Genomic DNA, 72,089 nt, shown 5'->3' with positions numbered 1-72,089 from the left:
TTGCCCTAACTTTCTAATGCTAGCTGCACATTGAGATATGAATCTGAAATATCACAGGTTGTGTGCGGCTGAACATACACTGTTACTGATTCTGCTCGCTTCTTATCTCCAAGTGAGGCTCTTCAACTCTTTACAGGTTGCGAGGGCTTGAGATATAAGGAGACGTTGGATAGGCAGGGTTTATTTTCCCACTGGAGCATCGGAGGTTGAGGGGTGATGAATAGAGATTGTTTATGAGGGACATTGATAAGGTGAATAGCAGAAGGCTTTTCCCCAGGTTGGAGAAGTTCAAAACTAAGTATTTTTTAAGGTGAGAGGAGAAAGGTTAAAAAGGAACCTGAGGGGCAACGTTTTCAAATACAGGGTGGTTCATGTGTGGAAAGAACTGCCAGAGGATGTGGTAGTTGCAGGTAGAGTAACAACATTTAAAAGACATTTGAAAATGCACATGGATAGGAAAGGAGGACAGTCTCTCCTTATCTGGTATCAGCCTAGTGAACCTTGTCTGGGTGCATGTTGACTTACAATCACAAGGGTGGCATCTCAATTTTAAATACACTTTGTTTTGCACAGCTCTACTCCTCAATGAAACTGAGTTGAATCTGCTGTTTGATGATAATGGAGAAGGATGAATGTATCAGACCCTGAAATTGCAGATTCTTATTGAATGAAATGCAGCTGCTGAAAGCCCATAGTGCCTCATTCATTCTGACCTTCGAATTGTTACACCCCTCATTCGAATCAGTCACCAGATTTAACCCTTGGTCTTGCAATGATCTAGGAGTAATGTTCCAATTTGTGTCATTTTTAGGTGAAACACCTTTGAAATTTACTAATGCTGATTATATCAGCAAATGAATCACTTACTTCAAGAGAGTCACTCTTGATACATGTTTCTTAATGTTACTAAACCATCCAATAAATTTTTGTTGTCATGTCAACTAAACAACTTGATTATAATTTCAATAATGCATAATAAACATCAGCCTTATCTTGGTGAAAATACTCTTGCCTATACTTTACAAAGTGGAGGTTCAAGATTAAAATAGCTCCACAAAGGTCAGTATCCCAGCACCAAGCCACCCTTTACTTACACCTGCATAACACATCACACTGACCCAACTAGCTCAGAGCCAGCTCCTAGAGTGAACAAAACACCTGACACTCCTGTTTATATCTGTCAGCTAGAACTCCCTCATTGGACCAGGTTGACCGCCCCAATCAGGAACTCATATTCTATGAGATCCACGGGGTGACCTCATTACAATCACAACAGAAGTCCTCTCCTGAAGTTAAGCATCTCGTCCACCTTCCAATTTCTGTGCAATAGAGGGAAGTCCTGCTTATGGTCAGAAGAGATTTGCGTCTCTTGCCAGCTGCTTTTCCTATGTTACAGCATTGGATCCACTTCAAAAGTATTTAATTGGATGTGAAGTGGTTTGAGTTGGATTTCACAACTGTAGATTAGACTCAAAATATGACTTATTAATTACATATTCACATCAACTAACCTAGAGGCAATTTCTTCTGGAATTAATACAAATAAACTACACTAGCAGCAGAAAGCCACAAATAACATATTTCTGCCTTTTCATGAATTCATTTCTAGTGGTTGTACTTACAGGATGAATGAATATCAATCTTAATTAAGCAATTATTATTCAGAATTTTTATGGTGATTATGTACAAAGAATAAATAGGTCAATACCATTTCTAAATTATGCAGCAAATGAATCTGAGAGAAGTGCATTATGTAAAATGCAGAACTGTTGATTTATTCTGATTAAAATATAAATAGGGGCTTACTGAGTTAAAGCATGTCTTTGACAGCTAAAAAAAATCAGTATCAGTCAGGTCAATATTTGAAAGGGTCCAAAATGTAAGCAAAACCTAATTAAAGGCTTGAAATCTCAACGAAAATTGAACGCAATTAGATGAATGCAGGTGATACTTTCTACATTCCATGAAATATAAAAATTTTTTTCAGTCTTATTTTATCCTTCAAATGTAGGTATATTTGTAAAAATATCTCGATGCACAAATACCAGATAAACTAAAAGAACGAAACAAAAATGCTCTCAAATATGTAGGATGTCATATCATTGTTAATTCATATCAGGTTGCCTCGAGTCACCTTAAAATAAATTGTTTTTCAGCTGAGCTATTCAACAAATAAGCTCAGTCTGCCTGTTCTTATTAAGAACTGGTTTATTCAGAATGCAGAATTGAACAATAAGATGATGATGACCTCAGGGTAGTATTAACCCATTTAAATCCAAAATGTTTTCAACAAATACCACTTTAGTTTCATTGCATTAAGACAATTTGTATTCATCTGGACATTAAATTAACATTATATCAATTATATCCAAATATCTATTGTCAAATTGAAGCCTTAAAAAATATTTTACACAAGGAATAAGCATTGTTCTGATCGTGGTTTGTACTGACTTGTTAAGTGTTTGAAAAAATAAGTTTTCAGTGCTGATTGTTGATACAAGTGGCAGCTAAAACAAGAAGTTGACTCTGTGTGTGTGTGTGTGTGTGTGTGTGTGCGCGCGCGCGCGCGCACACTACAACACCAAATAGTGCAGTTGGACGGAAATAACCGCCTCTATGGTCTAACTATATCAGTCTTATTTAGTAAACAATACAAAGTTTATTGTATTACTGCAGCTACATACAGGTTACTCATGTAGGACCAACATTACAACAGAGATTCTATGGGGCATTCTTTTTTCAGATCTCTCTCCTACCAGTACCTGCTTCACTTCACCAGGTTCTCATGAAATAATTGTTGTGGGTGTTTAGTACATGCAATTGAGCAAAAATTCTTTCAGATCCATATATAATATTGTCAACACTATTTTTAGCAAGTTAAGTGATCTAAAGTTGGCTAAGCCAACTCAAATCACTTTGCAACCATTTAAATACTTTTGAAGTGGAGCCTCTGCTGCAATGTAGAAAATGCAGCTAGAATGCTTTTTAATTCAAGATTATTAATATGTCATAATTGTGTATATTTCCATCTGTGCAATATGGATCTCAGAACCTGTGTGAAACTTTCTTTATGACGAATAAAGTAGCATTTTGTATACTTTTTCGTTTTCCACGCCAGATTTATTCTCAATTTCATACATACACAAATGAAATACAATGTATCTCATTTCAGAATGGTGCACTAAAACACAAACAGATGCAGTAGTGGTAATATTGGCCCCAAGATTCACTGTGCAATATGTTTTATGACCTAGCAACGCAATCTGGACAAGATGTTCCGGATTCAATATTTAGAGATGCGGTCATTGGCTAGATTATAGAAATCCTTGAGGAGGAGATGGCCTAGCAGCATTATTACTGGACGGTTAATCCAGGGACCCAGATAATGTTCTGGGTACCTGGGTTTGAATCCTGTCACCGTGAATCGTGGAATTTGAATTCAATTTTTAAAACAATCTGCAATTAAGAGTCGACTGCTGAGTATAAATCCAGTGTCAATTGTCAGAAAAACCTATTCATTAATATTCATTAATGTCCTTCAGGGAAAGAAACTGCTATCCTTACCTGACCTGCCTATGTGACTCCAGACCCAGAGCAATGTATCAAAAATAATGGGAACTGTAGATGCTGGAGAATCCAAGATAACAAAGTGTGTAGCTGGATGAACACAGCAGGCCAAGCAGCATCTCAGGAGATGCTGCTTGTCCTGCTGTGTTCATCCAGCTACACACTTTGTTTCCCAGAGCAATGTGGTTGACTCTTAACTGCCCTCTGGGCAATTAGGGATAGGAAATAAATGCTAGCCCAGTGATGCCCTCACCACATGAATGAATTTAAAACAATTTCCTTCTTTATACTGCACAGAATATCCAGCAACTGCATAATCCCAGTTAAATGTAGCAATCAGGAAGTTAGCATGTGAGTTGCCTGCTCCTCTGATGCTAGTATCTTGACATGGGATTCAATATTTAACACACCAGAGGATGGAAATTTGCTGTATTAAGTAATAGATATCCAACAAACTAGACAAAAAGATAAGGCCCTTTCTATTCAAGTCATAGTGAATTTTTAACAGTGTACTAACTTTTAATTACCATCAAAAAAGGTCTCCAGCATCCAGCCAATGAATCACATATGTTACGTATCTAATGAATGAGACATACCCTGATTCAGGATGAATGACTAAGTCTTTATTGCTCAGTCATACCAGATGCTGACCGTAACAATTTCTGATTTATGCAATAAGTAGGAAAGCCATAAACTGAATCGAAAATTGATTCACACAAGTGGAACTTCATTCTTTCAGATTTTATTTATTGTTGGAGCCTCAAGTGACGCTACATAAAACTTTCACTTTTTTTATTTTGTCTTATCTCTGTTCTCAATTTCACTTTCTGAAATTAGCTTGGGTGCTGAATTGAATATTCTAATGTCCATTTCCTGGATTAAAATACGTGTCTTATTAGAATTCTTCAAGCTGTTTAATTAGGGAACTGCACAGTTGTTTGTCCTTTCCTCCCAGTCCCAAGAGTCACTGTTTAAAAAGCTGAACTTTTCCTCATTGCTAATGATGGCAAATCCCAGAGTAAAAGCCCAAATATCTGAGTGCAACAACAAGGGTGCTGAGTGGCTGACATTGTTCATTCACCCAATGACAGTAAGTTCCAAGCCAATACCCATTTTTTTGACCCAGTGTCATTGCTTGCCTAAATACCTACTTCTAACGTGCCAAGAGACTTTATCCTACGTGAAAGTTGCTATACAAATACAATTTATTGTCATCTAACGTTGTCTCTTCCTTTTGGTTTTCATAAGAATCTATGTGTTTCAATACATTCAATGCAGCTGCATCACCAGTGTATAATTTATTGTCTTTTCGTTGAATAGACCACATTGTTCTCTTCTTACCTCTGCAACAGTGCAGGGAATGCTGAAAATGAGATTTAGTGAATCAGTGGTACACACATTGATATCAGAAACATAGTTATTTGGTCTTCGTCTAAAACTCATACTAATTTATTAAAAATAAAATCCAGCATCTAGCTTATGAATCAAAACATAAATAAATGTTAGATGTCTAACGAATGAGACATACCCTGAACCAAGTTGAATGACTGAAGTCTTTACTGCCCAATCATACCAGGTGCCAACTGTAACTATTTCTGATTTGTACAATAAGTAGGAAAGCAATAATCTGGTCAAACGTATGGTCCAAATTAAAAGTACAGATTGAAATTTATTGCTAAACATAAAGTCATATTGAAGTAAAATCAAATCAGCAAAATAAAATAACTCTCCATAAACTTGCAAAATCTAATGTTTTATGACTCTTAAAATCCATAAATTGGCTGTTTCTATCTGCTTGCTGTTCAATCTCGCCATCATGAGCTTATCATGTATTTCCAATAGTTTAATTTAAAAAGAGCCTATGTTTAGTATAGCTTGTGAATCATCTGGTCACAAAGTAATCACACAAGGCTATTTGAAAGACACAAAATAGCATCTCAAATATGGCAAAATTTGAAACACAACATTTTACACCCGGAAATTCTAAAGCAGAAACCCATCACCAACCCTTCATTTGATTAACTATAAGACCAATCAAATCTGTTTTTTTCCTCAGACAAACTGAAACCATTCTCAACTGATTCTTCTCAAGAGATGGAAACAATTTCAATTTTAATTACATCAAAATTTGCTCATATTTCACTATTTCTAATTGCTGTTATTGACGGAAAACACAAATGTTAATCATTTGGAAGAACATAAAGTTGAACATTTGTCACAAATATTTAAAGCTTTTATCCAAAACTTCTGTGAAGGCACTGAGTGAAAACGTTTCATCTCTGTCAGAGTTCATTGCACCACTTAGCAGAATTTGAGTGAGCTAATGTGGAAAATACCTTCTATCACTGCAAAGCTTAGGCCCCTTGAAAAAAATCTGCCTGCCGCCTGTTATTACGCACTGTCACACATCAAATATAAAATTCAGAATAACTTATTCCAGCTAACAAAAAAGAAAATGAGGATTATTTCTATTACATGTGGTCTCTCTTCTGCAATCACATGTATGAATTTCTGAGGCAATGCTACCGGAAATGTCTCAGTCCTTTTAGCATGAAAGCCACGATAAGCTCTGAGACTGCAAGGGAAATTTTCTCACTGACATGGAAATCACACAACTGGGGTTGAAAGTACAAAGTGGATCTCGCTATGGTGGGTAGTGGGAGCCATGGCACTGTCTTTTCAAGGATGGAGGGTGCATCCAAGAGCTCCCAGCCTAAGTAAAGGGTAGTGCTAATAGTGGCAATTGTTGAGGCTGTAGCAACTCAACAGCGCTAGGGTGCCCCATTGGCATGGTGTCATCAAAGACTGGGTAAGTTAGGTTGGTGGAAGCTGGAGCCTGCACGCCAAGCCCCTGTGAACAGAAGTGGGAGGGGGTTGGAGAGCTTGCAGCTGGTGCTGATGGAGGGCCAGCTGTAACGTTGCTGCAAGGGCAGCTTTCGATGCCCAGGTGTCCCTCAATGATTCCCCTCAAGGAAAGTCTGCAAGAACCTACAGGAAAAAACTCAAGGATTTACCTGAAGGAGTCTCTAGTTGGCAATATCTGCGTAGGCAGGCAGTTGTCCTTCATTGGTCATTTGGTTCAAATTGCAGGATACCAAGCTGCCCACTTTTAGCAGAAATTTAACTCTACACCTAACACTTCTGACTGCCATTTAGTCAACCTCCCGCTACCCAGCCTGTTGTCAATGGCCTAGAAAATACAGCTCCGGAATTTATTGGCCATATCTACATAAACAGTGCCATCTTACTGGCATGGTTGATGGGCCAAAAGTACTATTTCCTTTTAACTATTAATTAAACTCTAACTACACCCATCCAGAAAATAATTGACGCTTAACTGCCTCCTTGGATGATCATGTAAGGGTATGAAAATTGTATTGATTTGAATTGTATGAAAATGTTACAGATAACTACAAAAACAATAAAATAGGACAAACCACCCAAAATCAAAAAGGGCATGGGACAACCAGTTCAGTCAACTCTGCGAATTCTTCCTCACTAATGTCTGCAGACTTGAGCCAAAATTGGGAGAGACAACGAGATACTGATCCGCTATTACTGGGAATATCCCATTCCCTGACAAGGCAAACTCTGTGGATGGTGTGGTATGGTGGCACATATTTGGAAAGGAATTGTTTGAGTGCTTCAATATTGACTTGGCATCCTTTATTGATTCATGGAATCAAGTCAAAGAGAAAACCCTGCTAATTACCACCTGATACATTAAACTCCCCATCTCAATTCATAAATCCGTATTCCCCACTTCAAACACCACTTGAATTGGCGCATTGAGTGATGGACTTTGATATCCATACAGAAGAGTGGCTCAGTAGCACCAGGACCGATCGAGTTGATTATATCTTAAAAGACTTTTCTGCTAATTTGTGTCCATAATGAATGGCAAGAACAGGAAAAGAAGGGAAAATCTTTCTGATAGAAATACATCCACCTGTGACAGTTTTCATAAGAGTGACCACAACACAATCATTGTGGAGACATGGCCAAAAGGTAAATATGAAAGTAAATTGTTAAGAAGTCATCGAGGGTCTACAGAGGGATTTCAATTGGTTATGCACACAAGAAAAAATGATTGAAGGAAATGTGACCATGTATTCATATTTATTCATTCACGGGATGTGGACATTACTGGTTGGGCCAGCATTTATTGCCCATCCCAGAGGACAGTTATGACTCAACCACATTGCTGTGGGTCTGTAGTCACATGTAGTCCTAACCAGGTAAGGATCACAGTTTCCTTCCCAGGGTCATTAGTGAGCCAGGTGTGTTTTTCTGATAATTGACAATGTTCATGGTATTGATCAGGCTCTTAATTCCAGATTTCTATTGAATTCAAATTCCATCATTTGCCACAGTTAGATTCAAACCCATGTCCCCAGGGCATTACCTGTGATTAACAGTCCACCAATAATACCACTGGGCTGTTGTAATGCTGCCACCAGGCCACCCTGAATACAGAGACAAGCACCCATCTCATGGAGTGAAAGAGGGTGCATCTCAGATCTTGAAGCTTGCTCTCTTAGAATGTCTTCATTCTACACTTACTTGAATGCTCACAGCAGTTCTGCCTTGCCTTATTTTGCCTGTATCATTCTGACCCCACAGGCACACTGTATCTTTGTTTTGCCTTGCCACTTAGCATAGACACAAAGCTTGTCATGTTTGCCAGTAGTGATTGGTCAAGAAGGCACAAGTTGTTTTACAGCACAATGGTAAGTCAAAGCCACATCGACAGTATGTGCCAGTAGTTTTCACAGCAAACACACTGAACATGCTTCAAGCAAATAACCATGTTTCATAATCCAGTGACAGTCCTCAGACCAGCCTATGGGACTGTCAGCAGTCAGGGCTTGCAGACGCAGTAAGTCAAGGGCATCAACTGGTACTATTCCAGGTGCCTGGATAATGTCAGTTGGGAGCTTGGAGTGGTCACCTTCAATGACCAGGGTCAGTGCTGCAAGTCCGGTGCAGTCAGGGGATTAATGTTAAGTCAATCAGAAGCTGCACTGGAATCAGTCAGAGATCTGGTCACTCGTCCATCAGGACTATCCTTCCAATGCAGTTAGGAGATTGGGCCACAGTAGGGTATAAACAATGATGAGATGATATAAGACCATAAGACATAAGATATAAATTAGGCCATTCAGCCCAGTGAACCTGCTCCACCATTCCAGGTCATTCAATTTTCTGTAAGTTTCAATTAGGTACCCCCTCATCCTTCTAAACTCCATCGGTTATAGACACAGAATCCTCAAACGTTCCTCATATGTTATGACTATCATTCCTGGGATCATTCCTGTGAACATCCTTTGGACCCACTCAGGGCCAATCCATCCTGTGGAGCCCAAAATTGCTCACGATACTTAATATGGTCTTCCCAGAGCTTTACAGACCCTCAGAAGTACATTCCTGCTTTTATATTCTAGTTCTTTTGAAATAAATGTCAACATTGTTTTTGCCTTCCTAACTACCAATTCAACCTGCAAGTTTACCTTGAGAGAAACCTGGACTAGGGCTCCCAAGTCCTTTTGAACTTCAGATTTCTGAATTTTCTCCCCATTTAGAAAATAGCCCAAGCTTCTATTCTTCCTACCAACGTGCATGACCTCACACTTTCCCATGTTGTATTCCATCTACCACATCTTTGCTGGTTCCTCTAACCTGTCTAAATATTTTTACAGCCTTCATGCCTCCTCAATACTACCTGTCCCTCTACCTATCCTTGTATCATCTGCAAACTGCCAAATGCCCTTAGTTCCTTCACCTAGATCATTAATGCATAAAGTGAAAAGTTGTGGTCCCACCACTCACCCTGGTATAACACAAGTAGCCACTGGCTTCCATTCTGAGAAGGACCATTTTATCCTGCTCTGCTTTCTGCCAGACAGCCAATCTTTTATCCATGCTAGCACTATGCCTTTAACACCAGGGCCCTTATCTTACTCAGCAGCCTCCTGTGCGGCACCTTGTCATAGGCCTTCTTGAAATCCAGGTAGATAACATCCATTGGCTCTCCTTGGTCTACCCTGCTCATTACCTCGTCAAAGAATTCTATCATTTTTTTTGGCATGACCTCCCCTTGATGAAACCATGTTTATTTTGCCCTATTTTACCATGCACTTCCAAGTATTCAGAAATCTTATCCTTTATAATACACTCCAAAATATTACCAGCACAGGACATTAGGGCAAGAGCAGCATTCCTGTAGTAAGGCTCCTAACACTGTGGTACTAAAGACAGGTAGACTGTGTACCTTAATTCATGTAGTTGCAGTTGCTATGGCTTCGATCAGGCAGATGATGACATAAAGTCGCAATATGTTTATAAGCGCGAGCCACTATTCGTGTCTCTATGCCACCTTCCTGCCCCTAAAACTTCCCACCCATATGAACAATGAAGAATCATTCATAGCTGGCAACAATTGAGCGTGCACCCAGCTAGGCTTTAAATGTGGCATTGGCAGCTGAAGTCCCAGCAACAGCTGGCAGTGGTGAATACATCCAGTGCTGGTGAGCATGAGAGCAATGCCACAGAGGTTTGGTGAATGCTGAAAGAGTTGAGCAACTGAGAATTGTGAAAGATAACTCACTAGGACTCACAAGGTCACAATCTTTGGTAAAATTCAGCCTGTTATTGCAACTGTGTGAGAAGTCTTTCCAAACTCCTAGATTGGTCACACTAATGGTTCAGTTCCTTCTAGATGGAGAAAGACTCTCTCCTATTCAAATATAGCTCATTACTTTTACTGTAAGCAAGAAGGAGTCACTCACAAAGCAAAAACAATTTTATTACTTGCAAACCCTGAAAAATATAATAATAAAGACACAACTTCAAGCATACTGCCTTCATGTAGTCACTTCGGACCACTTAAACATAAGCATACACACAAATGCAAGTGTAAAGTTAAAAAGAAGATATATTAGTATGGAATAAATACCAAAAGAACTGAGGATGCTGTAAGTCAGAAACAAAAGCAGAAATTGCTGAAAAATCTTGGCAGGTCTGGCAGCTGAGGAACGGTCACTCAACTTGAATGGTTAACTCTGATTTCTCTCCACAGTTGCTGCCAAATCTGCAGAGTTTTTCCAGCAATTTCTGTTTTTATATTTCTTGGTTTGGGTTCAGAGTCACTTTAGCGTCTTTGAGCCTTAAGGCCTTAACCTAAGGCTGAGAGGGTTCTGATGGTTTTTTTTTGGATGCAGTAGTGAATGTTGCAGTTGTTTTAAAAGTTCTCAGCTTCCCGACACTTCATATTCATGGTTGATCCTGTGGGAGCTAGCTCAGTTCCTCTGAGTAAAAGAAAGAGAAAACAGTAGCTTCCCTTACATTAATGTTGAGAAGCAATTGAAACCTCACCTTGAATATTAGTCCGCTATGTATTTCCAATGGACATCAATTCCCAAGCTATTTTATTTGTTAATATCTTCCTGAGACAGTACTAGCTTGCGATACCTGTCTGGATTATAGGAAGTTGCCTATTTCCAAAAGGCGACCTTGAGGTGACTTTGCAATTTTATGCTGTTTACCTTATCTCAATTCAATTTACAACAATGACGACCAGTTACAAGTTCTAAAAATCATATCTTCAAAAATATAGCATATAACCTCATGAGAGCACAAAGAGGTAAGATAGAGGCATCTAAGAGAGTGCACTAACCTCCAAGCATGGCTTCTAAAACGGTGGACTGAGACTAGTGTGGATCTTCCAGCTTTAAGAACCAGGCTCATTTCTTGATTTACTTCCAGATTTCTTACAATTATTACGAGTAAGAAATTTTTGGAAGGATATGGGCCATGCACAGTCATGTGGGACCAGTTTAGTTTGGGATTATGATCAGCATGGACTGGTTGGACCAAAAGGTATGTTTCCATGTCTGACTCTATCTCATCTGTTCGCCCCCTCAAGCAACATCAGCCCTGCATGTGATAGAATCCGCAGATCAGACATTAGACTGACCAGCCATCTCAGAACCCAACAAACCAGAGTGGATGCAATTAAATCCTGAGAGACTTCCTAAGAGAAGAAAGTTTTGCATTCACTGAGAAGCTAAGTTTTGAATTGTCTCCAAAACTAGCATTCCTTCCTTCATAAAAATTGACCTCTCTAATCCTTTAGACTAGAACAGATCACAGGCCAGACTTCCCATGGACAAATATTTTTATTGTTTCTAGATGTGGAATATTGTTGTCTCTCTCTGGGATGCAAAACAAAAATAATCTTCCCCAGTCAAACTAAAATTATCAACATCAAGTGTCATGCCAAGGAACCTGTTAGCTGTTACTTTGGGAATGACAGGATTTGAAAGGGAATAGCTTCTTTGAGGGAGTCATGTTTCAATTCTATAACTTAATGGCTATTGTCTCTCAACACATCTCAAACTAGAGATTTTGCAACTGCGAAGAGTACATTTTGTCACAATATTATTAGCTGTTAAGAATGGAAGAAACCTAATCAGTTCCATTTCATTCAAACTGCTTTAATTATAGTTGGAATTGAAGTGTTTTGCTGATTTATTCAGAGTGTCACACATGATATGATGATGATGTGAAATTTATTTGTTGCCATAAAATCAGATTCAAGTATTAAAATGAGTTTTGAAAGCAAGGAATGCAACAGTGATTACAGGAAATTAAAATATTTGACTCATAATATATAATCTGATCAATGTGACTGTTTCTATTTTTACTGAGGTCCCTAACAAGTAGTGGAGCTGTATTCTCTTGAATTGTCAGCCCATCATGAACCATTTCAAACATCATATTATTATGAAGGAAGCAAAGTATTTACACCCATTCCTAGCAAACTGCAGATTCATTACCCAGGGATCCTTGCACTTGAGACGTTGGCTCCAGACTCCATTTCTTATTGACTCATCCAGTCTGTTTGTGTGGGGCCTTGTGGTAGATAGGTGCAGTAACCATGTGGTTTTGTTACCTGTGGAAAATCCAAGCCCATTTCCCAGAATGAGGATTTGATTTATCAGATAATTTCTCATTATTTAATTCCATTGGTTGCGGAGTGGACAAGATGGGCCATTCCACTCCGATGTCTTATGGTCTTAATATTAGCATTGGAAGCACAGATATATTGAAAAATTGTCATAGAGTCACAGACTCAACAAAAAAAAGCAAAAGAGGTGATTAAATAACCAATAGACTTTTGTCCTTTAAATGAGCCAGTCCCAGAGTGTGTTACACTGCATCATCGTTGAAAGCTTTTAGAAATATAGAATCCTAGAGAATAGAAGCAGGATTAGAACATCCAGCCCACTCCACCATTCAATATGATCATGGCTGATCACCAATTCAGTACCCTGATCCTGCTTTCTCTCCATACCCTTTGATCCCTTTAGCGCTTCTTATCTCACTTTCTTGAAAATACAGTTCCTCTACTTGCCTCAACCACTTTCTGTTGCAGAGAATTCAACAGTCTCATCATTATCTGAGTGAAGACAACCTTCCTAATTTCAGTCCTAAATGGCCTGGTCCATATTCTTAGATTTAGGCTTCTTGCTCTGGACTCCCCAGCCATCGGGAACATTCTCCCAGCAGTTACTCTGTCTAATTTTGAAAAACGTGAATAAATAAGAATAGCGAAAATTGTGATCTGAGTGGCTGAATGTTGAAAAATAGCCCCAACTCCAAATGATCATGTGCCAATGTGTTTGAGGAGGACGCTAGACGACACTGATCTCAGCACCCATAAATAACACCACAGCACCATGTGCAGAGTTGTGATGGGACTTAATGCTCATTCCTTTTTACCTCAGGTTTGACAATGCTAGAATACTGTGGTGAATGTCTTGTGTCCATTGTCCTAACATTTCAAAAAAGACTGCATCCTCAATATAATGATTTTAGATTGTGAATATATGCATTACAATAAAGAAACAGGACATGAGAGAAAACAAAGTGCTCCTTTGATAATTTTCACTTTTTTACAGACATAGAAACAGGTAAAAATAAACTCAAGGGACAATTGACGCAATGTATCACAATTATAAAAACTGAATATGTTTAATTAAAGTAGCTATGGAAGGATAGAAACACAATCAAATTTTTAAGAATAATTTTCTTAAAATTGGAATCCTGTAACTGCACAGAGTTTGAAAGATGATAGATGTTTGATTTTTTGTTGATAGGAACAAATACAGTAAACTCATCAAGGATGAATCAGAAAGCAACACATCCCTCACACCCCGCCCCCGCCACAACCGCCCAAAGAGGATCCCCCTCGTTCTCACACACCACCCCACCAACCTCCGGATACAACGCACCATCCTCCAAAGCTTCCGCCATCTACAATCCGACCCCACCACCCAAGACATTTTTTCATCCCCACCCCTATCTGCTTTCCGGAGAGACCACTCTCTCCGTGACTCCCTTGTTCGCTCCACACTGCCCTCCAACCCCACCACACCCGGCACCTTCCCCTGCAACCGCAGGAAATGCTACACTTGCCCCCACACCTCCTCCCTCACCCCTATCCCAGGCCCCAAGATGACATTCCACATTAAGCAGAGGTTCACCTGCACATCTGCCAATGTGGTATACTGCATCCACTCTACCCGGTGTGGCTTCCTCTACATTGGGGAAACCAAGCGGAGGCTTGGAGACCGCTTTGCAGAACACCTCCGCTCAGTTCGCAACAAACAACTGCACCTCCAGTCGCCAACCATTTCCACTCCCCCTCCCATTCTTTAGATGGCATGTCCATCATGGGCCTCCTGCACTGCCACAATGATGCCACCCGAAGGTTGCAGGAACAGCAACTCATATTCCGCCTGGGAACCCTGCAGCCTAATGGTATCAATGTGGACTTCACCAGCTTCAAAATCTCCCCTTCCCCCACCGCATCCCTAAACCAGCCCAATTCGTCCCCTCCCCCCACTGCACCACACAACCAGCCCAGCTCTTCCCCTCCACCCACTGCATCCCAAAACCAGTCCAACCTGTCTCTGCCTCCCTAACCTGTTCTTCCTCTCACCCATCCCTTCCTCCCACCTCAAGCCGCACCCCCATCTACCTACTAACCTCATCCCACCTCCTTGACCTGTCCGTCTTCCCTGGACTGACCTATCCCCTCCCTACCTCCCCACCTAAACTCTCTCCATCTATCTACTTTTCTCTCCATCTTCGGTCCGCCTCCCCCTCTCTCCCTATTTATTCCAGAACCCTCACCCCATCCCCCCTCTGATGAAGGGTCTAGGCCCGAAACGTCAGCTTTTGTGCTCCTGAGATGCTGCTTGGCCTGCTGTGCTCATCCAGCCTCACATTTTATTATCTTGAATCAGAAAGCTGTTTGCTTGAATTCAATATGTTCTTTTTCATTCTTACATTGTTATTGAAAAGAAAGCCTTTCTGTGTTCATGCCCACAGGCATCATTATTTTCTTGCTTAAAATATCTCAGCAAAAGATCATTCAGTTTCAGGTTAGTTCAGGCACAAATTAAAAGTCAGTTTCCAGTTTCTGTATGAATACAAAGGGAAAAACTTTATTGTAGGGTCATTCCCTATTACTTAAGCCTTATTTGGTGTTTAAAAGGTAGCTACATGTTTTTATACAAACACTCACTGGTGAAAGCCATTACTGCAGGCATTTGCTAGAGCTGATAGCTACTATAAAAAGGCAGCATACATCGATAACTTATTCATCTTTCCCCAACGTTTGAATGTAATCTAAAAACGAATTTTAGGGGATTATGCAAAAACAATTCAAATTTCTCTCAATTTTGATTACTCGGTCTTTACACTTCTTATGCTGTAATTTTAATGCTGAAATAGTGTCATTATCACACCATGATGTTTCCAAGATAATGTCACTCATGGAAGTCAAAATTCATGTGTTTCTGCAAAACAAAAGCCCTGCACAATTGCTGTCTTGACTTTTTTTTCCTTTTTGCCTCAATCACTTACATAACAAAAATACTGTTTCAAGAATAGAAGTAAAATCAATCATTGTGAATTGCATCATCCAAATGGCATTAGCAATGTTGCAAATCATAAGAAACTTCTAGTTTGTGTCAGCAATACTCCTTTTAGGCAACCTTATGCATCACTCTTCCAAAATCTTTGATACAGTGCTACCTCAGTGAAAGACTTGATATTGAAACCCCAAGGTATAAACTGGCCTTAGTCCAATAAGACTTAATTGCTCCCAAAAAAACTCATCTGGCACTGAAAGTTTACTTTTGGAAATGTAGAGTCTCATTCCCTCCAGCTATACTTAACTTTGGAGAATTTATAATTTCAGAAATATAATTTAAAAGGAAACTTTTCCATCCCCTTCAGATCTTTATCACATGATCGCATTGTTCTTTTGCTCTTTACATTGCTATCTATATTGACTTAACTGTTCTAATTTCCTGGTTCAATTTCTGTCTGTCCCTGATTTGAGAAAGCGATGAACACTGCAAGTCCCAGATCCCCAGCAGAGGGTTCTTCCCAAAATTCGCCTCTTAATCATTGCAAGTTCCACTTCAAAAATCCCTTAGAAATTCTGTGGACTAGCCTAATTGTGGTGAACCAAAGGCACTAGCTTTCATCACTGGTGACAAATTCCAGGCCTTTAGGACAGAACGATTATCTTTTAGGAACCAACTTAATGAAGGAGTTGGAAGTAAAGATCGGGAGAAGTTTATGGAGCAATTTCTGGATTAAGGTCCAAGCAACTGAAGACAAACCTGCCAACAGTGCAGTGCAAAAAACAAACCTTCAAAGGCTAAAAAATTGAAGGAGAAATATTTCTTGAAGATTTACTCTGGGAGAGATTACAGAAATAGGGATAAGGTTTTATAGCATGAAAATTAAAATCCTCCTGATTCATACAGTATCCTGCCAGTTCAAATGACTTAGTGCCGTACATCCAGTCAATTACTTTCAAAAATGTTTCCTGCTTTAGGCCAATGTGAAACCTATTTTACATGTAGCAAGAACCCAGGAGCAGCAACAAGATGAAGAAAATGTTATTTTTTATGTTGCTAAAAAATAATGTTAAGATATTGGCAGAGCTCCCTATTCCATTCGTCCATTAGTTGCCAAAGATCTTCAATATTCACAGATATTGCTTAAATATGATTAAATTTTCATTCAACAACAGCACTACCGACAATATAGTAGCAGGTATGTACTCCATATGAAAAGTTATATTAAAATGAATCCCATTTGGAAAAACTGAATAAAAATAGTAACTGAAAATCACCAAATGTTGTGATTTCAGCTTCCAGAAGGACTCTAAAGTGAAGCGTTTATCCTTGCCACTTCTTGTTAATGTTCAAAGATGCTGGTCATCCTCTTACAAATGGTCATTCAGTAAACCATTCATCCACAAAAGGACACCATGGCTGATGTAGTCTTTCTCTCAACCAACATTTGCTTCCAATAAGATAGGTTAGAAATTACATACCCTGTACAATGTTGTCCTCCCGAATCTTGAGAGAGTAGAGACCAGGATATTATATCTTACAGGCTCCTTGACTAATCAGCAAACTCTCCACAGAAAATGGATCAATTTGGGAACTCCTTTCTCCATGCATCTCATCTCTCAATTCATAAAGTGATGATCTATTGGAGGAGTCAGCAAGCTTTTTTCCCACTGAAATGCAGTAGTTTTACAAGTTGCTGCCAATAAATCATTCTAACTGTCACACAGACGATGGTTTCGAACAGAACTGTAAAGATTAATCAGACCTCATGAACTAATGGCTTTTCATACTTCATTTTGGGCCCATATTTCCATAATCCAATTTTCTGCTTCTGTGTTCATTTGATAATCCACTGGTGCGGAGCGAAAGAAGTTCACTGAATTCCTGAGTAAGCCGAACTTTTGTCTTTTATTCTTATTTTGGTAGATAAATTAATTGCTAATTTGAAGTCAGATCAAGAGCCAGCTGGACCTGGAACTAAGCTATCGTCAGACTTTGAAACAGACCCAACTCTGAGTCAATTTACTGGATACTTAGTGAATGACAATAATCTGAAATGCAGAAATTCCAATGGCAGTTTAAAACATCCTTTGAATGAACCTTGAACTTAGTCTAAAGGCATGTTTGACTATTCTTATGTTTAATAGGTGAAGCATTTACTTTCTTCCTCAAAAGAACATATCACGTTTCTGCCACTAGCTGATAAATATAAATGTCGAACAGTTCCAAGCCTTCTATTCTGCACTGTATTATTAAGCTTCTCAACAGAAAGAGTGCTTTTAAGTAGGATCTTAAGTAAGCAAGTTTAATGAAAAAAAAACTTCTCCCATAGAGGAACAACTTTAATACATTCACATTAGTTGCTTAAAAAATATTCAAATAACTTTAAAGGACTGAAACTTTCCTTTTGAGTAATAAAAAGGAACAGATTGGGAATAAAATGTATCATTTTCTCTGTCAAATGAGTTTTACATTCACAAGTCAAAAATACTTAAGCATTAGAAAACCTCTTAGATTTTAATAAGGATGAACATGTAACTGAAATTGATCATAAATCCTTTCCATCTGATCCTGACCCTTCCAAAATTTTAAGGCCTGGGATAATTTTTTTTACTGTAGAAGTGGAAGTTGTGGTGTCGAGGCTGCTAGGGACTCAAAATGGAAAATTGCAGATATATACTAAAATTCAGCTGCTATTAACATCTCCAACGAGCCACTTGAACCAACTCATCAAAACTGTACAGATGTAAAGAATTGTTAAACATTCTGACATTGTCATATCTTGTGGGTACAGAAGGGAAAACTGTTAAATTATTCTTTTTGCCAACAAAAGTGCTGGTTTATAAAGAAGGAACTGTGCTTTACTGAAAGAATTTTGTTTTGTTCTATCCAGACACTGAATAGATTTTGCAATTCTAGCACAGAGATTTAATCTCCTGATGTATACACATTATTGGCAATTTTTTAATTACTTTTCACCTATTTCCAAATGTTGATCTAATATTCTGTATCTACATGAGGAGTAATGAACAAAAATAAATTAAGATCTACAAAACAGAGCAGAACAATCTAAAAAAAATGGCTACCAGTTTCAGAGATAGTAGGAACTGCAGTTGCTGGAGAATCTGAGATAACAAGGTATACAGCTGGATGAACACAGCAGGCCAAGCAGCATCAGAGGAGCAGGAGAGCTGACGGTTTGGGCCTAGGTACTTCTTCAGAAATGTGGGAGGGGAAGTGGGATCTGAAATAAAATAGGGAGAGAGGGGGAGGCAGAGTGAAGATGGATAGAGGAGAAGACAGGTGGAGAGGAGACAGACTGATCAAAGAGGCGGGGATGGAGCCAGTAAAGGTGAGTGTAGGTGGGGAGGTAAGCAGGAGATAGGTCAGTCCAGGGAGGATGGACAGGCCAAGGGGGTGGGGTGAGGTTAGTAGGTAGGAGATGGCGTGGGGCCTGAGGTGGGAGGAGGGGATAGATGGGAGGAAGGACAGGTTAGGGAGGCGGGGACGAGCTGGGCTGGTTTTGGGATGTGGTAGGGGGAGGAGCGATTTTGAAGCTTGTGAAGTCCACATTGATACCAACGGAAGGAAATGAATCAAGTTCAACTCAATTATAATGTTTACAGGCCCTTGGGAATTATTAATTAATCTCCCTGTGGAGTTCTTGGTAGCAGGCAATGGCTTGCCCAGCTGGGACTCATCAACTGAGCACTTTTGTCATGTAGTGGTAGTGTCCTTACGCATGGACCAAGAGGCCTGCATTCAAGATTCACCTGCTCCAGATGTACGTAATAAATTCTCTGAACAGATTAATTGGAAAAATAGCTGAGATAAAAAAAGTAGACCCAGAAGCTCGCTTGTGGTGCAGTGGTGGGTTCCTACCCTGGACCAGGAAGCCCAAGTACAGGTCCCACCTTTTCCAGAGGTGTGTAAAACATCTCTGGACTAGCTGTTTAGAAAAATAGGTTAAATAATCTTTTAAGTTATGATGTGGACCCTTTAGAGAGAGGTGGGCACCACAGAGGATATAAAGCTTTATTTCCCCCTTCAACTCCATTTTGATTTAGTCCCTTTCCATTCTCTCTACTTCCCCCTCACTTTTGATGGTTAGCATTGTCCTTAAAGGGTTTTGTATGTAAATATTTAATTGGCTACATATGTTACATACTGGTGCTGATTACTTTAAAAAAAAACCCAAAAAAATGCAACTAAAGACTCATGAAATTTGATGGTGGGAAGGTCACTCAATTGTGTAATAACACGGAGTAGAAGAGAGAAAAATTGAACAAACTAAAACAAGCCCAGGAGGTTCTCAGTGCAATGGCAATGTCTGTGCCTCTGAACCTGGAGACCTGGGTTCAAGTCCCAACTTGGTGCAGAGGTGTGTACTAACATCTCTGAGCAGCAGAAAATATCTCGATTCCATACTCCTGAATAATTTTGACAAGTTAACTTCTTAGATTTAAAACTGACAGTTGATCACGTAGTAATCGCTATAGAAAAATGCAGACCCAGCTGTGCATGGCAGCACTTTGAAATAAATTAATACAAAACAGACCCAGAGGGTACATGTGGTGCAGTGGAAGTGTCCCTATCTCAGAGCTAAGAGGCCCAGGTTCCCACCTGCTACAAAAGGTGTGTAATAACATCTCTGAACAGGGTGAAAAACATGAAAGAAAACGTAGACCCAATCCCTCAGTTTTGATGGTTTGTATTGCCTGTAATGGGCTCTGCATATAAATTTATGATAAACTACAATTAGAAATGAAAAATTAGTTATGATTGAGTAATTGACTGGTGGTGGTTAATAGTTAAAAAGAAAAAAATGTCACAGTCATTTGATGGTGGGAAAGCTGTGAGTAAGGCCACTTCTGGATACAACAAAAAGAAGGAAAGTATGAAGGAAACTGAGTTAGAAACTATCATAAAGCAAACCGGTAAGGCTCATGGTGGTAGTGTGCCTACCTTTGGACAAGGAGGCCCAGGTTCAAGTCCCATCTGCTCCAGAAGCGTATCATAACATCCTTGAACAGTTTGATTAGAAAATAGAATAAAGCAGACCCAGGTGGTTAGTAGCGGGAAAAAAATGGCACGGTGATTTGGAGGTGAGAAATCCACTTGGTTCTGTGTAACAGTACTTCCAGATATAAGAAGGATAAAGCAGACCTAGCCAAGTGTCAGAGGAGAGGGAGCACAGCGTGCCTGCTCTGATGTGTTCAGACAGAATTGGATACCTCAGGGTATATAGTGTTTTATTTCCCCCTCTGATTCCACTTTGATTTCCCCCTTTCCCACTCTCCTTACCGCTCCCTCACTTTTGATGGTTTTCATTTATCATAACCAGCTCTGCTTGTACATATCCAATTGGTTACGTGAGTGATTTACTGGTTGATAATTAAAAGTGGAAAAAAAGTGTCTTGGTGATTTGGTGGTGGGATAGATCAATATATAATACTTTTTCCAGATATAAAGAAATAAAGCCAACCCTGGGATGGGTCTGCAGAACTGTCAGTCACAAGATGGGACTAGTCTTTGTGTACCACAAGTTTTGGCTCTATTTTAGTGTTCAACAATTAATGATATTCCTTTCCAGTGTCCTTCCTGAGTTATTACAATACCTTGCCCAAGAATTTTCTAGCTTCCCCTCCCATTCTCTATGCCCCCATCCCTCATCCTCATGAGGTTTCTTGCTTACATTTGACCTATTCTTGCCAAGAGGGACTTTTTTGTTGTAAATGACACATACTATTTTTCTGTAAATAAAAACATTGATTCATGATACCTCAAAGACGTTCTGACAAATTCGAGAAGGCTTGTTCAAGTGCCATGTTAACCATTCACCAAAAAAGTTATAAAAATTATATTAAGAAACCATTTCTCCAGTTTGGCAAAGTGTGACATTAATAATTTCTCTTACCGCAAGATTAGCTATCACAAGAACATTTAAATTCCTAAGCATAAGCTCCCTTTTCATTGTTCAGGCATCTTTTACTCTCATAGACCTGTGCTGAATATCCTACAATGATATTCATAGAATCATAGCTATTTGCTGCATGAAAAGAGGCCATTTTGTGTTCGTGTCACTATCTATCCAGCCTAATCCCACTTTCTGGTCCTTATTTTGAAATAGGAAATCTAAAATGGACAAGTTTCAAAATACCTTCTTTAACTACTTATAAAAAGATTGTTTTTGCAATGCTTAATATTTTAATTCTTTTCTTTTCCACCTGTAAACACAAGAATGACATTCTTAAATCTCTTCTGTGATCTCATAACTACGTTTGCAACAAACACTGGCTCAGCCAGTGACACTAATGCCCCATGAGTGAATAAAAAATAGGTTATTTTCACAATCAATACATAACCTATGTTAGCTTTCTTCTTCCCAATTTCATCCCTGTATATTTACCTACTTTTTACTCCAGCTGCTATCATTCTGCCTACAAAGCTCTGGTGTGAGATCATACTGTAATTGTATAGACAGGTGTGTTTATGCTCATACTGGTAAATAACAACCTTTTATTGACTAATTACACTGCAGTAGAAAAAATTTTTAGAACTTTACAAACTTGGTATTTGTTCTAAGTGCGTCTCAACATCAGCAGGAATCACTAATGATGTATACAATTCTATTCTTTACCATGTAGAGCTTAACCATTATCCTAAAACAATATAATAATTGTTCAACTTACTCCTGAAACATTAAGCTGATGTAACAGATTGAACACTGTTATAAAAACTAAACAATGTAAGGAATTGAAAAGTAAACCATCCCTGAACCATTTATGGTGTATTCACTACGGCTCAGAAGAGGTGACTGAATTGGGTGTGCATTTGTCATTTCGGGTGTGTTGGTCAATGCTGGATGAATGCTCTAGTTTCATGTTTATTCAATTTCATTGTAGTGCTGCAATAGAGGGTCAGTTAGCTCAGCTAGCCAGACAGCTGGTTTATGACCTGAATAGTGCGGGTTCAAATCCTCTAACAGCTGAGGTTGCCATGAAGTAATGTCCTTCTCAAATTCTCCCCTCGCCTGGGATGCGGTGATCTTCAGGTAAATACCACCACCCATCTAGCTGTAATCAGAGAGAAGCCCCATGGACTGTTAGGACGATGGCGACTTTATCGTTTAGTAGCTTGATACATCTGAATGGCTTGCTGGGCTATTTCAGAGGGAAATCAAGAGTCAAACACATCACTGTGGATATCTACAGCCCCATGTAGGGCAGACCAGTAAGATGGACAGATTTTCTTTCCTAAAGGGAAGTACACAGGACCTCAGGCTGCCGACCCTTATCCTAAAGAGCAATACAAAATAGGAACAGACCCTTCGACCGTCCAAGCCTGCGCCAACACATTTTGCCCTTCTGCACTAAAACTGTCTTCACTTACAGGATGCATAGCCCTCTATTCCCTTCTTATTCATATATTTGTCCATCACATCCTCTGGCAGCTCACCACCTTGTATGTGAAAAATGTGCCTCGCACATCTCTTTTAAACTTCCTCTCCTAGACTTTGAAGCAGTGTCCATTAGTATGTGACCCATACATCCTGGGAAAAAGCCTCATAGTTTCAATTCTAGCCACGCCATTCACAATCTTATAAACTTCTATCAGGTCGCCCATCACCCTCTTGCGTTCCAATGAAGACAAACCCAACCTTTCTTCATAGCTAAAATCCACCATACTAAGCAATATCCTGGTAAACCCTTCTGTACCTTCTCCAAAGCACCCATTTCCTTCTTGTAGCTCGTGACCAGAACTGGACAAAATATTCTAAGTGTCGCCTAAATAAAGTTCTGTAAAGTGGCAGCATAACTTGCCTATCTTTATATTCAATGTTCCTTCCAATGAAGGCAACCTTTTCTACTACCTTATCAACCTACGTTATCACCTTCAGTGGCCTGTGGACCTGCGTACCCAGATCCCTCTGCACATCAATATTCTTAAGGGTTCTGCCATTCACTGTATAACTTTCACCTTTACTTGACCTTCCAAGAGGCATCACCTCACTTCATTGAGGCCCTTAATTAGCTGTCAACTGGCCACTTAAGAGGTACTTTCCACCCAATCTCAATTTTGTGGCCATAGATAGGGGTCAAGAGAGCCTGGGATCGGAGGATTGTGGTAGATGCTCTGAGGGTCATTTTCCAACTGAAGAATAGGAGAGTAGTGCCTCTCCAAGGACCACTCCTACTGCATAAGGACCTCTCCCCTACCTAGGGGACTCGTTTTTCACTGGACTCTTGATCGAGAGCTGCCCAATTTCTCAGCCAGACACATCTCAACTGCAACAGATCCAACACTTTATTCCATCCCACCTCTTGGATTTTGACTTATTTGTGATCCCAGGCCAATTGGATTAGCTGGCAGCTCTCTGAAGGGGAACATCTGCCTGAGCGAGGGGAAGGAAGTCTCAGATTCAGCATTAAGTAGCTGACGAGTAGCCAACAGTTGTGACAATAACTTCCTTGCTGACTCTTGAGATGGTAGGGAGGAAATCTCCACAACTTGTTAAATTCTGTCTATGATCATGATGGATGAGGTAATTGTTTCAGTTCAGATTTATTAATTGAGTTTGAATTTCTTTTGCTGCTGGAGTGAGATTTGAATTCATTATTCTGGGCTTCTAGAGTAATGCTCCAGTCACACCATCAGAATCCTGGCCAGAGTTATCCTCGAAACACCGGGGCCAGAGAGAACCGCAGCACTTAGTTACACATGGTGCTTTGTGCCTCAAGAATTTACTTATAGCTTGATACAGCTGCACACATTGGTGGTCATCAGGATTTGGTCTATTTTTGGTAAATTCTTCTGTCCTTATCTAAAGACTCTTCGTATACTCTCCAGAGGAGCAATGTTGAAGCAGGTCTGTATTGAGAGTGTTTTTAAATTAGTCCACGGCATAAGGACATCACTGGCTAGGACAACACATATTACCGATCTCTAATTTCCCAGAGGGAAGTTCAGGGTCAACCATGTTGCTGTGGATCTAGAGTCACACATGGGCCAGACCAGGTAATGATAATACTTACCTCACCTCAGCGACATTAGTGAACCAGCTGGGTTTCTTCCCCGACATGGTCATTATTAGACTCTTCAATTTATCTTTCTTCACCCGAGTGGGATTTGAACTCAAGTCCTGAGTACATTACCTGGGTTGCTGGATTATTGATCTTGCAACAGTACTATTAGGTCACCACTTCCACCTACGTACCTTCCTACAACTGAATTCCCAAAGTCCCAGTGCTCTTGTCAGCTTCATGTAATTATGCTTCAAGTTGGGTATAAAATGGGCATGGACATTAGAATAGGAGTAGGCCATTCAACCTATGGAGTCTGCTCTAATATTCAATGAGATGGTTTGGAGGCAGTGTAAATTCTGACCCTGGGATCATAACTTCATTATCATATGTTACTGCCAATGCGAGTAGCCAAAGTGTTGCCATTGACAAGCCATTATATAGCTGCTATTTTAGAGCTGTACCATAGTTTTCAAATGCAATCACAGACAAGCAAATATTAGATGAAGGGACAATCAGTGCACATTTAGTTGTTTTGTGCCAAGGTCTGTTTTTTTTAATCATGGCTAAAAGAAGGCAGAGAAAAATCAATCCATGGAATGTGAAAACTCAGACTGAAGGATGCCATCACTGCAAAGTCTCACAACGATCTGTGTTACGGCCTCAAATTATTCACATTATTTATTAACTATTTAGATAATGGCATACAAAGTCATATATCCAAATTTGCTGATGACACAAAGTTCAGCAGCATTGTTGACAGTCCCAATGATAACATAAAATTACAAAAGTGTAGTGATAGGCTCAGCAGAGATAATGGGAACTGCAGATGCTGGAAGAATACAAAGTGTAGGGCTGGATGAACACAGCAGGCCAAGCAGCATTTTAGGAGCACAAAAGTTGACGTAGCCCGAAATGTCAACTTTTGTGCTCCTAAGATGCTGCTTGGCCTGTTGTGTTCATCCAGCCCCACACTTTGTTAGGCTCGGCAAATGGTCAAAACTGTGGCAGATAGAAATGTAAGCAGAGGTGAGATTATACATTTTGGACCTAAAAAGGATAAATCAGGACACTGTGTAGATGGTGTAAAACTAAATATAGTGGATGCCCAAAGGAGGTTCAAGTCCACAGACCTTTAAAATATCATACACAAGTCCAGAAAATAATCAAAAAATCTCATGGAATGCTGACATTGATACCAAGAGGAAGGCAGTACAAAGATACAGGAATTATGCTGCAGCTCTACAAACTCGTAGTTCGACACCACTTTGAGTGCTGTGAGCAGATCTGGGCACCATGCCATAGGAAAGATATATTGGTTGGGGAAGCAGTATACAGTAGGTTTACAAAAAATGATACCTGGACGTCAGGGACTAAATTATGAGGAGAGGTGATGAAAATTAGACCCGTTTGCTGTTGAATTTAGAGGATTAAAGGGGGATCTGATTGAAGTCTTCAAAATAATAACAGGAAAAGACAGGGTAGATAAAGAAAAACTATTTCCACTGCTTGGGGATTTTAGAATTTAGGAACATAATCTGGGAATTAGGACCAGTCATTCACAGAAGATATTAAGAATTTCTACACACTAAGAGTGGTAGCTGTTTAGAAATATCTTCCACAAATGGCAGTGCATGCTGGATCAGATATTAATTTTAAATCTGAGATAGATAATCTTTTGTTAAGAAATGATATTAAGGGATATGGGCCAAAGGCAAATATATGGAGCTCGGTCACAGATCAGCCATGCCCCACTAAATGGCTGAACAGGCTTAAGCCGAATGGCCAATGCTGTTCCTATGAGTCCCATGTGTAAACTACTGAGCTATGACAAAGCTCAGTAGAGGTATTGAGGCAACAGAGAGCCCAGAGGATGAATGTTGTCTCAATTATCGTTTGAAACACTGTCAGGAGAAGAAAACTACGACAGCTTAAGAAGCACAAAGACTCAGCTATTCCTATTATTCACTTCTGTAGAGACTAATAATTCAGAGCTTCGCAAGTCAATACATGCGTCTGTGCCCTGTCATTGCCGTCAAAGCAGAATCCTAAGCATTGCCTCAGAGTCAAAACTTCAGATTAAAGCACAAGGACAAAACCAAATAAACAGTGAAATTCAGGAGGCATTTTGCAGCATCTACTTTTATCTTGATTTCTCAGCAATGCATAATTGTGCCTTTCCTGCCAATTTGAGAAGGTGGCTCTCAGGACAGTGGAAATATAGAGGTGAACTTCTTTGATCATCACTAATAAATGTTACTACTACTCTTCAACGCCAATTTTCTCAGCATAGCACATGTTTCAATGGGTCTGTTTCCATCTACAAATATATGTTAGCATTGCAGAACATCTTGATGTGTTTTGTTAGCAACAGAAATATTGTATTGGGACATTACTTCAGAATCCATTTAGCATCATAAATGAGAAATGCACATATCATTTGTAAAGGATGTACGATATAATTGTCATCATTATATCTTCATTTCAGGCAGCAGCCTAAGATGAATTGCAACAAAAACGAATAAAACGAGAGAAACTCAGCAGGTCTGACAGCATCTGAAGTGAAAAAGCAGAGTTAGTGTTTCAAGTCCAGTGACACTACTTCAGAACCCTGGATACCGTGTGCCTGATAATAGAACAAAAGCAAGAATCTGACAGACTCAGAGATAGTAGGAACTGCTGACGCTAGAGTCTGAGATAACAAGGTGTGAAGCTGAAGGAACACAGCAGGTCAGGCAGCATCAGAGAAGCAGGAAAGCTGACGTTTTGGGTCTGGGCCCTTCAAGGCTGGCAAACTGAAGTGTATTTATTTTAATGCAAGCAGTATAACAGGTAAATCAGATGAGATTAGAGCCTGGATTAGTACATGGAATTACATGTCTAAGCCTTTACAGAAACTTGGTTGACAGAAGGACAGGATTGGTAGCTCAATGTTCCAGGGTTTAGATGTTTAGACAGCTCGGGTCCAGACATAATCGCTGCACAACTCACGCTCCCTGAAATAATCACACTGTTGTCCAGCACTGCCCTTGTTACAAAAACTGCATTGGTACAAAATCATTGGTGGGTCATATAATAATCAATCTCTGCTTCATAAATGCTGAGGAGCAACTGTCAAGCATTTCTCCTTGGACTGTGACATCAGCACCAAACATCAGTCTGTCCAAACTATTATCGATTTCATCACCTCCAGCAATCTGTGCTCTACACCTTTCGACCTGAAATCTCCTCAAGCATGACAGCCAGAATGTCCAACATTTACAGAGAACTGTGCTGGTAGGCCTGTTGTTTCCTCCTGTTCCTGCTTTACTGAAATTATTTTTTCTTATTTGTCTCTTTCTTTCCTCTAATCTTGTCCAATCTCTCTCAACCTACATTTCAGATTCCTCTGGCATTCAAATTCCTTCAACATTTTCTGGTTTCCTGGCTCTGACCACTAGCTCTTCATTATGGAAGCCATCTCCATTATAACTGTAGTCCACCAGGCCAGTCTGACAGCTCTCCAGTTGAACAGGGGTCCAACAAGCCTCCAACAGCACCATCCTCCTCCACCTGACTCAGATTATTCTGTCTTTGCAAAATTTGTATTTATCTTGTCTCCTTTCCCTCAAATAAAAGATGCTTTGCTAGGCATAAGCCTGAGTGATGCCTGTTTTCTTGGGGGGGGGGGGGCGGATTTGTGGAACATTTCTTATTCCAGTCCTCATTGATCTAATCCAACATCTTGTCCAACATATCCACAGCTATGTCAATGTAGCTTTCAATCCAGATATGAAACTGGAAGATATATTCAATTTTGCTTCCACTTTCCACCCTTTTCTCTTCTTCACCTGGTCTATCACTGACACTGCCCTCCAACAACTCCCACAGTTACCTCAAATATACTTCCCCATACTCTCTAATCCATTCTCTCAGTTTCTTCACTCTTGTCACACCAGTTCCAATAAAACATAATACCTCTGAGGTGTCTTCTTTACTCCTTGAAATAACTGCCAGGTCCCATCACCAAGACACCCTGTATTTACTACTGCACAGCACACTGGCTGTGGTGAGCCAGCTCAGACTCAGTCCTCAACTGAGAAGATTCTAATTTCTTGGTTATATTGGTCAGCCAGGGCTTTGCTGATTGGCCCAGGTTAATAGACCCAATCAAGAACGTTGCAGTCCCAATCACTACGGTCCTCAACAAAAAACTATATCCCATTATGATTGGCAGGACCTTATTAATGCCTAATTCATTTTTCACACTTCTTCCCCTTTCCCACCCTCACAGAACAATGATAGGGTTCTCATTGTCTTCACAGCTGCTATATTCAATGAATCATCCTCTGACATTTCTGAAAGTTCAGCAAGGTGGCACCACCAAGCACATTTTCCCTCTTTCAAGCTCCGTCAGCATTCTGAAAGGACAATTTCCTTCACAATATCCTGGTCAACACTTCCGCTATCCCCAGGACCTCCTCTCCCCTTCACAGCGCCTTTCCATAGAATCTCAGGAGATATTACACTTGTTTTACCTCCTCTTTTTTCACTGTCCAAAGTCCTGGCCGATCCCTCCAGGGGCAACAGTGATTTGCTGGTACTTCTTGCAATCTACTCTCCTCCACTCCCTGCTCATGAAATGGTTTCCTCTACAGTGGGGGAAAAAACACAGACTGGGGCCTGCTTTGTAGAATATCTCTGCTCCATGCACAAACACGAACCTGATCCTCTGCATGCTTGCTATATTGATACAGCATTTTGCTGTTAGGCTGCCAATTCTGTTCCAGGCCTGTTACACTTTTGCAAAGAAGCCCAGTGGAATTTGGAGATAGAGTACTAAATTTCTGATTAGGAATTTCACATCCATCCTGAATCAACATTGAAATGCTGAACTAAAGATCACATGCTCTATCCTCCATGTTGATATTTTGTCTTCATATTTTAGTTTTCTATCAGAGCATAATTTTATTCTGCTAATAACACCTGATGGTTTGTTTCTTTACTATAACTGTTACCACTGCCTTTGTTCCACAACACCTTAGATTTCCCTGTCTCTTTAGCTTTCCCAGATCTTGTTCATTTAAATGTCATTGTTGATAAATAGAAATAAGATTTTTCCTCTTTCTAATTATAGTCCCTTCTGCCATTTCTACACCTGCCATTATGCCTTTGCTAATATCAACATGCCCTCAGAACAAATAGAAGGCTTTAGAATTCATAATTTTCATGAAATACAAGGCTTTCTTCTTGAAGAAGGGAGGTGATGTCCGTCTCAATTTTTGTCCAAAGCAGCTTGGTTTGCTTTTAAATGTCATGTACACAAAATTATGTTGACACAGAGCTGAAACCTTTTAGTTTACATTGTATAGTTCTCAAATTGGTCATCAGGTTCTGTGTCCCTTTGATTAGAATTTTGATTAGCTGCCACATTTTATACGCTGCTAGAAAATAAAAGAACAAAAAATGCAAGAAATGTTTAGTAACATGATATTTAGTACAAATAGTAAGGTTCTGAAGTCTTGATTTAAAGATTGAAATTTTATACAAATTATTCCCATTGATCCTGTCTGAAGAAAGGTTTAGTTTGAAGCCAAGAAGGACTACAAAGCATATACTTTTAGAAATGTTTGTTTATTTATTTATACTTATTGATTCCCACGAGAAATGCCACCCTGTTGCATGAGCTTTTAGTTTTTTGCTGATCGCTGTGATATCTTTAGCTCAGAAGTAGCCACAGGTTTGACAATTGATGTGTTGAGCTGAAGTCATCCATTAGTTTATCAGCAAGTGTGGTCAAATCATTGAGAGGTGTCCTGAGATTGCAGCAAAGAAGCTGTTCAATTTCTCAACCTAATCATTCATTTTCAGTCTCAGTGATCAACTTGTGTGTTCTGAGCCTTTGGATAAGTTAAAGAGACAGGGCCAGCACTGTGCAGTACAGCTGGTAATCAGTATTCATTGTACATTATAATTATCTGTATTGCAGCTTGGCTGAATACGTTAGCAATTAACTGCTACCTCTGTTGTTTACCTGGAGTAGCTCCTCATATCAGGGACTGTAAGTCCTGAAGCACCCAACATGCGCTCACCAGCTGTTGACTAGAGCTCATCAGTTAGCTGGATACTTGCACAGAGGACTATATAATGTAATACAATGCCACAATTATAAAGACTTGCACTTAGATTCATTATAAAAACATCAATCCCCATGGTGTGGTTCAGCTATGGTTTAGAGAGCATGGTTTTGCAAAAGGCGAACCATGTTTGAATACTTTTGAGTTCTTTGAGTAAGTAACAAGCAACGTGGATTTCTTGAGAGCATTTGACAAATCCTATATCAAGGGTCACTGTACAAAATAAGGGCCCATGTTGTCGTGGGTAACATATTAGCATAGATAAAGGAGAAACTCAGCAGTTCTGGCAGCATCTGGAGAGAGAAAGTAAAGTTAACATTTCGGTTCCAGTGACTTCTCTTCAGAATTTCCCTAATCCTAACCCCAAACCCTAACAATGAGTTTCTCCAGCAATTTCTACTTTTGTTCCAGATTTCCAGCATCCGCAGTTCATTAGATTTTTGTTTCGATCATACAGAGGATTGGTTAGCCAATGGGAAACAGAGGGTAGGGGTGAGTGGAGCATTTTTGTGTTGATGAGCATCATGGAGTGCCACGGGGATCAGAGCTGGGACCTGAACTACTTAAAATCAATATCGACAACTTGGCTGAAGGGACTGAATGCATGTGGCAAAAGTTGCAGATGACGTGAAGATACACTGGAAAACAAGTTGTAAAGTGTAAGAGCATAGATTTCCATCAGCAGCAGTTGCAAAGATTCCTGGCTCATCCTGTCCACCTTGGGAGAAAGTGTCCCCAAAATACCCAAAAGGTAGTAATTATAGAATGATAGAATCCCTACAGTGTGGAATTCGGCATTATTCGGCATCAAGTCCACACCAGCCCTTGAAACACCGGCCAACCCAGACCCACCCCATCCCTGAAATCCTGTATTTCCCATGACTAACCCAACCAGCCTGCACATCCCTACACACTAGGGGTAATTTAGCATAGCCAATCCACCGAGCCTACACGTCTTCAAACTGTGGGAGGAAGACAGAGCACCCGGAGGAAACCCATGCTGGCACGGGGCAAAAGTGCAAAATCCGCACAGTCAGTCGCCTCAGGCTGGAATCGAACCTAAGTCCCTAGTGCTGTGAGGCAGCAGTGCTAACCACTGGGCCACCGTGCTGTCACATTATGGGGGTGTGGACAAGGTGCTGGGTGCAGTCAGACCAGCCAACCCAGAAAGAATTCCAAGGCAGCCATTGGGGTTGCTGGCGCTATTGTAAGTTCTTCAAAAGGTCAGCCTCGCTACGGTGGGAGTTCATCCTAGTTACAATGAAAATTGTAAAGCCTCAATCCCTCTCTGCTTCATCACCCCCCACCCCCAACACACACACACACACACACACACACACACACACACACACACACACACACACACACACACACACACACACACACACACACACACACACACACACACACACAGCCATCCAATTCCCTATTATCCTTCATGTTCTAGAAACCAAGCTATGGACCCACCTACTCTCTCATGACAAATTATGTCACTTCCATATTCATTCAGTGCTATAGACCCAAAGAACACCATAGTGACAATAGGATGTGTAAGATAAAATATTGCTAAAACAAGGTATTCATTTTGAACAACCCACTTCTTAAAAATAATGCATTTTACTAAAGGCCGATAAATGTGTCAATAATTCACGCCCTTTGAGGCATTAATAACAGAAAGCAAAAGCACCTGAAACTGCTCAACCTAGTGTAAATAACTGTGCAACTGGCAGAATATATCAGAGGGCCAGAGCTGTCAGTCAAGCAATATTTTCCCCAGGGGTCAGCTGATTCAACAGCTTACTGGACACTGGGTGCCCTCAGCAAGAATGCATAGTGAGGTAAAATTGTGACTAACCTCGAACATGTCTATTTCTGACAGAGGCAGCCAGATGTGGGGTGCAGGCATGCTACTTGAATTGGTCTGTGTTCTAAAAGGGCACTTCTGAAAGTCATTAGTCTCAGGGAATGGGGTTGGGAATCCCAAAATTGTGTCCCAAACACCATTAATCTCCCTCCACAAAGATTCGCGAACTCCATGCCAAGGAGTCCGCATGGAGCTGTAGAGTCATAGAGATCTAGAGCATAACAACAGGCCCTTCAGCACAACTTGCCTCTGCCTTCCAGTTTTCGCAATTTAAACTGGTCTCATTTGCCTGCATTTGGTCCATATCCCTCCATACCCTATCCCGCCCACGTATCTGTCCAAATGTGTCTTAAATAAAGAAATTGTACTCGCTTCAAACACTCACCACACTCTGTGTGAAACAATTGCCCCTCTGGACTCTTTCGTATCTCTCCCCTTCTACCTTAAACCTATGTCCTCCATTTTTACACTCTTACCACAGGAAAAAAGCTGTCCACTATCTACCTTATGAATGATTTATAGACCTCTGTAAGGACATCCCACAGACCCCTATGGTCCAGGGAACAAAAGGTCCTAGCCTATCCAGCCTCTCCTTATAACTCAAATGTTCCAGTTCAGGTAGTCATCTAGTCAATTTTTTCTGTACTACTGCTCCTTTAATATAATATCCTTTCTGTAGTACAACAACAACAACTGCAAGCAGCACTGCAAATGTGGCCTAACAAGCTGTGACAAGATGTCCCCAGCACTTATACTCAATGCTCTTGGCTGATGAGTGCACGCAAGCCAAAAGCCATCTTCACAGCTCTGTCTACTTGTAACTCAATTTTCAAGGAACTATGAACCTGTACCTTTGGATTTCTTCATTCTATAACACTCCCCAAGGTGCTATCATTGGCACGGCAAACGGATATAAACTGTTTAAGTAAGTTGATTTAAAAGATTAGCAGATTAGATGAATTAGAGTAGATTAGATGGAGTTTACTGTGGAAAAATGTGAACTTGCCTACATTGGCAGGAAGAATTAGAAAATTGTCCACTTGTTTAAATGAAGAGAATTTGAAGAGGTATGTAATATAGAGGTATCTGGGAATCTTGTTACAGGGTTAAAAATAAATCAGTAAGCATGTTCAGCAAGTGCTTAGGAATGCAAATAGAATATGTGTGGTTACTGTTGTATGATGAAACATATCTGGAGTAACATGTACATTTTGACCTCCTTAATTAAGAAAGGAAATTGCATTGCAGAGCAGGAATCCAGGGATTCTCTGTATCCAATGCGGAGAAGGTTCACTCAACTGATTCCTGGGATGAAGTGCTTACATTATGGAGAAGTGTTGAATGGGTTTGGGCCAATACATATTATGGTTTAGAAAGATGAAAGAAATTGACAACATCCTCGGGAAGAATAGACAAGGTGGATGCTGACAGGGGAATTCTGTTGTGCAGAGTCTGGAATTGGGAAGACAGTATAAAAATAGGGGTCTCTCCTCTAAAACAGAAAGGAAGATTTTTTTTTCTCTCAGAAGGTCTTTGGTCTGTGGAATTTTCTTTCTGAGAGAAAAATAGGCAGTATTATTGAATATTGAACATTGAATAAGGCAAAGATAGTTCATCTCTTAACTGACAAGAGAGGTAAAGGGGGAGAAAGAGCAGATTAGAAAGTGGGGTTGAGGTCACAACTGGACCTGTCATGATCTTATCAGTAGGCCCACCGAAGCAGAAAGATTTACTTTGCTCCTATTTTATATGCTTATATGTTCTTTGTAATCATTGCTTTTCGATGTCAAGAGCTGCTTTAGTGAACCTCGACATCTCTCTTCAGCAGAATCTGTAAACTGTGCCATCAGCTGCAGTTGTTGTGCCTGGACAAAGCAACCCAATAATTAATTATTCATCCAGCTTTCTATCCCTATGGAATTATTCTGTGATATCAGACTGAACTAGGATGGCTTCTACTGGAGCGACTCACACTGAGAGTTGGATAGATTCTGACTACAGATCACCTTCACAGTCACTGCATACTCTCATGGATAACATGTACCAGAATTTACCGTGATGGGACCCTAGGCAGAAGCGAACTAAAAATCTCTACACTCTTGTGAAGTCAACAATTTCATAATCACCCTGTGATCTACTTGTCTTCAGCAACTCGAGTCTGGCTACATTGGTGCATAATCAAGACTTTTAACCATGTGTAAATTATCTGTAATAGTTTTGTGCATGATGCTTACTGTCTTTTAGGTTTTTCTAATTACTCTCAACTAACAATATCTTGTTCCTCTTGAGGCACATTTGGATATCCAATTTCCCAGCTGGTCTTGTGACTATTCACCCATCCATTCGCCCTCATTTTCTGGTGATGCTGCATCTGTGGAGCCAATTCCCCAAATGGTTTAGTGCACCATCTGCCTCATGTTTAGCTTCCCACTTGTCTGATGTGGTTCTGTCACAATGGTGATAAAATATGGACTATTGAGTTTGAATTCCGTTTGTCTAGTTTAATGGAGCTCTTGTGGACTGAGACAGTTTGAAAAACAAACAAAAACATTTTGACAAAAACACTTGACCTAAAATGGCCATAGCAATCACCTGACTACCCCAGTTAGACAAGCATCATGAAACCCACGTGGAATAAAAGAGAACAAGTTTGAACAGAAATTAACACTTTCTGAAAAGTTACTACAAGCAGTAAACCCGTGAGGCATGAAAACACCCTCATTTCTTATTTTGATTAGACTACAAAGTTGTTTTCTTTTCATCTTTGGACTCTGGACTGAGAATGAGAAATAATGAACAATCCTTTGAACGCAAAGTGGGAAATACAACAGTTTGGAGGGACGTGTGTGTATTTCAATTGGTACTAGTGGTTCTAGGTCAAGGAGGACTCAGCACAACAACAGCCCTCTGATTGGTCAATGACTCTGCAAGAGGAGTGAAACAGGGAGGAACAAGTTAGCTGCATCAGTTTTTCTCTTGGTCTCCTTTCTCTTAGAATATCTACAGTGCAGATAAAAGCCAGTTGGCCTCCAAGTCTACACTGACCCTCTGAAGAGCATTATGCCCCAGATCCACCCTATCCTTGTGGCTCCACATTTTCCATGGCTAATCCACCTAGCCTACACATCCATGGACACTACTGGGCAGTTTCCACTGTCAATCCACATTATCTGCACATCTTTGGACTGTGGGAGAAAACCAGAGCACCCAGCAGAAACCCACACAGACAGCAGGGAGAACTTGCAAACTCCATATAGTCACCTGAGATTGGAATCAAATGCAGATCCCTGGTGCTGTGATGCAGCATTCCAACTACTAAGCCACTGTGCCAACTTTTCTCTGTAAAAGTGTCCTCTCTTCAATTTTCTGTTGAATAAGCAAGAATAATTACATTCTGAAAGTCTAAAAGCAATAGTTCTAAAGCCTAAAGACAATCGGAAAAATCCCAAGTGTGACCAAGCAACCAGTGAACCAATCATCACCATGCAGCTATTATTGAGGCATCGCTGAAGAAAGGAAAAAGATTGTGCAAACAATCTATCACAAAATGTTGTGTGATTTTGGACTGGTGATAGAGAAGTGTTCCTCTGAGTCTGCTTTTTCTTCCTTCCCCTCATAACATTTGTGTTTTGTCTGTTTTTCTTTGTCTGGATGCTTGTGCTCTTGTGTTTTACAAGAGGTAAAGCTTAAGTTACATAAATTAGAATTCTTATTGCTTTTGTTAAATTTATCATTGTTGGAGTAAGGCAATATGTATATTTTTACTGAAGAAGACTAGTATGGTTTGCTCTTATCCCAGGTAACAATCATTCAGAGGCAGATTGTAATTCATAGCAGTTTCATTAAACCTTAACATGTGTCACAACTCCAAAAATATTAGGGGTTGATTTCCTGTGCAGTACTGCAGTAGGTAATGACCCTTTAAGAGAATTTTCACAAATTGGTGATGGAAGTCCACACAGAATTAGTATAGAAAAAATATGTAACTTCTACGGAAAGAAATCACCAAACTTGAAGGAGCTGATTGTGCAAAAGCAATGAAGTTTTGACAGCAGTATTAGAATCAGCTGGAGAAAGTCCTCCCTTGATCTTTCATGAAGGAAAAATTATTTGAAGAGTAACATCAGGACATTTAGAAATTAGGAAGAATATCAGCAAAATTCATCACCGCTGAAAATTGAACACATCAACAAGGCAAAATTGGTCTCATGTTAAAAATTTACACCTCAGCATCAACCTATGGGCTTCATATTGTATATTGCTTCCATCTTCCTTTTGTACTATTCACTATCCCTTTTAAAATTGTTGCTATTTTTATGTTTGCTTCGTGTCATGTCTTAGTTCAGCTGAATTTGATAGGTTTTACTGTCAGTCATTTTCCGCCTAGGGAGAGGCAACTTTTAAGGGTGATGGCAGTGGGTGGCACAGCTGTTTCGTTGGTATAAGTGTGCAGCTCTCCCAAACATGTGAGTTGGCAGCACAGAGGGCACGCAGGATTAGAGCTATCAGGGGTTAGTGTGGGTAACTATGACTATCAACTGTTGTTGCAGGTAATAGTGAGAATGGCAAAGCATGAGTCTTGGTGGGAGATAGTTACAGGAGCAGATATACAATAGTGGCACTTATGTTGGTGACGTAGACAAGGCCATTAGTATTCATTCCTCTGGATGGCTGAGATAGTATTGACCCAAGTGACATCCTCACTGACATGTTCAGATGTTAGGGCCTCCTTTTCTGAATCTGGAGGAAGAAGATTGTCTTGCCTCTGCACCAGACAGTTCACCACGACCTCTAGGTCCCCACCAACAAAGTGAGGCATCAATTGCCCCGTCTTGGCCATGTCTGGAGCAGCTGTCAGGAACTGGGTAAGGTGACTGATAGTGCTTGTCCATGCACACAACGGGCTTTTAAAGATGGCGTCAGTACACCAGGGATGCCAGATCGTTCCCAATATCCCAGCAGTGGCAAGTTGTTCCGGGCATGGCAAGTGTCAAAATGAAGCTAAAATCAAACGAAGGTATATAGTTAATGAGGCAAGTTTGGTAAGGTGTGGCAAGAAATCTCCAAAGGCCTCATGGAGACAAACCCTTCGTGAAATTCAGTGCAATGGGCAGCCAATAAACATAGCACTCAGCCTATCATCTGTCTCAGGTTTAACAGGTAGCTATCAAACTCTGTCTTTCACTCCAGAAAACTTTTCAGACAGGTCCCAAATGATTCTGGTTAAAACAGTCAAATATATTTTCATTGCGTAGCGATGTTGCCTCCTGCCAAAACAAGTACAAATCTTTGCTACAACTAATAGGGAGTTAGAATAATTGGAAGCTGATTCACCCTTCTTCACTTGGTCATAACAGTTCTCAATATTATAGTTTGAAGAAGTCCGTTCAGTCCTTATGTGAAACTAAAACTAAAATTACTGGATAACTCCAAGATAATAAAATGTGAGGCTGGATGAACACAGCAGGCCAAGCAGCATCTCAGGAGCACAAAAGCTGACGTTTCGGGCCGAGACCCTTCATCAGAGAGGGGGATGGGGAGAGGGAACTGGAATAAATAGGGAGAGAGGGGGAGGCGGACCGAAGATGGAGAGTAAAGAAGATAGGTGGAGAGAGTGTAGGTGGGGAGGTAGGGAGGGGATAGGTCAGTCCAGGGAAGACGGACAGGTCAAGGAGGTGGGATGAGGTTAGTAGGTAGATGGGGGTGCGGCTTGGGGTGGGAGGAAGGGATGGGTGAGAGGAAGAACCGGTTAGGGAGGCAGAGACAGGTTGGACTGGTTTTGGGATGCAGTGGGTGGGGGGGGAAGAGCTGGGCTGGTTGTGTGGTGCAGTGGGGGGAGGGGACGAACTGGGCTGGTTTAGGGATGCAGTAGGGGAAGGGGAGATTTTGAAACTCGTGAAGTCCACATTGATACCATATGGCTGCAGGGTTCCCAGGCTGAATATGAGTTGCTGTTCCTGCAACCTTCGGGTGGCATCATTGTGGCACTGCAGGAGGCCCATGATGGACATGTCATCAAGAGAATGGGAGGGGGAGTGGAAATGGTTTGCGACTGGGAGGTGCAGTTGTTTGTTGCGAACTGAGCGGAGGTGTTCTGCAAAATGGTCCCCAAGCCTCCGCTTGGTTTCCCCAATGTAGAGGAAGCCGCACCGGGTACAGTGGATGCAGTATACCACATTGGCAGATGTGCAGGTGAACCTCTGCTTAATGTGGAATGTCATCTTGGGGCCTGGGATGGGGGTGAGGGAGGAGGTGTGGGGACAAGTGTAGCATTTCCTGCGGTTGCAGGGGAAGGTGCCGGGTGTGGTGGGGTTGGAGGGCAGTGTGGAGCGAACAAGGGAGTCACGGAGAGAGTGGTCTCTCCGGAAAGCAGACAGGGGAGGGGATGGAAAAATGTCTTGGGTGGTGGGGTCGGATTGTAAATGGCGGAAGTGTCGGAGGATAATGCGTTGTATCCGGAGGTTGGTAGGGTGGTGTGTGAGAACGAGGGGGATCCTCTTGGGGCAGTTGTGGCGGGGGCGGTGTGTGAGGGATGTGTCGCGGGAAATGCGGGAGACGCGGTCAAGGGCGTTCTCGATCACTGTGGGGGGAAAGTTGCGGTCCTTAAAGAACTTGGACATCTGGGATGTGCGGGAGTGGAATGTCTTATCGTGGGAGCAGATGCGGCGGAGGCGGAGGAATTGGGAATAGGGGATGGAATTTTTGCAGGAGGGTGGGTGGGAGGAGGTGTATTCTAGGTAGCTGTGGGAGTCGGTGGGCTTGAAATGGACATCAGTTACAGGCTGGTTGCCTGAGATGGAGACTGAGAGGTCCAGGAAGGTGAGGGATGTGCTGGAGATGGCCCAGGTGAACTGAAGGTTGGGGTGGAAGGTGTTGGTGAAGTGGATGAACTGTTCGAGCTCCTCTGGGGAGCAAGAGGCGGCGCCGATACAGTCATCAATGTACCGGAGGAAGAGGTGGGGGTTGGGGCCTGTGTAGGTGCGGAAGAGGGACTGTTCCACAGCTCTGACTGAGAACTGGGAGAATAGAAAGAAAGCAGAGTTATTGTTTTGAGCCCAGCTCTGAAGCAGGATCACAGGACTCAAAACCTTAACTCTGCTCTCTCTCTGCAGATACTGCCAGTCTTGCTGAGTTTCTCCAGGAGTTTCTATTTTTGCTCCAAATTTCCAGTATCCACAGATCTATGTTTTATTTTAGCAGTCTCTGTCAGTTTGCCAGTGACTTAGATTAAATTCTTCTGATTTTGACATGATCATGCTTGTTGATTCAGATTTAAATACTTCAAATCTCTGGATGTCTAAATATAAAATCCACATCTGATGTCCATGTTACAGTTTGTGACAAAGATTTATGCTCATTAAAGTTTCTTTATTGTAGCATTTCTATAGATTAGCTGTGGATATTACAATACAAACCAAGATGAAAAGCACTGTATAAACAATTACCCCAACTAAGAATTTTGCTCTGCCAATCAATAATCTCACAGGAGGCTTATTGTTAATTAAATGTTTCAGTAATTGTGGTGAAGCATCTTAATCCAATTCAATATTGTCTTACAGATGGACAACAAGGGCCATGACTGTGATTCTCATGATGACTGAACTGCCAGTTTTGAGCTATGCCATCATGCTAAGGGAACACTGTGGGCTAGTTACCAGATGCTAGTTTGTCCAGCTTCCCTTTGATGGAAAGATTTAGTGCTCAAGTCAAGGAAAAGCTAAGCAAATAGTAAAATTGATGCAAAAGTTTATGAAAACCGAAAGCGCTCCAGAAATTTTGATCTGTCTTTGCTGCCACATATACCAGCTGCTGTGCTTTGCGTGGAAAATTATAATTGAAACAGGTTTGCAGTTTACAGCAATGGAAAATTACAACTGGTGCATCCAGTAATTGGCTATAAGTATGAAAGAACTTGTTAATTGTTAAGCATTATTGGCAGCTATCTTACTTAATTACAGTTTAAGTGATTTCAATTGTTCAAAGAATGAGAGATAATCATAGAAATAGGAGATAAATATTTACTCTAATCAATATGTAGATAAAATCCCCTTGAAAGCTTAAATATGGTTTCTTACACTTCCAAAAATATTCTAGTTACTGCAATTATAGATAATTATCATTATAATAGCTGTTTAGAATTGGAGATAGTGCTTTAATCTTTTATTTAAGAATATAATCCATCATCAATCATAAATTTTAAAAAATCTGTTATTACTTGAAAGAGGTTTTAAAAACTTAGAAAATATATCTGTATTGAAGTTGGATTTGTATTGTTTCAGAGCATGACCTGCTATATTTGAGACCTTCATTTGAATACCAAAAATGCAGAATGTTTATTAAGTGATTAAGCTGAAGCCTATTTTAATTTTGTAACAGATTTATCTGTAAGAAATTAAATATCAATCTGACTTAACTTTTACAAAAGATGGTTTAGTAAACAATCCGGAAAAGAATGGGAAATTTGTAATTTTAAGGTAACAGCACCAGAATAACTGAGTCATTCAAACATTCATTCCCCATTGGCTCCATATTCAAGTGACGTCCCTTCCCAAGGCATCTCTGTTGTCATTTCCACCCAAAAACAATTTTGGGATTTTTCTTAATTAAGTGAAAGCACATATTGCCAAATTCTTTGCCTAGTGCTGATTACAAAGACTTGAGGGCACAGTATGTTGAGAACAATTTGTTTAAATTGTCTATACTTCTTTTGCAAACAAGATGGCCAAGATCTTCAGATGGCAACAGTGGTGAATGCTGTGATGTTCATTACTGAAATGCACTGGGAACTACTAAATCCATCAATGCAAAGTAACTCTTTTAAACTTCCAATGCCCAGAATTAAGCTGTCTGAGTGCCTCTGTGGATATCTATAACATTGTCCTTCTTGTTGCCTATTTGAACTAACGCCCTATGTTTGAAAATTAATTTATCTCATCAATCTTTGTCAGGTGTAATACAGCGAATAACAACATTTAATGTGTTGGTAAGTTGCTCTAACCTCCCTTCAACAGTACCCCTAACTGTGCTCATCACTACCCTTGCACCCCAACAATGCTCATCCCTCTCCAAATCCCTCATACATTAAAATAAAAGCAAAGAGCTGTGGATGCTGGAGGCCTGAAATCAAATTCAACATCTGTGGAGAGAGAAACAGAGTTATCGCTTCAAGGCCAGTATGACTCTTCTTCAAACCGAAGAGGGCTAAGAAAATGATCAACTTTATGGTAAAAGGGGGTGGAAAAGCAAGTGAAAAGATTATAGGCGTGCCAGTCCAGAGCAGAAGGCAAAAAAAGTACTAACTGTAGTAAATAAAAGATATAATGAATGGCATGTGCTAATAATATTAGTTGTTAATAGGGGATGAGGTGCTGTCCCTCTCGCTTGCAACTGGGCAAGTCCTGACAGTAATCATATTTAGCTGTACCCTTGACAATGCACACCCACTCAGACACTGCCAACAGTGCTCACCCATCCCTCCCACACCCTGACAGTACCCACCCCTGATGATGCTCACCCATCTCCTACCAGGGTTTACATTCCCTGCACCCTTGAAAATGGCCACATCACTACCAACCCACATCCTGGATTGCTTATCTTCGCACCCTAACAATACTCACCACTCTGGACCCAAACAATGCTCACACAACATCCAGAATGTGGTTGATGTCTTTGTATCAAGAATGGCTAGGAGGTTGGGAGCACAGTTTCTTGGGGGTGGACAGGGCTTGATAATTTGAGAAGAGGTTTGAAATCATCGCAGATGAGAACTCTGGTGGAACAGAAGGGGGGAAGTTGCACCCTTATCTCTGTGACATACTTGGTGAAATATTTGAGTGGATAGGAACTCATGAGATTCTTTACAACGAAGGGAGAGAAGTGGAATAAAGTGAAATGTTCAAAGGAGAAGAAGATGCAAAGGTGATAGGGCAATGTGTGATTTGGTGATAGAGGCCATATCATCACCACTAGGGTCTAGAGAGACGAAGTGATTGAAAATATATGGTACAAAGATAGTTAGGAAAGTGAGTCCTAAAGAGGACAAAAGGGTCTTGCAAAGTGATATAGGTCAGTTAAATTGGGAGGAAAAGATCTGGCAAACAGAGCACAATGTGGCAAAGTGAGAAATTGTCTGTTTTGACGGGAAGAAAAAATATATTGTCTAAATGGTGGGAGGTTGCAGAGTTCTGAAATGCAGAGAAATGTAGGTGTCTTTTGCATGAATCACATTTGATTAGTATTCAGGTGCAGCAAGTAATCAGGAAAAATAATAGAATGCTACGGTTTATTGAGAGGAATTGGATGCAAGAGCTTAAAGAGGTTATGCTTCAGCTCGATAGGGCATTGGTCAGCTAGCATCTGGAGTACTGTGTACAGTGGTGGTCACTGGACTTACAGAAGAATATTAATGCATTGGAAGCCATTCAGAGAAGGTTTAGTAGATTATAGCATTTAATGGGCAAATTGCCTGATGAAGAAAGACTAGATAGGCCACGCCTATCTCCTTCAGAGTTTAGAAGAGTCCACTGTGACTTAATTCAAACTTTTAAGCTCATGAGCGGACTTATCACATCAATGCCGAAAGGATGTTTCCTCTTGTGGAAGAATCTAGAACAAGGGGTCATTGTCTAAAAGTAAGGGGGGCCCCCTTTGAAACAGAGAGGAGGAAACCTTTTTTTCTCAGAGGATGGAGTGTCTTGGAGATTCCCTTTCTCAAACGCCAGTGAACGCAGAATCCTTAATAGTTTTTAAGGCAGAGGTGAACAGATTCTTGATTACCAAGGGGAATAAAAATTATTGGGGAAAAGCAGGAATGTGAGAGATGAGGTTAAAATCAAATCAGCCAATGGTGGAGCAAGATTGAAGGACTGAGTAGCCAATTCTTGTTCTTTATTCACATACCAGTATATCCAGGCATAAGTAAAGCACCACACATACATTGATTGATAGGGATAATTTTCTCAGCTACAATATTAATAAATATTGTTAAAATGGAATGTGGGGAGAGCTCTTGCCTTTTTCTCTCTTTCTCTGAGCTAACTTCCATCAATTTCTCTTCTATAATGATGTATGTTTGCTACAGTTTATCTGTCATTATTAATGAATTGGTCCTACTATTCTTAAAGGAAGTTATGGTATAAGAGTATGTTTGTTTTGCTGGAATCTAGAGAATCACAAGGTGGCCAAACAATGAAAAATGTTTTTGCTTAATCCATGACCTTCAACCTTATGAACATTCATGTACAAGAAAACAGCTGACATTGGACTTTGGGGTTACACACAACAAAGGGAAAAGAACCTAAAATGTTACAGTTGTTGCTGCAGTAATAACACATTATGTTAAAGTAATTCTTGACATTTGGATAATTTTATTAGACACACAAGAGAGCTTTGAGTCACCTGGGCTTGTTTGGGTGTGCAACAACTTTTTAGAGATAGTGCCAGCTCCCAGGAATGCCAGGGTATCCCAAGATATCAGCGCAGTAACAAATATGTCCAGCCACAGCGAATAGGGAGCATTGGGAGAGCATCTCTATCAGAGTAGGGTAGATAGTTAAGGAGCTGAGGTTAGGGCTCGAGTGAGAGAAAACTTGCTTAGTCTCAAGGAGAGAAACTTTCCATAAAACCCAACAAAAATGTCCCTTAGTCAAAGTCTTGAAAGATTCGGCCCTTCAGAGTTTTGCTCATTTGAATAATTTCCTTCTTCCTGAAACATTGCTAATGGCCTATCCAAAACCTGACAACAAGAAATTGTAACATATTCACTCCTACAGTCATTGGGGGGTGATGTGTCAAAGCCTCAATCCACTGGAAATCTGCAATGAATCACCATCTGGCACTTTGCTGCAACTCGGACTGAGATGGAGATGACACAAATCGTGCATTTAATAGGAAATGTTTTAATTAATTTTCTATGTAGCTGTGATATTTAATTAGTCATGTAATGGGATTTATAAATCCTACTATAATTTTAATGTGGCGCAATGTGCTTCATGTGGATATTATGGTAGATATCATTTTAAAAATCTCTGCAATATTCAAGTCAAACCTATATTTGATGGCATTTTCACTTTTAAACACACTGAAGAGATCAGTGACATCCTCTAGTGTTTTTTTCAATAAATTTTTCTGAACTTGACAGCAAGTCTTGTTTGTTAGAAAGTCACGCTGATTCATCTTCACTAACTCATACTTCTTTCAGGTAGAAGCGGTCTCTAACTCATGAATGTCTGACTTTATATATAGAATCCCCACAGTGTGGAAGCATGCCATTCGGCCAAATAGGTTCACACCAACCCTCCAAACAGCATCCTACCCAGACCCAGCCCCCTGTGACCCTGCATCTCCCAAGGCTAGCGCTCCTAACCTACGCATCCCTAAAAAAATGGGTAATTTAACATGGCCAGTCCAACTAACTTGCACATCTTTGGACAGTGGGAGGAAACTAGAGCACCCAGGGGAAACCCACGCAGACACTGGAAATGCTTACAAACTCCACATAATGTTCACCCAAGGCTGGAATCAAACCCAGGTCTCTATCACTGAGAGGCAGCAGTGCTAACCACTGAGCTGCCATACTATATAACTCATCATTATGAATAAGATGTCATACAGGGTGCATTAATATGAAATTTAAAGATTCAACATGGGAATATTTTGTGTACTTATGAGCAGCTATTACATTTTGTACTTTATTGTATTCTGATGCTTCTTTTTGGCATATGACCACTCTCAACAGTAGGATCTGTTCATAGAGCCAGAGAGCCATCAAGTCATACAGCTTGGAAACAGACCTATTGTTCCAACTAGTCCCAGCCGAACATGCTCCCAAATCAAAGTAGTCCCGCTTGCCTACATTTGGCACATATCCCTCCAAACCTTTCTTATTCATGGACTTCCGTCACTTCTTCTGGAAGTTCATTCCACATGTGAGCCATTCTCCATATTAAAAAGTTGCCTGTCGTACCAGCTTTAAATCTTTCTCCTTTTACCTGCAAAATGACCAAACAGGTAGATGAGAGTAAACCGGTTGATGTGGTGTATATGGATTTCAGCAAGGCGTTCGATAAGGTTCCCCACAGTAGGCTATTGTACAAAATGCGGAGGAATGGAATTGTGGGAGATATAGCAGTTTGGATCGGAAATTGGCTTGCTGAAAGAAGACAGAGGATGGTAGTTGATGGGAAATGTTCATCCTGGAGACCAGTTACTAGTGGTGTACCGCAAGGGTCGGTGTTGGGTCCACTGCCGTTTGTCATTTTTATAAATGACCTGGATGAGGGCGTAGAAGGATGGGTTAGTAAATTTGCGGACGACACCGAGGTCAGTGGAGTTGTGGATAGTGACGAAGGATGCTGTAGGTTGCAGAGAAACATAGATAAGCTGCAGAGCTGGGCTGAGAGGTGGCAAATGGAGTTTAATGCAGACAAGTGTGAGGTGATGCACTTTGGTAGGAGTAACCGGAAGGCAAAGTACAGGGCTAATGGTAAGATTCTTAGTAGTGTAGATGAGCAGAGAGATCTCGGTGTCCATGTACACAGATCCTTGAAAGTTGCCACCCAGGTTGACAGGGCTGTTAAGAAGGCATACAGTGTTTTAGCTTTTATTAATAGGGGGATCAAGTTCCGGAACCAAGAGGTTATGGTGAAGCTGTACAAAACTCTGGTGTGGCTGCACTTGGAGTATTGTGTACAGTTCTGGTCACCGCATTATAAGAAGGATGTGGAAACTTTGGAAAGGGTGCAGAGGAGATTTACTAGGATGTTGCCTGGTATGGGGAGAAGGTCTTACAAGGAAAGGCTGAGGGACTTGAGGCTGTTTTCATTAGAGAGAAGAAGGTTGAGAGCTGACTTAATTGAAACATATAAAATAATCAGAGGGTTAGATAGGGTGGATAGGGAGAGCCTTTTTCCTAGAATGGTGATGGCGAGCACGAGGGGGCATAGCTTTAAATTGAGGGGTGAAAGATATAGGACAGATGTCAGAGGTAGTTTCTTTACTCAGAGAGTAGTAAGGGAATGGAACGCTTTGCCTGCAACGGTAGTAGATTCGCCAACTTTAGGTACATTTAAGTCGTCATTGGACAAGCATATGGACGTACATGGAATAGTGTAGGTTAGATGGGCTTGAGATCGGTGCGACAGGTTGGCACAACATCGAGGGCCGAAGGGCCTGTACTGTGCTGTAATGTTCTATGTTCTATGTAAAATATGCCCTTTTCTTTAAACTCCCCCACCCTAGAGGAAAGACCCTTGCTATTCTATCTATACCCCTATACACTATCTATAACCCTCATGATTTTATAAATCTCCATAAGGTCACCACTCAACTTCCTATGATCCAGTGGAAAAAGTCTCACATATCCAGTCCATCTTTATATCTCAAATCTTCTATTCCTGGCAACATCCTGGTCAATCTTTTCTAAATCTTCTGCAACCCTTTCCTTTCCAATAACAGGGAGACCAGACTGTATACAGTACTCCAGAACAGGCTTCACCAACATCCTGTACAACCTTAACACAATGTCCTTACTCTTATGCTCAAAGGCCTGAGCAATGAAGGCAAGCATGCTAAATGGCTTCTTAACCACTCTGTCTAAATGTGACGCAAACTTCAAAGAATTATGTACCTGAACTCTCGGTCTCTCTGTTTTGCAACATTACCCAGGGCTTCACCATTAAATATATGAGTCCTGCCATTTGTCATTTTACCATAATGCAACACCTTGCATTGATCCAGATTAAACTCCATCTGCCACTTCACAGTCCATTGACCTAATTAATCAAGACCTCTTTGTAATCTTAGATAGCCTTCTTCACTATCCACCAAACCAACAATTTTGATATCATCCACAAACTTACTAACCATGTCTCCTAAATTCTCACCCAAATCATTTAAATAAATAACAAACAATAGTGGACTCAGTACCGATTCTTGTGGAACACAACTGGTCAAAGGCCTCCAGTCTGCAAAACAACCCTGCACCATTACCCTCCATCTCTTGCTGTCAAGTCAATTTTGTATCCAATTGGCAAGTTTTCCCTCAATTTGGGTTGATCTACTTTACTACTTTGTCTACCGTACAGAACCTTGTCAAGGGCTTAACTACAGTCCATGTAAACAATATTGCACTGCCCTCAACAATCTTTTTGGGTACTCCCTTAAAAACTCAATCAAGTTTGTGAGACACGATTTCCCTTTCACAAACCTATGCTGACTACCCTTCATCAGTCCTTGCTCCTCCAAATGCATGAAATCCTACCTTTCAGGATCACCTTGAACAAGTTACCCACCACCAATGTTAGTCTCACAGGTCTGTAGTCCCTGCGCTTCTTCTTGCAGCCTTTCTTTAAAAAATGCGCAACATTAGCCACCCTGTAGTCCTCTGGCCCATGGCCCACGGTTATAAATGATACAAATATATCTGATAAAGGCCTCACAATTTCTTTCCAAACGTCCCTGAACATCATGGAATACACTTGATTTTTCCCAGAGGTTTTCTGTAGCCACCTATCAACCAGAAATAAAAAGGCAGATCCACTACAGTAAAGTTTAATTTTAATACTTTGTACTGCATTCCCTTGTTCACTTCTTTTAAACAAGCATGTGACAACTTAAAATAAAATTACACATAAAAATAGCATACTGAAAAATCTATGAGTATACTAGAACTTCATATTGGAAATTCATCAACAAAAAGTACACCTGAAAAAGCTGAAAAGTTCACCATCTAGCAAAATGTATTTAGTAGTTGCGATTCACAGTCATGTACCTCCAACTCCAAGAACTGCAAACTGATAAATTATAACATTTCATTTATTAAAACAGTGATTGCACATCCACAAGAAGAAAGGTCACAGAATGAATATCCCAATTCCTTGCTCCATATTACTGATGCATTTTGCATTTCAGCTTACTTAATAATCTTTATCCAAAACATGCCAATAATAAATGAAACATAGAACTGTGGGTGCTGGAAATCTGAAAATAAACAGAAATTGCTGGAGAAACTCAGCAGGTCTGGCAGCACCTGTACAGACAATATAGGGTTAACATTTCAAGTCCCGTGGTCCTTCTTCACAACATGCCATTATTGAGCTTTAAGATTAACCATCACAGTTTATGCTCATTGTAGCAATTGGAATGAGGTCAGCTGGGGACATCATAGAATATGAGTTCCCTAACTGGGGCTGTTAACTTGATCCAATCAAGGAGTCCTGGCTGACAGATATAAATTGGTGCATTATAAGTTCTGTTCTCTCGAGCAGCTGGCTCTGGGCTGGCTGGCTCAGTGATGAGTACTATGCATGAGTAAATAAAGGGGGACCTGATGACAGGATACCAGCCCCTATGGAATTATTTCACTCATGCTAGATTGAAATACTTTGAACCATTGCTAAAACTGACAGTGAAAAGCTTCCATACAATAAAATTTCTCTGCATTTAAAAACACTACCACAAATTTGAAATGATCTAAATTTACTGATAGTGTGGGCTGTTAATTTTAGATTGCCAGGTGTTTTTGTGACGGATAGGACATAAGGTTTGTAGAGACAAATTGGCCACAAAGTTGGCACTGTCAGGCTCCAGCTGAGCAAGCAGGGAGGGAAGTTGTTGTGAGCAGTGTTTCCCATTGCACTCTTAAGAGAAAATCATGATTCTTCTCTATATTTAAATGTGTACATAGCATTAGATTAGGTCATTTCAGTAATTGTTACACTAGAGGTCACATAGTAGGCTATTACCAACTCTAATATCCAACTCCAAGTAGCAATTTTAACACCAAGGGGAGTGTGACTTTGCGCAGTTTTCAAGGAACTAGCTAAAAACACAATTTTTATTTTTCAAATTAAGCATTTGGTAAATAGCATGTTTTAATCTCATATTAAAATATTCAAAGTAGTAATCAGGTGCTGCATTTTACACGACACAGCTATTGAACCAAATCTGTCGGTAATACATTTGAATTAGGAACTACAATAAGTCCTTGGTTATAAAAATGAGCTTTAAGTGTGGTTTAGATTTGACTTAATTCAGTTTATTTGTGCTAATTGAAGAAGCTGCCTATTTACATGTTTATGAGTTTGCAAAGTTAAATTGCCTCAAGTTTAAGTGCAATCTTGTTTTGCCCATTTGGGAAAGGTTAGTTAAAAAAAACATTTGCCACCAGCAATTGTGAACAAGGACTGTGTTATGTAATTGTAGATTCCAGACCAGACAGACAGTGTGCCTTTCAGACAGTTGCGTGATCACAAGACATGAGATTTTCTGGTAAGGAACTCACCTTGTCTTCAGTCATTCCATCTGGGCAGTGGTGTCAATGTAGTTTTTCTTAGTCAGTCAGTTCAGTGTGTGTAATGAGCAGCATCATTGGTAAACACAGAAACCAGAGTATGGGCTATACCTTATTCCGCCTATGCCTATGTTTCATCCAGTTTATCACCCATGATGGGTCTAGCAATATTTCTTGCTATATCATCCCAAACTCATCTCATGCATTGAATGGCCAACTCCTGCTCCTATATTCTACGTTTCCAAGCTTCAGGTCACTCACTCAATCCCCTTCTCTCATGCTAGAAGAATGTAGCCTACAATAGGGCAGAGAACATCCAGACAGATGGTAGGGTGCCTGACATTTGGTTCCTCAGACTACACAAGTAGAGAATCCCAGTCCTCACAAGAGAAAATCAGCATCATTCTTCTGGGGCGTCTGAGACATCCTGCCAATGGAACAAGTATCGTTCTCCATTCCAGTGAAGTTCCCACATTAACCCTATTGTCAGTGTCACTCATTGCACACTAATTATAACCCTTGGCTACAGTGTCTTCTCTCTTTTGTGTCTTTCAGATTCAAGTGGGATGCCCACTGTGTCGGCAGTCGAGTGCGTTGCCCCAAGAAAGGTATTTCAGCTTCTGAGAGGAGGAGAGCTCAGAGACTTCAGAAGCTGCTTCCTGCACCAGAGACCCAGGTTCAATTCCACCCATGCGTGACTCTCTGTGTGGGGTTTGTACGTTACCCTTGTGCCTGTGTGGGTTTCCTCTGGGAGCTCTGATTTTCTCCCCACACTCCAAAGGAGTGCAGATTAGGTAGACTGGCCATGCTATATTGCCCATAGTATCCAGGGATGTGCAGGCTAGGTGTATTAGCCACTGGGTTACAGGATTGGGGCGGGGTGCTTAGTGGAGAAGGTCTGGTTGGGATGCTCTTTGATGGGTTGGTGTGGACTCAATTGGCCAAGTGGCCTGCTTCCACACTGTGGGAACCGAACCGCCAAGACCAAAGGGCTCCAGTGTGGGGCAGGCATCCTGCACCCAAATGGTGAAGCCTGGGACAGCACTTAATGAAAGGACAAAATACATATTGTGAGCACATGGGTAATGTAAGTGACTCTTCACTACAAATAAAATCGGACTTTTGTTAAAACATGATTAGAGTGTTACAGAAACCTGTTTGCCTTATCTCGGTGTGGCCCTCACTGTAACAGTTGCTCAGTGAGGTCAGACATCTGTTCACATACTTGATGCTCCATGCAGTTAACCCCAGCCTGAGAAGCTGTTGCATCATGTGCAGACAACGTCAACTTTTAGAAGGGACTCTGGCAACTAGACACCATTGTCCGGGTGCCCCAGGCCTGGTGTGACATCACTGGCCCCAATCAAAACGTATTACTTTTGTATGAAATGCTCAGCAATGTTGAGGCCTGAGAGGTGTACAGCCTCACAGTGAGACAATGCATCAGAGTCACCAGGGACCAGAAGCCTGCAGCTGTGTCCTCTGCAGTGAGGGGTCAATGTGTTATTGCCCTCTAGAAGGGTATCACATTTCTAGGTTTGGCAGCCCCCTCCCTCACTCTTACCATGCCCACTCCGGTTGAGGTTGTAACTATTTTCTTCCCCAAAGCTCAGTTTGCATTTCCAAGATGCTGGAGCACTCCTCAAAAAGAAATTTCTAGGATCCACCTTGACTTGCCAGTGTGACTCCAAATATCCAAATCCCTTTCCTGGTAGGCCCACGGGTTTCACATATCCTCAGGTCCCTACCTAACTTTTGTATAGGAGCCTAGAACCACTCACATTTCACCCTTAGCCCCTGGCATTTGAGGTGACCATGCCAGGTATGGTTATACACTGCCCTAACCCAGAAAGTAATCCTTTCCATCAACAAACTCTAATCCTGTATGGTAACCCTCCCATCCATACTTTACCATGCTACCCACTTTTCATATCTATTTGCTTCTTTATAACGGACATTGCCTCTCCATCCCAGCCCCCAATACCCAAGAATACATTCATCATTCTCTTTCCTAACACAGTAGCCCAAATCTCCTCCCACGAAGCCCCTTACCCTTTGCCTTTATCAAGTGATTGACACAGTCAATTGAATGACCTATGCAGACAGCCCTGGACAAGTAGTCCCCAGGAAGCCTGTACATCTCCTCATGTGTTTCAACACTGACCCCTGGATTAACCACTAAGGAGCCAATTGGCTGACAGACACACACTCTCTGGACCAGAGCAACATGGGATATCTTGACTGGTGGTCTAGTGCCTGGATTGAGCTCAGAGGATCTTCTGACTGAAGGGTGTCCTCATGGACTTCACTAAGGACCACTCTCCTTAGCGTTTGAGACATGGTCATTTGCTTGCAGCAAGTGCTCTGTGGTGTTTTCCACATAGAATCCCTACAGTGTGGAAACAGGCTCTTTGGCCCAATAAATCCACACCAACCCTCAGAATATCCCACACAGACCCATCCTCTATGATCCATTTAATCTACACATCCCTGAACACTATGGTAATTTAGCACAGTCAATCCACCTAGCCTGCACATCTTTGGACTGTGGGAGGAAACCAGAGCACCCAGAGGAAACCCATGCAGACACGAGGAGAATGTGCAAACTCCACACAGACAGGCGCCTGAAGGTACAGTTGAACTTAGCTCACTGGTGCTGTGAGGCAGCAGCGCTGCTCCAAATGTCAAAAAAGGGTTTCATCTGAATTCTCATGTGATTCTCCTTGAGCTCTCACCACTGCCCACATGATTCAAGGTCCTATAAGTTTCTGATCTTTATGGTATGAATTAGTGAACTAATATATCATGCAGCACTTTAGACCATTTCATCATGGCTGTTTGGGCTTAGAAATTACATCATTTTTAAAATGGTTTTCGCCAAAGTGATGCTGATAAAGAACTACTAAAATGATTTTCACATGTAATATAATATGTGAATTAAGTACATGGCCAATGGGTTGAGTATCATTATAAGTCGGAGAATAATCTGCTTTCATGATGAATGTTACAGTTAACTTCACTATTATTGGGTTACTCTGCATTCTGCAATTTGTATTATCTACTGAAAGTGAGGCATGTTGAACATATAATGATTCCCAATATGTTACAAAGTATCTCCAGGTCTTTTTTGATTTTCTTTTCAAATTTTGTCTGCCAGTGATAGTGATGGATGCTGAGGCATGTTTTTTAACATGACTTAGTTGCTGCTAAATCACCTGCTTCTGGGTGCAATTTGCATCCAAGGTTTGAACCCAAAATTCAATGCTGACACTTCAATGCAGTACTGCGAGAGCTTCATATTATAGGAGATGAATAAGCCATTAAACAGGCTGTATGCATGGGTGAGAAAGGTCCCATTGCACCATTTCAAAGAAGTAAAGCAGCCGCAGTCCCATTCTCAGATTTGAGAGAAACAACTGAGGGTCACCACATAAGGTTGAGAAGGTGGACCTTCATGGTAACCTCAACAGAACATGCACTGTTGGTATCAGTCTGTATTACAAACAAGGTATCTAGCCAACTGAGCTAACCAACAAACCAAAGAGCAGCAGGAGGAATTAGATCCAGTATCCAGGCCAATGAACATCAAAAAACAGATTATGTGATCTTTATCACATTGCTACTTGTAGGGGGTTGCTAAGTTCAAATTGGCCATTGTGTTTCCTTCATTACAACAGTGACTACACTTCAGAAAGTAATTTATTGGCTGAAAACTCCTTGAGATCTCTAGTGTTCATGAAAGATGCAATGCAAATGCAAGTTTCTTTCTTCTCCAGCAATCTTTTGCTATCTCACCCCATAGTTCATTCATCATGTGAGCCTATACAAATGTCTTGGTGATTGAGGGATATGACAGCTGACCCTACTCCTATTCTGTATAGCAATCACATTTATAATTTTCAGAGGTCAGCTGCAACATTCATAGTGCCACCTAGACATGATTACACAGTTCAGCACAGAATCGAAACCAACATTGAGACTTTCCTAGATAATAAAGTGTGAAGCTGGATGAACACAGCAGGCCAAGCAGCATCTCAGGAGCACAAAAGCTGACATTTCAGGCCTAGACCCTTCAACAGAGAGCTAGGTCTAGGCCCGAAACGTCAGCTTTTGTGCTCCTGAGATGCTGCTTGGCCTGCTGTGTTCATCCAGCTTCACACTTTATTATCTTGGATTCTCCAGCATCTGCAGTTCCCATTATCATTGAGATTTTCCTGTCTGCATTGTGTAATATTATACTTGTACATTTTCCCATTAAGAGTTTGAGTAGGTCAAAGGTTGCTACTATATGGTAGCATCATGAATCAGATAGCTTCACCTGTTGCTCAAACCGTACAGATATTTTACAATTCAGGGTAAAGTGAGCTAGACTGAGCACATTTTCAGGACCAAATGAGATGGCCTTATGCCTGTTCACTCGTTTGTAATGATATACAATGAGAAATGATCTAATCAGGTTTTGATGCACCCTAGCTTAGCATCAAATAATGTAAGGTTGTTGAAGATGTCCATTTTCTAGTGTGAAATTGCAGATTTTCCAATGTATATATTGACCAGTGAGGTGCATTTGCAGTAGACAGCTGTAGGGAATGTTCTGACCAATTTTGCAGCTAGGATATTGAAAGAATCATAGAATCATAGATTCCCAGCATTGAGGAAGCAGGCCTTTCAAGTCCACACTAACCATCCAATGAGCATCCCACCCAGACCCACCCCCTGCCTTTATCAGTAATATTCAAAGTAATAAATGTCTTTTGACATTCCCGATGTAAAGTAACCAATAAGCGCTGATTAAAACAAAGATGCATTATGGAGCGTGTACACATCGGGTTCCTTTTAATTTGGACATTGCTTAAAAGTTGGTATTTTGCAGGCAATTTTCAGTTAGACTCCCCAGGTAGAAATATCATGTTAAAACCTGACCCCACTTCATATCTGTATTCGAGTGATTTAACACATGCATAAACATCTAAGTCCACTAATAGGTGTTGTATTAATAGCTGGATCTATGTTATTTAAATACTTTGTAAGTTTATTGACAGGTTTGTAGTCAAAAACCATTGGCAGTGGCTAAGAATGATAGAGGTAAACATCTGACAATGTACATTCTATTTATGCTGCCTGTCTTTTTAACTGATTTCCAGCAGTGAGCACTTAATGGTGTTGTTTATTTGCTGTAGCAGGGCTGATAATGTTGCCTGGTGCTACTTAAAGAGAGGTGCATCTCTTAAAGGAGAGATACATTGAGGCAGCAAGTAGCAGTGGAAGCTTTCTTTTTGAAATGTGAATCTGGGTTGTGGTATTTTGAAGAATGACTGAGCATGTGAGAGCAATGAGCTTAACAGGCAATGTACGAGAGAATTTTATTCAAGATTTGAACAGAAGGAGGGAAGTCAACAGCATGGCAAGATATAACCCCAGGAGATAGTGGAAAATAACTACAGGTTCAATTCCAGGAGTACTTTTCCAAGCAGATGTTGAGGAAAATATTTAACAATCTGAATCAAAGTTGTGAAGGTGAGAGTGTTAATCTTCAATGAGCATAAACGACCAGTTACATCACTTGCCCCATTCACTGTAAATGCACAACCTCTGTCTTCTTTCTACTAAAAATCTCTTGTAATCAGTGTCCAATCCATCAATTCATATCCTTTACCTTCACCTCACACACATAGTGCTGTTGTAAATCTCATACCCACAGCCCACAGTTCACTCATACTGACACAGAGACGCAAACATGACAACATGTTATGTTGTATTTCACTAACACATTTCTCACCATCTTTTAGGAGAAAGTGACACTTAAGATGAAGCAGCAGCAATGGAAGATGAGTGTTCCTGCATGTTTTAACCTGCATGGGAGAGTGTGTGCTGATTTTAATGGGGGAAGGCATCACTGAGAACCTGCCCACAAGGAGGCTGAAGATGTTTTTTGTTAATTCACTTGTAGGACATGTGTATCACTGGCTGGATCAGTAGTTTTGCCCATTCTTAGTTCTCGTTGAGAAGATGATGGAGAGCTGCCTTCTTAAACTGCTACCATCCACGTGCTGGATGATGATGATGATGATGATGCTGCTATCTGTATGTCTAATCTTGCTTCTCCCACATTCCACAATTTGTCATGACTGAGGAGCTGAAATGTTGTATGTACCCACTTCTTACCTGTCCCCTCCCCTCAGGAAAACCCTTATCCTCATCTCTTTTTTTCCTTTCAGGTACCAGTCCGAGAAGATAATGAGGTTGAGCCGATCTTCAAATCATAACGAGCAGATTCGAGATTGCTGCTGCATATGTTTTGGATATGTTAGGGAAAGGACAGAAACCACATGCAAGTATAGAGGAGTCCGGCTGGGAGGTAAGGATAGTCCCTGTATCAATCCACTGGAGGGTGATATTGCACAGGAACACTGCTGAGGAGAGCCAACTGAGGATTTTATTAGACCAATTGACTGGAGAAGGCAAATTAATTACTTAGTGCACAGAAAGCTTGCCAGAAACCCTGTACAAAATGCTAAGGAGTCCAGCTTCAACTGAACATAGGCCTTTCCACAGAGCCTGGAATCCATCCTTTTGATTGGGATTTGTTGTTTTCCCACCAACACATATTGTCTGATTGGGTGTCGCAGATTGCATTAACAGTCTGAGTGCTGTAATGGGAGCTCAAGCTGCCATCGCTGTGGCCACTGATGTTCCAAGGGATTCCCAGTGTACTATGGCAGCCCATCGATTTGCTCTTCACTGGATCGACACAACTTCTGAGAAAACGCTCCGGGGAAGTGGCGGTGGCTCTAGATCTGGGCGATAAATTTGCTGCTCCTATCACAATGGTAGTGTTGCTGCTCTCTCCCACCTCTGCTACTCCATCTGTGTCCTTGTTGCTGCCTGGCAGTGAGTTAGCCCAAACCCTGCTTCCACGCCAGGATGATGGAGTACAAAGGAGGCCCACTGCGGCCCAAATTCTTCCATACTGACCTCCAGAGACATCTTCGGCTGCTTCCATTGAAGGGCAGCCATGTTGTAACATCTGGGAAGCATGTCACTGGAGCTTTGCATAAATGAACATGCAAAGGTGGTTTGTTAATTTCTGTGTTTAGGATGCCAAGACTGAACTCATATAATTGCATGAGATTGTGCATTTCCTTGTGACTTTTATTTTTGAACTGTTGGAAATATGCTCCCCCCACTCCACAATTTTCTCAGCTCTTAATGAAGGTGTTCATCTTCCAGGAAGTGACTGTTCACAACCATCCAGAGAAAGCCAGGAGAGATTGTGGGCCATTTCTTCCTTGAAAGATGGTGAAATCATAATCCTTGAATTTTTCTTTCAGCCAGAGGCAGGAAATTTATTTTTTAGCAAGGGGGTGAAAGGTTTTTAAGTGGTAGAAGGCAATGGGGATTTGAGTTAAATTAAATCAATCACAATTTTATAGATTGGCAGAACAGGTTTGAGGGGTTGAGTGGCCTACTCCTGTTCACATATTTATTCTGAATTAGCTATCTGAACCTGCAGATTCTGCCAGAGTTATATTTTGTGTGAATCCAAAAAAAAGCAATATTACAGGTTCCTCCGTGACTCACCAATCCCTTTCTCAATCTTTCAATTTGAAGTTACTTTTGCCAAACATCTACAAGATGTACTTGAAATTTTTGTGTTCTAAATGTGTTGAAAATGATTACCTGATCATTGTACTGTAAATTGCACTTCTTTTGTGGTTCTTTAGGCTGTTCCTAAAAATGAGGAAACGAAAATAATTAGTGTCACTTATCCAGGGAAGTTACTTCATTAAATTACAATAACAGCCTGTTGCACACATTAGCACAGACACCAGCACCTCAAGGTTACAATTAGTGAATTTCAGGAAGGGGCCACTGGTTAACTATCAGTCATAATTCTGTAGAAACAAGTGAAGGTGACAGGTCGTAGAAACATGCGGCTGTTCTGTCAGACAGAACTATAGACACACGCTTTTATCCGCACAAACTAAACCTCAGCTCAGAATTAATCTGGAAGCGAACATCTTTCATAAGGTCTTTTGAGACCACCGTCAGTGAATTTACAGAAGACAGAACATGCCCAGTATCATTGTGGTCACACTCGCAGACTAACAGATTATTTTGGACAACGTTAGGTATCACCTAGAATAGACACCCTATTAAAAATCTTTTAAAGCCCACCAAGCTGAGAGGCATGTCTCTGAGATGTGAGAGGAAATGTTATCGCCAAAATAGCCAAACACACCTGCTGCCTCAAGGATTTACAGATTGCCTGAAAGCAAGTAATGTTGGCAGCCATTATTTTGTCAAAAGTGGCTGCAGCCCTGTGTCCCTTCCTTCAGGAAAATGCCACAATCACCCCAACAGTGGCTACAGATCAACCCGCAATCAGAGAACCATTCACTCAGAAAGATTCAATTAAATGAAAACAGCATCATATGGCTGCTCTATAAGGCTGGCATATTCCTCACCATCCCCCCAGTTGAAAGCACTGTAACTGCTGGTTGGCAGGGTTGAGTGGGCAGATACGTATTTGCCCCACAGATATTTAGCATCCAACGTCAGGAAAGCCTACCTCAGAGAATAGCACCACCAAGAGCAGTGGCCACTGCTGGTACTACAATCAGGTTCAAGGAGGCACACTGCATGGAATTCAGCTCAGCAGATGTGCTAGGGTCTCTCTGGGTTCCAAGTTGACAGGCTGGGGAGGTTGGTGTTGGAACGTTTGCAAGGCCAAAATAGAAAGGGACCCTTTGGAGGCATGGATCTGCATGTAGAAAGATTGAGTGAGGCCCTCCAAAGAGCTTAGGGGGGTCATTAAGAAGGAAACAAGTGCTGCTTTGCCATGATCCAATGTAGGGAAACTTGTCAGGAAGTCTATTGAAAAGTCATTAACTCTGAAATCTAACACGTTTCTCTGTCTCCACAGAGAGCACGGTGGCTCACAGCACCAAGGACTGCGGTTTGATTCCACCCTCGAGGAAGTAATGTCTGTGTAGAGTTTGGACATTCTCCCTGTGTCTGCATGGGTTTCCTCCAAGTGCTCCAGTTTCCTCCCACAGTCCAGAGATGCGCAGGGCAGGCGGACTGGCCAGGCTAAATTGTCTGTACTGTTCAGGAACGTGCAGGCTAAATGTGTTGGCCATAGGAATTACAGAGAAAGAGTAGGAGTGGGTTTGGGTGGGATGCTCTTTGGAGGGTTGGTGTGGACTCGGTGAGCTGAATGGCCGGCTTCCACGCTGTAGGGATTCTATGAAGATACTGACTGACTTGCTGAGTGTTTCCAGCATTATCTGCTGTTTTTCTGGCATTCTGTGCCCAACCTTATTTAGTAAGAATACTTCAATGAGGCTCGTGAAACATAATCTAATTCAATTCACCAGAATGTTTTCATGACTAAGGTTGGAGGAGTGCACCATCTTTCTGCTGTCTCACAATTCCATGGGTCAAAACATAAATTAAGTTTAATAAATTTGGTTCCTGCTTTCTAATATGGTCTAAGATAACAAGGTGTAGAGCTGGATGAACACAGCAGGCCAAGCAGCATCGGAGGAGCAGGAAGGCTGACATTTCAGCCCAAACCCCTCTTCAGAAATGGTGGACGGGAAGGTGTTTCTGAAATAAATAGGGAGAGAAGGGGAGGCAGATGGGAGTTGGAGCCAGACAAGGTAAAGAGGTGGGGATGGAGCCAGTAAAGGTGGATGTAGGTGGGGAGTTAGGGAGCAGATAGGTCAGCCCAGGGAGGATGGACAGGTCAAGGGGGCATGAAGAGGTTAGTAGGTAGGAAATGGGGGTGGGACTTGAGGGAGGGGATGGGTGAGAGGAAGGACGAGTTAGGGAGGCAAGTATTAGACTTATAATAATGAGATTCATCAACCCAGGTGTCTTTAATAAACACAAAATTGTTGACTTGTTATAAAAAGAACTTATTACATGATGATGCAAAACTGGTTAACATACTTAGCTTGTAACGTTAAAACGTAAGTTAAATAAATAATCCAAACCACTCACAAATAAACACAGGGATTCATTTTGGGATAAAAGAAATGTTTGGTCACTTAACTGTTAGCTGTTGAAGGCAAATGAAAGGATGAAGTGCAGAATGTACAATTGGTTGTCCATCTGACACACACAGACAGAAGTCACCAAACACAAACAGATACCTCTTGGATTCTTTCCAACTCCAGGAGACAGTGTTGAGAATTCTGACAGTAGCGCTTCAGAGGTACAGTGACGGTTCACACTGGATCACAACTCAAGGTACCAAGCTGGACCCACAATAAGAGTTCTTTCAGAAACAGGACAGCTGAGCTGGATAGCAGGCTGGTCACCAACTGAAAAATCAAAAAGAAATATCTTCCAAGCAGAAACTGTAAGCTGACAACAGTAAATTCAAACGGCAGGTCCACAGTAAACAGACAGCTACCACAAGATATGAATTTCAAGAAATGCCTTCTTAAAACGCATTTCCAATGACTTTCAATAACATCTTTACGAAAGGTCCAGGTATACAGATTCCTTCAAACTCAACTCCAGAAAAGTAATAAATATGACCATAACACCCTAACAATTCACACAGAAAATTGAATCTGCATAGAACATAGCACATTTGAGCCCTTCAACCCACGATATTGTGCTGAAATTTTACCCTAAACTTAAGAGCTACATAACGTCCACCGCTACTTTATACTATCAACCATATGCCTAGCTAATCACCGCTTAAATGCCCCAATAAGGTTGACTCCACTACCCTCTGTGGCAATGCATTCCACACCCCAACCGTTCTCTGAGTAAACAGCCTACCTCTGATGTCTCCCCTATATTTAGCTCCACTCACTTTAAAACTATGCTGCTTTGTAATAGCCATCTCCACCCTCAGAAAAAGTCTGGCTGTTCACTCTATCTATCCCTCTGATCATTTTGTACACCTCTGTCACGTCACCTCTCATCCCTTGTCGTTCTGAACAGAAAAGGGCCCAGCTCTCTCAGTCTTTCCTCATAAGATCTTTCCTCCATTCTAGGCAACATCGTGGTAAGGTTAAACGTTCTCTACACCCTTTCCAACACCGCACATTTCTCCTGTAACGAGGCGACCAGAACTGGACACAATACTCCAGATGTGGCCGAACCAAGGTTTTGAATAGAGCAGAGGCTCTTTTCTAACAAGTCCTTGGAAAACCAGGAATCTGAAGAATTTGGTAAATGGTTTGTTATAAGCCAAACAAAATGAACTCGCTTCCTAAAATTACTCCAGTAAGCCCTGTTGCACCACATTTGCAACTCGATGTTATAAACACAAAAGCTTCTAAATCATCTTATGTAATCCCTTTAAAGTGTCATTCAGGAAGTTCAATTTGACTAAATTTGTGTTTAAATCACATTTCTTCCAATGATGCAAACAGTATCATTCTATAATTAATCAGCTAATGGAGAAACTGAATGTGTGTATAATCCATTTAAGAGGACTGCATTAGTGCAGCGTTCCATCCTTCATAATATTTAGGGTTTTCTTTGACATAGTAATGATGATAAAGCAGTCTTTTTTCTGATCCATTTCATCACTTCATTTTCCACACACACACACACACACATATACACACACACACACACACACACACACACACACACACACACACACACACACACACACACACACGCACACACAAACCCCTACCTTTGTATTTTTCCAATCCAGTTGGTTGGAGATATTATGGGACACATCTCAAGTAGGTAGAGCTTAAACGTAGGTCTCCTGGGTCAAAGGTAGGGGCACAGGTGTTCTGGCTCAGATGTAGAGACATACCACAATACCACAAGAGATTTCTTTGATGTGTTGTGGCAGGAAGAAATGAGTTTGTTGAATCAGGGATTAATTTTGGATTTAATCATGGATTGCAAGCCAGCTGGTAGGATCACGGTTTAAAGTAAAAATATTTTATACGGCATATTTTGATTGCTTTCATTGATTGATGCAAAAGGACCTTTTCTTAATTTGACATCTTAGTTACCTGCTAAGTAAGTGTTTCATTGATGTTGATTTTAATTTGTTTGTTACAGTAAATGTCCTAGAATCTGAAATCCTGTCCCTCAGTTACTTCCACCAGTTACTAAGAAATTAATATGTTTTAATAAGTTATCAGTCCATATGGAGATCATGAAAGGGTAATTTATTAAAATACATACTATTATTAAACATTTAGAAAAATGACGAGGCAAAATTATTTTAAAGAAAAAATTAGCATGTAGCTACAAAAACAGAATAATTGGATATTTTTTACTTTTCATTTGAGTAACTGCACTTAAATTATATGCTTTTGGTGACATTGTCAACAGAAGTAACTAAAAGAAGTAAATTAAACATAAAAACAAAACCAAAATCCAGCAGTGAAAACAAAAACAAATGCTGGAAATATTCAACAGATCAGGCAGTATCTGTGGACAAAGAAATTGACGAAAGCAAAGTTAATGTTTCAAGTTGATAATCTTTCATCAGAAACGTCTCCTGAGGTTCTGGGTCTTCCTGATCCACTGTCTCCAGGTTAGAGAGCCATATTGTTGTACATTTCATCTGTTGCTTCACCTCAGTCAATCAATTATATTTTCACTCCCATAGGTGCCTGCATTGTTGAAAGAGGTGCTCACTTCCCCATACTCTTCAGGGTTCTCATCCCTCAGCAGCCTCAGATGCACATTCAGTTAAGAGTGTGGACCTGGCTAGCAAGTCTTCTCTGATCGCCTCACCATTCCTCTACTTGTTTTTCCACATTGTACATCCTGGATGCTTAATTTGTGAGGAATTCCTTTCCCATCTTCAACTTACAATTGTTCTTAGACTTCAAGAATTACACGAACAAAATAAACACAACACTGATTGTGTCTTAAATTTGTTCTTACATAATTCTTTTCCAAATACAATTCTCTTGTGATGTGTCCAGAATTTAAGCAATTTAAACAACACAAAGCCTTCTAACAAGTTGACTATAATATGCTCAAATTACAATTAAGCCTCTGTTATCCCCTTTTGAATCTCAGACACAGGTTTCATGAGAATTCCAGATGCTTGGGATCTGGATGATGGAGTCTTTACAGGTATTAGCAGTTGGAAGGGTACACCAGTGTTTTTTTTTATTTTTAAAACACATACTTTCATCTTGCAGCATCAATGAGCCAGGTCCTTCCAGCCACAAGCAGTATTTCTCATGCACTCAGCAGATTCAAGTCATCATCATCTCTCCCACCCTTTCCACAGCCTGCTACTCCTCACGTAAGTCAGATGTTGGGGAGAACACTGTACCATTGTTCAAACCCCTCCACAACTTGACGTGAAACTTAAAAAAAAAGCCCCAGTTTAAATCCCTGCATGATTTTTCTATCACCTACAGCCATATATATACCTAATTGTTACTGGTGCTGATTGCAGACCTGGATCTAGAGAGAAGACAAATCTCTGTGCTTCTCCTGACTTCAGTGACTGCACTCTGGTATTATTTTTCTTACCTGGTACTCTTTTCCTCATGATTTCTGTCACAAATATCTCAAAAACATCTCCTGTTGTCATCCTGCTGAATGAACCAATCTTTAACACCCCTTTTATTTTTAGTTTACTCCACTCCGTGGCCTCGATAGGATTCGGCAGACGACGATTTTGCTTCCGTAACAGTAAACAGTGCAATCCTTACCTCATGGTAGGAAATGCCTGACTCCAGGATTGATGGATTTCTGAATGGTCCTTCAGTACTATTGTCTCATCCAGTTTCTCGATCACATTAGGCAATGGTACTTACCTCGCATCATTTTATCTGTGATAGTATTGCATTCAGTCTTCTAATGAGCCAAAAGCTCAATCTGCAGGTTACAATTAACTCCTTTATACCTATGTAACTATGCATGTTGTATTGAGGTTAGGCTATTCATGTTTACAACTCGAGATCATGTCCATGATTTGAGGGGTTTTCAGATCCTAAGATTTTATTTTCAGGGATAGATGTGAACAACAACATAGTTAATAATTCCACTCTCCAGTAGCATAATAGAATAACAAATAAATGCTCTGGCTAAGAGCAACCAAAAGACCCATTACTTCAGCAATTGGGTTTGTGACCTAAAAATGGTCCCAAGGCAAAAACAAAACTAAACAGGGCAGTTTCAGCCTGAGGATCCCGGCTTATGACTGCTCATCCATCACTGGACTTTAGCATTTGTGTGCAGCCAACTGCTAGTTCTGTCTTTGGTAGAATCAAATTCAGAAATTTTCTGAAGAAGGGTCTAGGCCCGAAACATCAGCCGTCGTGCTCCTCTGATGCTGCTTGGCCTGCTGTGCTCATCCAGCTCTACACCTTGTTATCTCAGATTCTCCAGCATCTGCAGTTCCAACTATCCATGTAACAGGTTTACTTGCCTTAACTAACTGCAGAAACCTGAGGTGATCACCTCAGCCTTCAGAAACTTTGTCTTATGGAGGGGTGAAGGAAGCTGAGCCACTGTTGGCAAATCAGTGTTTTCCTCTATCCTCTAGTCCATCTGTAACTCCCTCCTCAGCGCATCCTTACATCTGTGGGTGTTGTTTGCCTCCACAATCAAAAGCAGCTTTGATGTGACTGATACAGTCTTTCCGGTGGGCACCTGTAATGTTGATGTTTATAGCTGACCTGTTAATAATGAAATTATTTGTTTCATACGCTGATTGAAGTTCCTTTGTTCTGGTTCACAGAATTCAGAGCCACAAGTTATCTTTACCTGCAATACAGGAATATCTAGGGGTTAATTCTATGACTGTGGCCTTCACAGTAAAGCCAGTCTGGTATACATAACAGCATTTGGTCACACTAGCATATTCCAGTGGAGTTAAAATTGGCTCTTTGATTCACGTCTTTGCCTGTTCTTCAAGAGTGAAATACAAAACGTACCTACATTTCAGGTCATTTCGGTTTGTTGAGCAAAGGATTGTCAGCTCCTTGCTATCGTCATAGACATAAGAGATTACAGTCCTGACCACTTTGACTTGCTTCTTCCCCTCTGAAGATTGCTGTTTGAAATTCACATACTTAGGTAACAATCTATCTCTAGAAAGTTATTTGATTTACATCCACAGCTGTTAACCCATCATTTTAAAATCACTGCACCTCCCCATACCAACTAATTTAAAAATTACGCTTCCATTTTTGGTTTGTTTGTTCCTACTGTCATTAAAGCAGGTAGGCTGTTTCAAGAAAAAAATTGGTATTCTGCATCTGGTCTGAACAAAAAACACCAATTATTCACAGGAAATAAAATTCATATTATTGTGTTTATATTTATGGCTACATCGCAAAAAATAATGCATGAAGAAGTGGAAACTACTAGAGCAAGAACGAAATGCTAACTATGCACTGTGATACTGGATAAAACCCAAGGCTCAATTTGTGTTGACTGAAGTTCATACGAAGACTTTCTATGGATCTATTACTTTTTCCTGTCAGTTTGTAAAAGGAAGAAGAGCTGGTTGGAAAGAGATCCTGGCACATCATGAAGTGCAGATTTCAGGTTAGGAATAAACATCAATGGTATCAATGGAGATGTTAGTGGTTAATTCACTTTAAGCCTCCTGAACTTTCACCAAAATGTAATCATATACATACTCATATCTGATCCTATACATGTAAAGCTGTTCTATTTACATTGACAACTTTTCTCCCCTCTCAGCAACAGTTATGAGAAAGGACTTTCAGAGTCGTTTTGTAATTTTCAACAGGAGGCTATTATGAACATGAACTTACATATCTGCAAGAGATGAGGTATAACTAATTCTTAAAAACTGCATTGAGGTACACATAAATAGCAACTTTATTTCCACCACACAAAGCAAGAAAGAAATCTTCCAGAGTTTTCTAATCTATTGACACACAATAGTATAATCTGAAATAAGCTTTTAATAATGTATAATGTCCCTGTGAATACTAGCCTGTGATAGTGAAAAAGCCTGGATTATGGCAGCATCACAGTTGACTTCATTCACTCCAATTCTTTGACCCTCTCTGTTCGGACGCTGAGTAATGGATTTATGGTGCCCCCTAGAGGTCATATTTTCTTTCTTATAGATAACAGCTGAAACGTACAACATTCCTTCAACATTATGATACCAATAAATACTAATAAATGTGACAAACACATTAGCATAGAAATAAACTTTAAATCGGGATGCAAGGGAATTTATTAACTTAGAGAGGCAAGTAAAGGAAAAAAGAGAGGGATCTTGATGAAAAAGGCATGATTTTGTAATAACCAAGGAGATGGATATGTAAACATGTAAAAGATATTCAACATTTGTTTATCCAAAGTGTACCTAAAGTTTTGTTTAAACTCAAGCCTTCTCAGTACAATAGCTTGTATTCATATAACAACTTTAATGTAATTTCTTTTTATACATTTGCAGGATGTGGGTATGACTGACTCGGCCAGCATTTAGTGGCCATCCCTAATTGCCCAGAGAGCAGTTAAGAGACAGCACATTTCTGTGAGTATGCAGCCACATGCTGGCCAGGCCGGGTGTGGATGGAAGTCTCATTCCCTAAAAGATATTAGTGAACCAGATGGATTTTTTTCCTTACAATCGACAATAGCTCCTGCTGACTTGGAGACAAAATGGAATGCAGATGCTGGAAGCCAGAGTTTATAGGAGTGAGGCTGGAAAAGCACAGCAGATCAGACAGCATCCGAGGGTCAGGGAAGGGTTTCGGCCCAAAACACTGACTTACCTGTTCCTTGGATGCTGTCTAACCCACGGTGCCTTTCCAGCCTCACATCTAGGAACAATGGTTTCTTGGTTATCATTCGATTCTAATTCCAGATTTTCATTGAATTCAAATTTTGCCATCTGCCATGACAGGATTGAAGCCCAGGTCCCCAGAAAATTACCTGGGTCTCTCTATTATTATCTGGCATTAAAGAAGAGGTGATGATCTAGTGGTATGATATCACAGGGGTGTTATAAAATAAGGTATGGCAGAAGTCACAGAAGCAGTGGGTAAGGTAGGTATATTGCACATGGCCATTTGAAATAGGAGCTTGAGTACGCTATTCAACTCCTCAAATCTGCTCTGACAATTAATGAAATCATACCTGACATTAATTGCAGCCTCAACTCCACTTTCTGGACTCTGTCTAAAGCTGTTGACTCACTTTTCAATCAATCTGATGACCAAAAGTCAAGGAGTTTGACTGAAAGTATCAACTGACGTAGAGAGGCAGAGAAGTGTCGAGAATGTTCCAAGATTGGGGCCTAAATAACTTAAAGTATTGCAACCAATGGTGCAGGAATTAAAACTGGGGATTGGATAAAGAAAGACCCAGGAGACAGAGACATCTGGAATCAAGAATAAGAATTTTAAAATTTCGATTTTCCTTCACTGAGACTCAATGTAGGTTAGCACACGGGTGAGAGGTTTACTTGTTGTGAGGTAGGTCATGGGCAATAAAGTTTTGGATGATCTCCAATATACAGGTGATAAAATCTGCCAGGAAGGTGCTATAATAGTCATATCCAGAGACAATGCATGTAGATTTTAGCAGTTTATGAGCTGAGACAGGAGCAAATAGGACAATGTTCTGGTGAAGGAAGTAAGCACCTCTTGGTGCTGGTGCAAATATGAGGTTGGAAACATAATCCCATGTCAAATGTGACACCAAGATAGCAAGCAGACTGATTATCCTTAGACTGATAACAGAAAGAGGGCTGGAATTAGTTTCCAGGGAAGGGATTACAGAGTGGACATTGAAAACAATGATTTCGGTCTTCTCAATTTTTACTTAACCAGTGCTGGATGCTAAATAAGGAATGTGATCAATTTCGCAATTTGGGACGTTTCAAGGTGACAGCGTTAAGACACATGTGTAAACTAATCTTGTCATATGTGGATGTGTGCGTAGATGTAACACCTCACAGGTACAGGTTATGTAGCACTTCATCCCTAAGTACATTTCTGGTGGTGAATACAATGTGCATTACTGATACTGGCACAACCTTGGGGAGACCTCACAACTGACCCTAACACTAACTCCTGTTCCAATGAAGTCTCATGGCATTAGGTGAAACAAGGAAACCACCTGCTCACTAGCACCTACTACTCTCTCTTATGTGATGTTTCAGTACTCCTCCATGTTGAACAGCAATTGGAAGAGCACTAGGGCGCAGGTCTCTGGCACAGAGTCTGCCCCTCTTCCACAGATGGGAAGGGGGGACAGGAAGAGAGTGATAGTCATTGGGGACTCAATAGTTAGAGGGACTGATAGAAGGTTTGCCGGGAACGAAAGAGACTCACGATTGGTGTGTTGCCTCCCAGGTGCCAGGGTCTGTGATGTCTCGGATCGTGTCTTTGGGGTCCTGAGGGGAGAGGGTGACCAGCACCAAGTCGTGGTCCGCACAGGCACCAACGACATAGGTAGAAAGAGGGATTAGGGATGTCAGGCAGGATTTCAGGGAGCTAGGGTAGAAGTTGAGAGCTAGAAGAAACAGAGTGGTCATCTCTGGTTTGTTACCCATGCCACGTGATAGGGAGGCAAAGAACAGGGAGAGATTTCAGCCGAACATGTGGCTGCAGGGATGGTGCAGGAGGGAGGGCTTCAGGTACATGGACAATTGGGGGGGTCATTCTGGGGAAGGTGAGACTTCTACAAACAGGACGGTCTCCACTTGAACCAGAGGGGCACTAACATCCTGGGTGGGAAATTCGCTAGTGCTATTCAGGTGGATTTAAACTAGCTCAGAAGGGGGGTGGGAAACTGAGGTGTAGTCCTAGTACACAGGAGGATGAGTGTAGGGAGGACATGGTCAGGACCTCACTGTCACAGGAGTGTGCTGGCAGACAGCAAGCTGGATTGAAGTGTGTCTACTTTAATGCCAGGAGTATCCGGAATAAGGTGGGTGAGCTTGCAGCTTGGATAGGTACCTGGGACTTCGATGTTGTGGCCATTTCGGAGACATGGATAGAGCAGGGTCAGGAATGGATGTTCAGTTTCCAGGGTTTAGATCTTTCATTAAGGTCAGGGAGGGTGGTAAAAGAGGGGGAGGTGTGGCATTGTTGGTCAAGGACAGCATAACGGCGGCCAAGAGAACCTTTGATGAGGACTTGTCTACTGAGGTGGTATGGGCTGAGGTTGCCGATGAAGGTTTGTCCGACTGAGTCAGTATGGATGGAAGTTAGGAACAGCAAGGGAGCAGTCACCTCACTGGGGGTTTTCTACAGAACCCCAAATAGCAGTAGGGAGATCGAAAAACTCATTGGCCGGCAGATTGTTGAAAAATGCAAACGTAACAGGGTTGTTGTTATGGGTGACTTCAACTTTCCCAATATAGATTGGAACCTCCTTAGTGCAGATGGTTTGGACGGAGCCGTTTTTGGCACGTATGTTCAGGAGGGTTTCCTTACTCGGTATGTGGATAGGCCGACGAGGGGGGAGGCCATTTTGGATTTGGTGCTTGGCAATGAGCCAGGACAGATGTCAGATCTTGTGGTGGGAGAACACTTTGGCAACAGTGACCACAACAGCCTCACATTTACCATAGCCATGGAAAGGGAAAGGAGCAGTTACCAGGGGAAGATATTTAACTGGGGTAAAGGAAACTATGACGCTATCAGACAGGAGTTGGGAAGTACAGATTGGGAGCAATTGTTCCACAGAAAGGGCACAGCAGACATGTGGAGGCTGTTTAAGGAGCAGTTGTTGCGAGTGATGTATAAATTTGTTCCTCTGAGACAGGTAAGAAGGGGTAAGATTAAGGAGCCTTGGATGACGGGTACAGAGGTACTTCTTGTCAAAAAGAAAAAGGCAGCGTACATAAGGTGGAGGAAGCAAGGGTCTAGCACAGCTTTAGAGGATTACAGGCTTGCTCGGAAGGAGCTCAAAAGTGGACTGAGGAGGGCCAAGTGGGGGCACGAAAAAGGCTTGGCAGGAAGGATTAAGGAGAGCCCAAAGGCATTTTACTCATACGTGAGGAATAAGAGAATGATCAGGGAGAAGGTAGGGCAGATCAGGGATAGCGTAGGGAACTTGTGCGTGGAGTGTGAGTAGATAGGGGAAGCCCTAAATGAGTTTTTTGCTTCGGTTTTCACTAAGGAAAGGGACCTTGTTGCGAATGAGAACTTTGAGGAGCAGGAAAACAGGCTTGAACAGATAAGACTGAAGAAGTTGATGTGCTGGAAATTTTGGCAAACATTAAGATTGATAAGTCCTCAGGGCCAGACCAGATTTATCCTAGGTTGCTCCGGGAAGCGGGAAAGGAGGTTCCTAAGCCGCTGGCAAAGATCTTTGTTTCCTTACTCTCCACAGGAGTTGTACCGGAAGATTGGAGGGAGGCAAATGTTGTTCCTCTTTTTAGGAAAGGGAATAGGGAAATCCCTGGAAATTACAGACTAGTCAGTCTTACGTCTGTGGTCAGCAAGGTTTTGGAAAGAATTCTGAGGGATAGGATTTATGACTATTTGGAAAAGCATAGCGTGATTAAAGGGAGTCAGCATGGCTTTGTGAGGGGCAGGTCATGCCTTACAAATCTTATTGAGCTCTTCGAGGAAGTCACGAGACAGGTTGATGAGGGTCAAGCAGTGGATGTGGTGTACATGGACTTCAGCAAGGCATTTGATAAGGTTCCCCATGGCAGCTTCATTCATAAAGTCAGGAGGTATGGGATACAGGGTGATTTGGCTGTCTGGATTCAGAATTGGTTGGCTGACAGGTGGCAGAGAGTGGTTGTAGATGGTAAGTATTCTGCCTGGAGGTCAGTGCTGAGCGGTGTCCACAGGGCTCTGTCCTTGGGCCTCTGCTCTTTGTAGCTTTTATAAATGACTTGGATGAGGAGGTTGAGGGGTGGGTTAGTACGTTTGCTGATGACACAAAGGTTGGAGGTGCCATTGATAGTATCGAGGGTTATTGCAGGCTTCAGTGAGACATTGACAGAATGCAGAGCTAGACTGAGAAATGGCAAATGGAGTTCAACCTGGATAAATGCAAAGTGATGCATTTTGGAAGGGCGAACTTAAATGCTGAATATAGGATTAAAGGCAGGATTCTCGGCAGTGTGGAGGAACAGCAGGATCTTGGTGTTCAAGTGCATAGCTCCCTCAAAGTTGCCACCCAGGTGGATAAGGTTGTTAAGAAAGCATATGGTGTTTTGGCTTTCATTAACAAGGGGGATCGAGTTTAAGAGCCGCGAGGTTATGCTGCAGCTCTACAAAACCCTGGTGAGACCACACTTGGAATATTGTGTCCAGTTCTGGTCACCCTATTATAGGAAAGATGTGGAGGCTTTGGAGAGGGTGCAAAGGAGGTTTACTAGGATGCAGCCTGGACTGGAGGGCTTGTCTTACGAGGCGAGGTTGACTGAGCTCAGACTTTTCTCTCTGGAGAGAAGGAGGAAGAGAGGTGACCGGATCGAGGTGTACAAGGTAATGAGAGGCATGGATAGAGTCGATAACCAGAGACTTTTCCCTAGGGCAGAATTGACTGCCACCAGAGGTCATAGTTTTAAGGTGTTAGGAAGAAGGTATAGAGGGGACGTCAAAGGGAGGTTCTTCACCCAGAGAGTTGTGAGCGCATGGAATAGTTTGCCAGTGGTAGTCGTGGAAGCGGAGTCATTAGTGACATTTAAGCGACTGCTGGACATGCACATGGACAGCAGTGAATTGAGGGGAATGTAGGTTCGGTTATTTTATTTTTGGATTAGGATTATTCTACTGCACCACATTATGGACCGAAGGGCCTGTACTGTGCTGTACTTTTCTATGTTCTATGTTCTAAGATATACTCTGGATAGAGGAAATCAATGTCTATCAGAGTGAGTGGCTTTGTAGCACCACCACTTACAAAGTTGTTTCAGTCTGGAAGGGCATAGGTCTGTGGCAGGTTGTGAGGGAACAAGTAAAAGTGAAAAAACATACCTGAACTCATCCTCATCAGTCTACATGGAGCAGATGCACTGTGCTTGTGGAGACAAAGCTTGATCTTCACCTCCTCACAATACTATTATGTGTCATTGTGCTAATTGGGAGTAGATGTCCAACAGATCAGAAACTCAAAATTGAGTATCCATGTGGCACTATGGGCCATTAGCAGCAACAGAACTGCTTTCAACCACAAATTAAACAGCATACCGCCTCCCCTACCATTAGCATCAAGCCATGAGATCAACTCTAGTTCAATGGAGAGTGCAAAAGCGTATACCAGTTAGAGCCAAAAATAAGGAGTCAATCTGGTGAAGCTAAAACACACAGGATGTCCTGCATGCCAAACAGTTGCAAGCTGAAAAAAACAGACAGGATT

Source organism: Stegostoma tigrinum, chromosome 17, assembly GCF_030684315.1.
Source record: "Stegostoma tigrinum isolate sSteTig4 chromosome 17, sSteTig4.hap1, whole genome shotgun sequence".
NCBI classification, from domain to species: domain Eukaryota; kingdom Metazoa; phylum Chordata; class Chondrichthyes; order Orectolobiformes; family Stegostomatidae; genus Stegostoma; species Stegostoma tigrinum.
The sequence above is the reverse complement of the archived record's forward strand: the minus strand, read 5'-3'. Positions refer to the sequence as shown.